General features: G+C 36.3%; 2 protein-coding genes and 4 pseudogenes across 4 annotated transcripts in view; 3 read left to right on the forward strand and 3 right to left on the reverse strand.

Moving 5' to 3' along the window:
* Positions 1-635: 635 nt before the first annotated feature.
* On the reverse strand, positions 636-1372 carry LOC141585349 (matrin-3 pseudogene; annotated as a pseudogene).
* LOC101042664 (matrin-3 pseudogene) lies at positions 1308-3653 on the forward strand (annotated as a pseudogene).
* A 955-nt stretch (positions 3654-4608) lies between these two features.
* Positions 4609-22374, forward strand: LOC101042970 (bifunctional methylenetetrahydrofolate dehydrogenase/cyclohydrolase, mitochondrial-like; annotated as a pseudogene).
* Positions 22375-25301: 2927 nt separating this feature from the next.
* On the forward strand, positions 25302-34028 carry LOC141585369 (small ribosomal subunit protein uS2-like; annotated as a pseudogene).
* Positions 34029-41073: 7045 nt separating this feature from the next.
* On the reverse strand, positions 41074-57584 carry FBXO4 (F-box protein 4). Of its 2 annotated transcripts, XM_003925892.4 has the most exons (7): positions 56550-57582; positions 55101-55336; positions 52751-52971; positions 48656-48731; positions 48373-48548; positions 43035-43210; positions 41074-41452 (listed from the first exon to the last, which is right to left on the reverse strand). In XM_003925892.4, exons 1-7 carry the CDS (start codon positions 56736-56738, stop codon positions 41363-41365), a joined length of 1164 nt encoding a protein of 387 aa, XP_003925941.2. In that variant the 5' UTR covers positions 56739-57582; the 3' UTR covers positions 41074-41362. The 2 variants fall into 2 exon arrangements, with proteins under 2 accessions (XP_003925941.2, XP_010334949.2); XM_010336647.2 differs by lacking the exon at positions 43035-43210 and having other exon boundaries at positions 56550-57584.
* Positions 57585-60675: 3091 nt separating this feature from the next.
* Positions 60676-72089, reverse strand: part of RIMOC1 (RAB7A interacting MON1-CCZ1 complex subunit 1) — an 18122-nt gene continuing 6708 nt past the window's right edge. For both annotated transcript variants that reach the window (XM_039469494.2, XM_074386251.1), the window contains exons 4-6: positions 71692-71823; positions 70517-70631; positions 60676-65264 (exon numbers count right to left, since the gene is read on the reverse strand). In XM_039469494.2, the coding sequence (XP_039325428.1) occupies positions 64981-65264; positions 70517-70631; positions 71692-71823 (531 nt within the window). In that variant the 3' untranslated portion in view covers positions 60676-64980. The remainder of the gene's footprint in view (positions 65265-70516; positions 70632-71691; positions 71824-72089) is intronic.

Raw genomic sequence — 72089 nt, forward strand, 5'->3', positions numbered from 1 at the left:
TTTACATTTCACTAAAAATATATTGACTACTAGAATACAAAATCTGGCAGGAACTTAGAGAAAAAATAAAAAATCTAAAGCCGATTACTTAATATTTTCTATTACTTAACCAACAATATGACATTAACAGAAAACTGCACCTGCATCTGAATTGCCAATCTCACATTAATGAAGTTCTCCAAAAAATAAAATGCAACCAAAACAGGTTCAAACTCCAGATGAAAAGTCTGCAAGACTCAGATTAAAACATGGAAAATTATTAATACACTATTGGTTTTTTTTCCTAATTGAATAGAATAAAATGTTAACATTTCTTTGAAGCTTGCAACTACTAAATTTCATTTTTTCAAATGGTTCTACATTTTTTTCTTAGTGGTGCAAGTAGAAAAAGTAAGCTACTTTGTCTTAGAGTAGCTTATGAAGTCAGTCTCTACAAAGTACTTCTGTCTGTTGCCATTCTGATAAAATGAAAACTACTCATTAACTTAACCGTGTGTGTAATACTTTTTGCGATAACACTTAACACATAGATTTCTCCGATAAAAGAAAAGAGTACAATAGTTTTCTTCCAACTATCAGTATTGTATTTTAAAAACATTAACATTAAAAACAAATAATTGTTTTCTTTGAAATCATTAAATATTGCACATCTCAATTTCCTTCTGTCCACGTTCAGCCAATTTATTTAGAAATTTCTTTAATTTCTGATAATGAGGAAGCCTGCTGCAATGAATATCTTTGCAACTTCTTCATTTGTATAAAAGAGTGAACACAGCTTACAGTAAAACCCTGTTTTAGGTATCACAGTCTGTACCAACAGGAACATTCTGCTGATATGGTCAAATTCTACAGTCATCTGGGATTGTATAGTCCTCCCTGTTCTCATCACTTTGACCATCTCCGTTTTCACATGTATCTTTGTTGGGATCATCAGCATTCTCAGCAGATTCAGCACCTGGTTCTGTGTTATCCTCATTTTTAATTCCATTTTCCAACACTGCTTCATTTTCTTGATCAAGTTCCTCTATCTTGTCCACCTTTTTAAGCTTTTTCTTAGTTACTGCTGAAGCACTTGCATCTTTTTTCATAGCTTTGAAGATTTATTTTCCCATTGGAAGCCAAATCACCTAAATTAGCAAAATAGGTCTCATATCCCACTGAATTGCCACTTTGCAGCAGTGCTGCTGCTGTTTTTTCATCTACAAGCAGCTCATCTTTAGGTTCGGGAAGCATAATAGGTTCCTGCTCTGTCTTGTCTGCTGGTTCTCAGCTTGAAGAAGATTCTGCAGTCCTTATTGATCCTTTTTATGGGCATTGCCATTTTTGAAGCAAAGTTAACCTAGCTTTCTAGGTTCAGCTTTCTTTATGGCCATCTTTAAAAACCTTTTTGTTTTTAAATCTGTACAATAGACAAAAGCTAGTTCTACAATGTCCAAGTCATTGGAGTAGCTCTCAGTAGGGACGCACAAGGTCACGAGCATGACCTGCCTGCAGCAGTAATAGGCCTTCTTGCTGCTGCTACCCAGTCTTCAAGTATGTCAGCATCTCTTGAAAGGATGAAGCAGGGTATTGCACACCTTGCTAGTTTAATGAATCTTGGAATGAGTTCTTCATTGAATCAACAAGGGGCTCACAGTGCACTCTCTTCTGCTAGTACTTCTCATAATTTGCAGTCTATATTTAACATTGGAAGTAGAGGTCTCCTCCTTTTATTATCTTCTCAACACCAATGGAGATGCAGACTAGTCCAGTAATATTTTGGTCAGCTTTGGTCTGTCTGCTGGAGACCTAGCTGAACTGAGTTGTTATCCAGAGGACAAGATTACTCCTCAGAATGTGCCCCAAATCCTTCTACAGCTTAAAAGGAGGAGAATTGAAGAAGGCCTTGCCTTGAGTTATGGCAGAGATGGCAGATTTGCCACACAGGAGCCACCATACAGAGTACTTAGGGATGACTAGGAAAAAAAAGGCACTTTAGAAGAGATAGTTGTGATAATTGTGGTCCTAGTCTCAACCCAGTGCTTGACTATGACCATGGAAATCATTCTCAATAATCTGGTTATTATAACAGAATGGACTATGAAGATGACAGATTAAGAGATAGAGAAAGGGCTGGGTGCAGTGGCTCACACCTGTAATTCCAGCACTTTGGGAGGCCAAGGCGGGCAGATCACAAGGTCAGGAGTTCAAGACCAGACTGGCCAACATGGTGAAACCCTGTCTTACTAAAAAATACAAAAATTAGCTGGACATGGTGGCTCATGCCTGTAATTCCAGCTACTTGGGAGGCTGAGGTAGGAGAATTGCTTGAACTGAGACCCAGGAGGTGGAGGTTGCAGTGAGCCGAGATGGTGCTACTGCACTCCAGCCTGGGCTACAGAGCAAGACTCCATCTCTAAAAGAAAAAAAAAAAGATGAGAAAGATGTATGGATGATTCTTTTTTGTGTCTGACCTCGCATAACTACCATAAATTTGACAGTGAGTCTGAGAGAATGGGACGTGGTCCTGGCCCCTTACAAGAGAGATATCTCTTTGAGAAAAAGAGGGGCACTCTTCCAAGTACCAATATTAAAGACTTCCATGGACTCTTACCAAAGGGCTATCCCCATATATTCCTGTGCTCTATATGTGATTTGCCAGTTCATTCTAATAAGGAGTGGAGTCAACCTAACAATGGAGAAAGTCACAGTCGCCAATGCCAGCTTCTTCTTGACATCTACCTAGAATGGAATCCTGAAAGTGATACAGGACACACAGTGGGTGATCCACTCATGTTGCAGCAGTCTACAAATCCAGAACCAAAATTCTGGGACCTCCACCTCCCTTGTTTCATCTTGGAGGACCAGCAGTTGAACCAAGAGGAAATCTGAGTGTTGAAAATGGAAAACTGCAAGGACTTAGACACAGGCAAAAAGGCAGAGTGGAAACTACCAGAGTTGTTCACATCACGGATTTTCAACAAGGGAAAACTTGAGATATCAGCTATTACAGCTGGTGGAACTATTTGGAGTCATTTCAAATCATCTGATTCTAAATAAAATTAATGAGGCATTTATTGAAATGGCAACCACAGAGGATGTTCAGGGTGCTGTGGATTATTATACAACTACACCAACGTTAGCTGGCAAGCTGGTGAGAGTTCATTTATCCCAGAAGTATAAAAGAACAAAGATCCCTGAAGAAAAGTCAGATAAGAAGTTTGATCAAAAGTAAGAGCTTGGACATATAATACTTCTCAGCAATTTGCCCCATTCTGGCTATTCTGATAGTGCTGTCCTCAAGCTTGCTGGGCCTTATGGGAAAATAAAGAATTACATAATGATAAGGATGAAAAGTCAGGATTTTACTGAGATGAAGACCAGAGAAGATGCAATGGCAATGGTTGACCATTGTTTGAAAAAAACCTTTTTGTTGACCTGTCTGAGAAATATAAATATTGGTACTGAGGATTCCCAACAAGAGGCATTGATTTACTGAAAAAAGATAAATCCCAAAAAGATCTTACTCTCCAAATGATAAAGAATCTCCAAGTGATAAGAAATCCAAAACTGATGGTTCCCAGAAGACTGAAAGTTCAACTAAAGGTAAAGAACAAGAAGAGAAGTCTGGTGAAGATGGTGACAAAGACACAAAAGATAAATTTATTTTTTAAGTTACAGTTTCAATGATTATTACTATCACAAGTGAATGCTGACTTTGAAGTGTATTTTATGAGTCAAATGTCTACTTTTTTAAGGGAAAAAAAGACAAGAATCAGAAATTTTAAATAGAAAATGTGAAATAAGTGAGTATAGGAGGATGACTTATTTTCTCTATTTTTAACAGTTTGACTTTTCCTGTGCACTAAGAAACAGCTAATGGCTTATGTCATCTAACTCTCTTTATCCAAGTTAGCAAAAAGCTAACAGTTTTCTTTTTAGGTTAAGAATAATAACATTAATAGCTATATTTTGCTGAAAACTTATGATGTCAAGCTCTTAAATGAGCTGCTAGTTTTCAGCTTATAAGGGAGATGCTAGTATTAACCATTTACCCAAGGAAACCAAATCTCAGGGAAGTTAGATAAGTCTCCCATGTTAGTAAGTGAAAAAGTCAAAATTATAATCCAGGCTGACTTCCTCAAAAGCCCCCTTCATCTCTCTCCTGCACAGCCTCTAACATTAAGCCTGCATCCTTACTTTCCACTACCCCACCAAACCTGAAAATTCTCTTTTCATTCTTTAAACTTTATTTTAAATAGAAACCATCCCTTAGTAATTACAAAAGTTCCAGGAAGTAAACTGGAAAATACTTTCTGAAGTTGCTGCTTTTCTATTACAAGCTTGTGCCTCCTAGTCCTATTTCATTCAATGGTACACCTGAATAGAATATCCATCATTGGCAAATCCACAAATATTAACTCATATTGCCTGAAAACATTCATTGAGCAAATATAATGTTTGAGGCTCTGTTGAATAAGTTGATAAAGAGATTGTTTAGTATCAGAATGTGAAGGGAATTAATGCATTTTACTAAACCATCTCCTTGAAGGCAATGGGAAGCATTTAGAATATTTAGTAATGAAATAGTATACTCTGATTAGATGATAGAAAATATCACAAGGGTAGATGTTTGGAGAATTGCTTGGAAAAGAGCGTGTGAGACTGAATGCGGGGAAACCAGTAAAGAGGATTTTGTTGTCCAATATAGGAAAGAAATAATGAAGGTCGGATCTATCATGACACTGGAAATTGAGAAGTAGGGTACATAGAAGTTCTCTATTGAAGAGAACCCAACTTGGAGAGAATCAGACTGAAGTTGCATATTGACAGCAAGAAGGAAAAATACCTACACTTGAGAATAAAGAGCAACTCCATGCAGCTCAGGATGTCAACAGCAACAGAAACACACCATCCCTGGAGTTTTCATGCATAGAAAGAAAGCTGGGCAGGACAGGGTAGCTCACACCTGTAATCCCAGCACTTTGAGAGGCCAAGGTCAGCAAATCACTTGAGGTCAGGAATTTGAGACCAGCCTAGCCAACATGATGAAACCTCATCTCTACAAAAAATACAAAATTAGCCGGGCATGTTGGCACACACCTGTAATCCCTGCTACTCAGGAGGTTGAGGCAGGAGAATCACTTGAGCCAAGGAGGTGGAGGTTGCAGTGAGCCAAGTTCACACCAATGCATTCTAGCCTGGCCAACAGAGTGAGACTCCAACTCAAAAAACAAAAAAGAGAAGAAAAGAAAAAGAAAGCTAGATAAGAAAGATGAAGCGATTGCAATTACCCAGAGTTTATTTTTTTAATGCAGAGATTTCACACATAAGCAGATGAAAAATAAGATAAATTAGAACAGTATTGTTCTCCTCCTACTTGCAATTCAATCTAGAAACACAGATTTAACTTATTCTTCATACACTCCTGGCCAAAAGAGGAATGAGATTTGTTGCTCTGTAGAGCAGGGGGGAAAAGGGAAGAAAACAATGGAGCTAATTGTTCTGACATAAAGGAAAATTACCTGACACCCCCTCAGAAAGAAAGATAATCCAAAGCCTAAGAGTATATGTGAGACAGTCAGAGAAATATAAAACAGCCAATAGCATACTGAATGAGCAAAAGCTGAAAGTATTCCCTTTGAAAAGTGCACAAGACAAGGATGCCCTCTCTCACCAGTCCTATTCAACATAGTATCAGAAATTCTGGCCAGGGTAATCAGGCAAGAGAAAGAAATAAAGGGTATTTGAATAGGAAGAGAAGACGTCAAATCATCCCTGTTTGCAGATGACATGATTATATATGTAGAAAACCCTATCATCTCAGGCCAAAATATCCTTAAGCTGATAAGCAACTTCAGCAAAGTCTCAGGATACAAAATCAATGTGCAAAAATCACAAGGACCCCTATATACCAATAATAGGAGCCAAATCATGAGTGAACTCCCATTCACAATTGCTACAAAGAGAATAAAATATCTAGGAATACAACTTACAAGGGATGTGAAGCACCTCTTCAAGGAGAACTACAAACAGCTGTTCAAGGAAATAACAGAGGACACAAACAGATGGAAAAACATTCCATGCTCATAGATAGGAAGAATAAATATTGTGAAAGTGCCTATACTGCCCAAAGTAATTTATAGATTCAATGCTATCCCCATCAAGCTACCATTGATTTTCTTCACAGAAGTAGAAAAAACTACTTTAAATTTCATATGGAACCAAAAAAGAGCTCATATAGCCAAGACAAACCTAAGCAGAAAGAACAAAGCTGGAGGCATGATGCTACCTGACTTGAAGCTATACTACAAGGCTACAGTAACCAAAACAGCATGGTAGTGGTACCAAAACAGATATATAAACCAGTAGAACAGAACCACAGCCTCAGAAATAATACCACCTATCTACAACCATCTGATCTTTGAAAAATCTGACAAAAACAAGCAATGGGGAAAGGTTTCCCTATTTAATAAATGTTGGAAAAACTGGCCAGTCATATGCAGAAAACTGAAACTGGACTCCTTCCTTATACATAATACAAAAATTAACACAAGATGGATTAAAGACTTAAATTTAAGACCTAAAACCATAAAAACCATAGAAGAAAACCTAAGCAATACCATTCAGGACATAGGCATGAGCAAAAACTTTATGACTAAAACACCAAAAGCAATGACAACAAAAGCCAAAATTGACAAATGGGATCTAATTAACTAAAGAGCTTCTGCACAGCCAAAGAAACTATCATCAGAGCAAACACACAACCTACAGAATGGGAGAAAACTTTTGCAATCTACCCATCTGAAAAGGGCTAATATCCAGAATCTAAAAAGAACATAAACAAGTTTACAAGAAAAAAAAAAACATCTAAAAGTGGGCAAAGGATATGAACAGACCCTTTTCTAAAGAAGACATTTATGCAGCCAACAAATATATGAAAAAAAGCTCATCATCACTGGTCAATAGAGAAATACAAATCAAAACCACAATGAGATAGTATCTCATGCTAGATAGAATGGCAATCATTAAAAAGTCAGGAAACAACAGATGCTGGAGAGGTTGTGGAGAAATAGGAATGCTTTTACAGTGTTGGTGGGAGTGTAAATTAGTTCAACCATCCTGGAAGACAATGTGGTGATTCCTAAAGGTACAACCAGAAATACCATTTCACCCAGCAATCCTATTACTAGGTATATACCCAAAGGATTATAAATCATTCTATTATAAAGACACATGCACACGTATGTTTACTGCAGCACCATTTACACTAGCAAAGACTTGGAACTAACCCAAATGCCCATCAATGATAGACTGGATAAATGAGCAGTTTCATACATTTCTGGTGGTAAAGATTTCTGGCAAATAATTGAAATACTACAGCCTTAACAATCCTTACATATTTTCTTTTTATTCAGTAGAGTATATGGTATGGAAATAATACAAAGTATGCAAAAGATTTTCACACATAAAAGTTCATTGATGTATTAGCTATAAAAAGAAAAAAATCCAAACCAAAAATATCCATAATCTCCCATTTTGAATCCTTGGAGTTTTTATTTTTAAATTTACCATTTTTAAAATTTTAGAATGCATAGACTGAACCCCTGAAGGTTTCAGGCAACACCTCATAATCAATCTTGGTAAGATTTTGGTTGTGGAATATCTCACTGTAACTGGGATACACTAAATAATAAAAAGCCTCAAATCACTTCACTTGAATCTTACCACCAAAGTAAATCAGGCCAGCTTAGGTGCCACCAAATGAGTTACAAAGATACTTTGTTTTCATAGCTATTTGGATTTTGGGAATTGAGGAATTGTAATGATATAGTATTCATTTATGAAGTATCTGTATGATAGACTATGACTCAGCAGATAAAAATCACAGAATTGAAATATTTTATAGTACAGGGAAAGGCTCATATATATATACACTGAAGATGTTAGTATTTGAAACTGTATATAGACTATATTTTCAATTTTTAATAATATTTATGTGCATAGAAAAGTTCTAAATAACATACTATGAATGTTAGCAGTAGTTCTCTACAAGTGTTAGGGTTATAGCTGATTTTTTAGTTTTATTTATAAATCTTGTTTATATTTTCCAATTTTTTATTAATGAGCATGTATTCCTTTTATCTCACACACAAAAAAATACTTGGGTTAACAGATACAAAGAAAAAAAATATAGAGGTAGCTAAATCATAACCTAAAATGGTTCTCATATATTTTAGATGCTATTGGATAAATCTAAGTAAATTTTCTTTCATTCACAGAGAAAGGAAAGCATACATTTGGCACCAAAATCCCATAAAACATAATTTACTGGCGATAAGATTTGGCACCAAAATCCCATAAAACATAATTTATTGGCTATAAAGGTGATTAATAGCAACACTAGTTCACTAAGGAATGTTTTGAAATCACAATCCCTAAGAAAATTTAAATAGCTTACAACTCCTGCCTATATGCTTTTATTTATCATAAGGATGTGTTTTATGTTCAAATTTCCTCTTTTAGAAGAATGTTGATAACTTGGTGATAGTGTGCTATATGGAGATTAAAGAAAAGGGAGTAAGGAATGAGAAATTACTTAACTTTAAGATTCTTTCTGTCCTTTGTATTGATTTCATCCTGGAATATGGAGAAATGATAACACAAGAAAGTATTAAACTATGTGTTTTCTCACTAAAATTTATTATTCCAAATGTTATGCTGAATATATACTGGAGAGTTTCTATGAACCTTCCTTGTCCCTTAGTATTTCAGTTCTCAGTCAAAAGTCTTGAAGAATAGATTCTGTAATTTTTTTATTTAATACATACCCCCAAAGCTCTTTATTTTAACATTACCATGAGTGGCTCAGTCTCTTCATTCCATAAAAAGTCTAAAATTAAAATTATGTTAAGACTATCCCTATATTAAGTTTGCACTAAGCCCCCAAGTTAGGACAGCCTTACCTCCTCCTGGCTATTACAAACAAATTTTAACCACAAAATAGATTGACACATCTCTTTGTTTTGTCTTTAGATTGATTCATGTAGGCTTAATACAAATTTTTACACTTAAGCTTCTGATGGTCTTTTTGAAGGCAGAAAGAAAGTCTGCGAAAGGCATAGGAACATTTTTAATGTACCTGAAGTCTTTAGCAATAAGAGAGTATACACTTTAGCAGAAGGGTGAAGCATGTTGTTGTTGCAGACTTCCTGGATAATAGAAAGCCTCAGAATTTAAGGTTGTAGTTTCTAGAAATATAAATAGTAACCAAGAACCAAGGACATGTCCCAGCCATGCCAGGGGACCTGCGGAGCGTAACAGTGGTATGCTTGAATGAACTTGCACTGGTTGGGGAAAGCCATTGTGTTTACCTCTTCCTTCCTCCACATTCAGTGATGTCGTGGTGGTAGTTTGAAATTGGCCGTGTTTGGAGTGGTTAACCCACAGATATCATCAAAAACTAGAAATCAAGGTTTGTTTGTCTTTTCCTGATAGGTGATTGTTAAACATTTACTAACACACAGTTAATGAAGGGTATGGTTTTGAGAATTTAATGACATAATTAGTGGTAAATGTGATTGTACACTGTTACAAAGTTAGTGCTTTATAATGAAAAAATTTACCATCTAGCCTTTTACAAAAAACCAATTGCCAACATCTGCTTAAGAGAATTAATACCTTTATCCCAATAGAATTAAGGCTCTCATGGAAGGTGTCAAGAGTGCTTTGCCCTCAACAACAAGTTCCAAGAATAGAAGCACGATGTATGATGGAATGAAGATTAAAAGTAAACTCAGGAGTTTGGAATCATGGTCAGAGCCCACACATTTAAATCAAATAAAAATAAATGTAAAAGACTTGAGCTTAAGTTTTTTAAATGAATAAAAATGTATGTTTATTTTATTTTGAAAGAAAAGACTTGGAAAAGTTAGGAGACTACAGATTAAATATGAGAAAAACTTGGCCAATAAATAAAACCAACACAGTCTAACACAATATCAGTTGAAGTTTAGTAGGTTAAATAAATTATCATTCAAAAATTCTTTTCAGAATAATACCACTTAAGACATGCACACAAACATAAATATTTAGAAAGAACCCTAAAAAAGAAAAAAAAAATGTTTAAACTGGTTCTATCTGGGTTTAGAGATTATAAATGCTTTTCTGTTTTCTTTCTATGTTTTCTTCATTTCACACTTTTTAAACAATGTGCTTGTTATTAAGTTTTTAGTACTATTTGCTAGTGATATTAGTATGACTAAAAGGAAGCCAAGTGCTCTTATCTAAGACCAACGAGAAAAAGACTTCAAAAGCATCGCAGAGGTCTTCAAGGCAGCCCCTCACATCACAGGTTTATAGGCATAGGAGGAAAGAATGGTTTGGGGGGCCAGTTCCAGGGCCCCATTGCTCTGCTCAGACTCAGAACACTGCTCCCCACAACCCAGCAGCTCTAGCTCCAGCCTTGACTCAACAAGACCCAGGTACAGCTTGGGTCAAAGCTTTGAAGGTCACATCCATAAGACTTACTAGCTTTCATGTGGTGTTAAGTTTGCAGGCATGCAGAATGCAAGCATGAAGGAGGCTTAACAGCTTTCTCCTAGATTTCACAGGATGTCAGAGAGAGTATGGGTGGCCAAAAAGAATCCTGGTATAGGGCTGGACCCCTCACGGATAATTTCTACTAGGGCAGTGTAAAGAGGAAATGTGAAGCTGGATCCCACAAAGAGACATGGTCTAGCGGAGATATGGAAAGAAGGTCACTGCCTTTCAGACTCCAGAATGTTAGTCATGGGCAGCTTGCATCCTGATCCTGAAAAACCTGCATGAACACACCTCCAATTTATGACAGCATCCACAGGGGCTTCACCCTGCAAAGCCACAAAAGCAGAGCTGCCCAAGGCCTTGGGAACTCACCCCTTGAACCAGTGTGCTTGGGATGGAGGACATGGAATCAAAGGAGATTATTCTGGAGCTTTAAGATATAATGCCTGCCATGCTGGGTTCCAGACTTGCATGGGGCCTATTACCGCTTTTTTTTGGCTAATTTCTTCCTTTTGGAATGAAAATGTTTACCTAATGCCTATAATACCATTATATCTTGGAAGAAAGTAATTTGTTTTTGATTTTATAGGTTCACAGATGGGATGAACTTGGCCTTGAGTTTCATATGAAACTTTTGACTTTGAACTTTGGAACTTTAGAAGTTAAGGCTGAAACAAGTTAAGACTTTGGGAGACTATTGCAAAGGCATGCTTATATTTGAAATGTGAGAAGGACATGAGATTTGCCGAGTCAGGGGATGAATGATACAGTTTGAACATTTGTCTCCTCCAAATCTCAAATTGAAATGTAATCCCCAAAGTTGGAGGTGGGGCGTAGTGGGAGATGTTTGGATCATAGTAACAAATCCTTCATGAATTGCTTAGCACTGTCCCCTTGGTGATGAGTGATTTCTCATTTTGGTAGTTCATGTGAGATCGGTTGTTTCAAAGAGCATGGAACTTCTCCCCTCTCTCTTGCTCCCACTCTTACCATGCAACATGCTGTATCTTTGTCTTCTTCCACCATGATTGTGAGCTTCTTGAGGCCCTCACTAGAAGCCAAGCAGATGCTAGCACCATGCTTCTCATACAGCCTGCAGAACCATGAGCCATTTAAATCTCTTTTCTTTATAAATTACCCAGCCTCAGGTATTCTTTTATAACAATGCAAAAACAACCTAACACTCTAAGTTTAATTGTAGTGTCCAGATCAAAAAAGTTTATAAAATGTGAATGTATGCAACACTACTGAACTATACACTTAAAATAGTTCAGATGTTAAATTTTATGTTATGAATATTTTACCACAATTTTTCAAAAGCTAATAATAAGAAAAGTAGTATAGTAGGGTGAGATGCCAGCTTATTACTTACTACTGAATGATTCTGTACAATTTATTTAGCCCTTCTGAGCCTTATTTTCTCCTCTGTAAAATAAGATTAGTAATAGAACTATATACCATATATACTCTAATATAGCAAACATTCTCCCATTAATACACATTAATATTCTTTCTTATTAAGCAAACTTACTTTAGATCTCTTGCTTCAGTAAAACAAAGCAAAATGGAATCTACTAGACTCTGGCTTCTATGCAGATTAGAGAGATCTCATTCTAACAACATATGCTGGGCAAATTGCAAATTCATGACTCTCAAATCAGAGAGCTGAACTCATATATCAATTAACTAGTCTGAACTCTATGGAAAGACAATTCCAGCAAGAAGAGACAAGATGTAAACACTTGCTTCCCTGGGGCAGATGAAGCCAGATGTCAGTAAGAATAATTCAGCTAGAATTATTAATAAATTAGTAGAAGCTGAGTGTGGGCTAGTGAGAGAGCAGAGAGTTCTAGGGACTGCAGATGAAGGTAAAGTTCTCATCTTTTCTCCACAGACGCCACCAGGAACTCATAAAAAGACTGGCAATAGTCCTAAGAAAGCAACTCTTAAAGTGCTGGCCTGAAGGTAGGAACTGCAGATACTGCAGAATGATACTGGGGCCACAGCAGAAACAAACTTCAAACTCAGCCTGACTCCTGAATAGATTAACTCAAACCCAGATATTAAAGGCCTAGCAGGAAAAAAAAGATATACCCATTTCCAGGCAAATAAACCATTCTTTCCTACATAACATGAGTGGTATTTGACAAAAAATAATAAGGTATTCAAAAAGTAAGAAAAATAAAACACATGCATACACACACTACCAAGAAAAAAAAAGGCAATCACTAGAACCAGACTCAGATATGACACAGATGTTGAAATTAAATGACAGGAAATTTAAAATAAATATGACTAATATGCTTTAAAGCTCTAAGGGAGAAGGTGAACAAATGCAGGATCAGGCAGGTAATTTCAGCAGAAGGATGGAAACAGCAAGATTAATCAAATGGAAACGTTAGAAAAAGCACAATAACAGTGACAAAGCATGCTTTCAACGGGCTCATAAGTAGACTTAAGAATCTAGCAAAAGAATTAGTAAACTTGAAAATAGCTTGACAGATACTACTCAGACTGAAACACCAAAGAAAAAATAGTTGGGGAAAAAAATTAAAAAAACAAACAAACAACAACAAAAAAAAAAAACAGGAGAGAGCATCTAAGAGCTGTGGAGCAATATCAAACCATCTAACATACAGGTAATTGAAATTCTAGAAACAGAAGCAGAGAAAAAGGCAATAGAAATATTGAAGGAAAAGGGCCAAGAATTCTCCAAAATTGATGACAGACACCAAACCACCATTTCAAGAAGCTCAGAGAACATCAGGAAGGATAATTACACAAACATACATGCTCCCTACCAAAGATACCATCTTCAAACTGCTGAAAGCAAGAGACAAAGAAGAAATGTTGATGACAGCAGGAGAAAAAGGAGGATACATATATTCAGGGGAAAAAAAGATAACAATTAGATGGATGGCACAAGCCAGAAGACACTGGTCTAGCTTTTAAAGTGCTGAAAAAGAAAAATTCTCAACCCAGAATTCTATCCCTAGTAATAATACCTTTCACATAGAAAAACAAAGACTGTCTAAAAAAACTAGAATTCATTGCCAGCAGGTTTATATACTACATAAAATGTAAAAGAAAATTTTTCAGACAGAAATGATGCTATATTTTAATTGGTCTAAAAGATCAATCAACTATTTAAAGCAAAAATATTAGCTTTAATAGCTTTAACCCATTATTAACCCATTATGTATTAAGAGCATATGTAAAAGTATAAAGAATGACAACAGCCCCAAAAGATTGAACGTATAAAATGTAATGAGAATGCTGGGTCAAAATATAGCCCTGTTTTAAGTTCCTTGAGAAATTGCCAAATTGCTTTCCAAAGGATTGAACTAATTTACATTCCCATCAACAGTGTATAAGTGTTCTCTTTTCTCTGACATCTTGCCAACATCTGCTATTTTTTGACTTTTTTCTTTGTGTGTGTGTGCGTGCATGCATGCGTGCGTGTGTGTGTGTGTGAGACAAGACCTTGCTCTTTCACCCAGGCTGGAGTGCAGAGTCATGAACACAACTCACTGCAGCCTCAACCTCTTGGGTTCAAGCAATCTTCCCATCTAAGCCTCCTGAATAACGAACCACAGACATGCACCATGACACCTGACTAATTTATTATTATTATTATTTTTATAGAAACAGGATCTCACCATGTTGCCTAGACTGGTCTCAAACTCCTGGGCTCAAGCAATCCTCTCACCTCAGCCTTTCAAAATATTGGGATTACTGGCATGAGCAGCCTGACTTTTTAATAATAGCTATTCTGATTGTTGTGAGACAGTATCTCATTGTGGTTTTGATTTGCATTTCTGTAATGATTAGTAAGAATGAGCATTTTTAATATGCTTGTTGGCTGCTTGTATGCCATTTTTTGAGAAGTGTCTGTTCATGTCCTTTACCCATTTTTCAATGAGGCTGTTTCGTTTTGCTTATTGTTTAAGTTCCTTATAAATTCTAGATATTAGATCTTTGTCAGATGTGTAGTTCAAAAATATTTACTTCTACTTTGTAGGTTGTCTGTTTACCTTCTTGATAGTTTCTTTTGCTTTGCAGTAACTCTGTAGTTTAATTAAGTTCCACTTGTCAGTTTTTGGTTCTGTTGCAACTGCTTTTGGAATCTTCATCATGAAATCTCTGCCAAGGCTTATGTCCAGAATGATATTTCCTAGGTTTTCTTCTTGGGTTTTTAGTTTTTGGCCTTACATTTAAGTCTTTTTACATGTGGTGAAAGAAAAGGGTCCAGTTTCAATCTTCTACTTACAGGTAGTCAGTTATCCAGCACTATTTATTGAATAAGGATTCCTTTTCCCATTGCTTGTTTTTATCAATTTTGTTAAAGATCAGATGGATGTATGTGTGTGGCTTGATTTCTGGGTTCTCTAGCCTGTTCCATTGCTCTATGTGTCTATTTTCTTACCAGTACCATGCTGTTTTTGTTACTATAGTTTTGTAGTATAGTTTGAATTTGGGTAGTGTGATGACTCTGGCTTTGTTCTTTCTACTTATAATTGCTTTGCTTTTGCTATTCAGGCTTATTTTTTGCTTCAATATGAATTTTAGAATAGTTTTAATTCTGTGAAAAACGTCATTGGTGATTTGATAAGAATAGCATCAAACCTGCAAATTGCTTTAGATAGTATGGTCATTTTAATGATATTGATTTTTCATTTGTTTGTGTCATCTCTAATTTCTTTCAGTGGTGTTTGGCAATTTTCATTGTAGAGATCTTTCACCTACATTGTTAGCTATATTCCTAGGTACTTTATTTATTTCGTGGTTACTGTGAATGGCATTATGTTCTTGACTTGGCTCTCAGTCTGGACATTACTGGTGTATAGAAATGGTACTAATTTTTAGACACTGATTTTTGTATCCTAAAACATTACTAATGTTATTTGTCAGTTCTAAGAGCCTTTGAACAGAGACTATGGGATGGGGTTTCTTAGGTATAGAATTATATTGTCTGTGAAAAGAAATAGTTTCACTTCCTCTCTTCCTATTTGGATGCCTTTTATTTCTTTCTCTTGCCTGATTTATCTGGCTGGGACTTCCAGACTATGTTGAATAGAAGTGGTGAGAGTGCTTACAATTACATGCTATAGAATAGCATCCTTGTCTTGTTCACATTCTCAAGAGGAATGCTTCCAGCTTTTGCCTGTTTAGTGTGATGTTAGCTGTGGGTTTATCATAAATCGCTCTTATTACTTTGGGGTATAGAAGTGAGTAATTATGATCCAGGCTTTGAAAAGAGAGTAGGAAGAAAATAAGCATGTTTTTGAAAATTCGTATTTATCAAATGAAATAAGTAGGAGTATAAAAACCTATTCATAGTTATTGATAGCCATCTACATATAAATTCTTTGTAATTCATTTTAATCAATCTATGTCTTCCTTTAATAAACTAAACATAATATAACAGAGAAGAAAATGATAGAAGCAAAACTGTAAAATGCTAAAATAGGGAAAGAACCATTTTACCTATTTTAAGATTCATATTAAAATGCACATAATTAGGACAGAAGATGAGGACACCAGATGATTTATGACACTATCGTCTTTGTAATGACAATCAAGGCAATCATTATTTCCAGAAAGATTATCCAGCATATGAAATGCTAGTCATGCATAGAATTATTATTAGGCCAAAAATACTTGTCTTTTATATCTTAATCCTTACCAGGAAATACACACCATTAAAAAGTAATCAGTTAAATTGGGTAACTTTTTATTATCTTTTTGTACTTCCAAAAAGTATAGTTACAAAAGCAGTATGTGTGCACTATAGAAAATCTTTAAATTTAATTAAATAAATTTAATTAACATCGGTGTCCACCAATGCTAATCACCTTAATATTTATATTTTCAGGTCTTTATACACACACACACACACACACACACACACACACACACACACACACAGAGTTTTGTTTAAAATGAAGTATCGAGCTTTGGGAGCATGAATATATAGTTTTTTTGGTAAGACATCAGCAAGTAAGTATATTGCAGACACCTACATTCTAAAGTTTGAGTATTAAAATCCAAGAGTTGTTTCACCAGGAAAATGTTAAGGTATGTAACTCACTATTTACCCTAAATACATTCACACACATGCATTTGTAACAGCATTGCTTACGCTAACCAAAAATTGCCAACATCCTCAATGTTCGCTTACAGTAGTATGAATTATGAAATATTCATATAATGGGAGATTATATTAAAAAGAAAATAATATAGCCAAATATTATGGTATGGATTACCTCCAGAAATATGAACCGATAAATTTCTGTTCATTATAAATTACCTAGTCTGAGATATTCTATCAGTACAAAATAGATTAAGACATGGGGATACCTCCAGGGTGGAGGGATAGAAGTGTAATTACGGAGAATGCCATGAATAGACTGGGTATGTGTTTTGGAATGCTGCCATTTTTATTTTTTGATTTAGGTTACCCAAGAGTTCATTTTATAAACAAACTACATTACTCACTAAACTACAAATATATTTTTATGAACTCTTCAGGAAATGTATATGTTTCAGAGTAAGAAAAGGAAATGGTGAATGCAAAACGAAGCTTAGGTATTAATAAAGGAGACAAGAGTGCAGGATTCTGCTAAGGGGCACCAACCTTGGGTTGCTGTATCTGACTGTATGTCAACAAATATATGATGACTGTAAAATATAAAAAGAAGAGTACCCAAAATAAGACAGGGACAAAACAATTTGCAAAGGAGCTTGCACTTAGAAAAACAATACATTTGTTGGATTGGAACTTTATGGATAAAAAAGGCTTCCATACAAATTACAAGCTTTAAACATATCTAGAAGATAAAAACTGAAAGCTTCCATGGGAAGATAACAGGTATTCGTAAAATCATAAAATGTAAGAATACTGTGAACTGTGGTTTTGTGCAACAAATCCTGCAATTTTTAAAACATGAGGATGTCAATGAAATTCAAGGGAAATCATTTTCAACAATTAAAAAAACCATTTTGGAGAGAGATCCAAGATGGCTGATCACTAGCAGCTCGAGATTGTAGCTCCCAGTGAAAGCACAAAGAACGAGAGGATGCCACACCTTCACATGAATTCTCTTTTTTTTTTTTTTTTTTTTTTTTTTTGAGATGGAGTTTCACTCTTGTTACCCAGGCTGGAGTGCAATGGCACGATCTCAGCTCACCGCAACCTCCGCCTCCTGGGTTCAGGCAATTCTCCTGCCTCAGCCTCCTAAGTAGCTGGGATTACAGGCACGTGCCACCACGCCCAGCTAGTTTTTGTATTTTTAGTAGAGATGGGGTTTCACCATGTTGACCAGGATGGTCTTGATCTCGTGACCTCGTGATCCACCCGCCTTGGCCTCCCAAAGTGCTAGGATTATAGGTGTGAGCCACCGTGCCTGGCTGAATTCTTGTTGCTCATGCACCAGGAGATTCCCAGTGGAGGAGCCCCACGGGTCGCCAGCGCCACTCTTGTGACCCGCGCCTCGGAGCGTTGGTTCCTGGTGCAGAGTCAGAAAAGCACCATCAATCTTAACGCAGCTGATTTAGTCCACGCAGTGGGTTGCTCAGATTTCGGCGCTGAGAATCAATAAGTTGGACGTCCACTCAGAAACCCAATTACAAAGACGGTAATTATAAAGACCACAGATGGATAAATCTACAACGAAGGGAAGAAAACAGCCAAAAAAGGCTGAGAATACCCAAGATCAGAATGCCTCTCCCTCAGCAGGGAATTACAGTTCCTCATCAGCAACGAAACACGGCTTGATGGAGAACGAGTGTGTTCCAATTACAGAAGCAGGCTTCAAAATGTGGATAATAAGAAATATCTGTGAATTAAAAGAACTTGTTCTAATACAATCCAAAGAAACTAAGCACTTTTAAAAAAGGTTTGACGAAATGTGAACAAGAATACACAATTTTGAGAGGAAAATAAGTGAATTGATGAAGCTGAAAAACACAACACGAGAACTTCGTGAAATATGCACAAGTTTTAACAGCCGAATTGATCAAGCAGAAGAAAGGATATCAGAGGTCGAAGACCAACTCAATGAAATAAAACAAGTAGACAAGATTAGAGAAAAAAGGATAAAAAGGAACGAGCAAAGTCTCTAAGAAATATGGGACTATGTGAAAAGACCTAATCTACGCTTGATAGGTGTACCTGAATGTGACGAAGAGAATGAATCCAAGCTGGAAAATATGCTTCAGGATATTATTCAGGAAAATTTTCCCAACCTAGTAAGGCAGGATAATATTCAACTTCAGGTAATACAGAGAACACCACAGAGATATTCCTCAAGAAGAGCAACCCCAAGGCACATAATCGTCAGATTCACCAGGGTTGAAATAAAGGAGAAAATACTAAGAGCATCCAGAGAGAAAGGTCAGGTTACCCACAAAGGGAAGCCTATCAGACTTACAGCAGATCTCTCAGCAGAAACCCTACAAGCCAGAAGAGAGTGGGGACCAACATTCAACATCCTTAAAGAAAAGAACTTTCAACCAAGAATTTCACATCCAGCCAAACTAAGCTTCATAAGTGAAGGAAAAATAAAGTTTTTTGCGAACAAGCAAGCACTCAGAGAATTCATCACCACCAGGCCTGCTTTGCAAGAGCTTCTGAAGGAAACACTACACATAGAAAGGAACAAACAGTATCAGCCTTTCTAAAAAATACCAAAAAGAGCATCAATATAATGAAGAATTTACATCAACTAATGGGCAAAATAGCCAGCTAATATTAAATGGTATTAAACTCACATATATCATTATTAATTCTAAATTTAAATTGACTAAATCCCCCAATCCAAAGACAGACAGGCAATTTTAATAAAAAACTAAACCCATCAGTATGCTGCATCCAGACCCATCTCACATTCAAGGATACACAAAGACTCAAAAAAAGGGATGGAGAAAGATTTACCAACCAAATAGAGAGCTGAAATAAATAAATAAAAAGCAGAAGTTACAATTTTTGCCTCTGATAAAATAGTCATTAAAGCAACAAAAATCCAAAGAAGCAAAGAAGGACATTATATAATGATAAAAGGATCAATGCAACAACAAGAAGAGCTAAAGATCCTAAATATATATGCACCCAATACAGGAATACCCAGACATACAAGACTAATAAAGAGACTTAGACTCCCACACAATAATAGCGGGAGACTTCAACATAAATATTAGACAGATCAATGAGACAGAAAATTAACAACGATATCCAGGACTTGAACTCAGATCTGGAACAAGTAAACGTAATTAACATTTATAGAACTCTCCACTTTAAATACACAAAATATACACTCTTATCACTACCACATCATATCAACTTAGAAGTTTAAATGAAATGTTGGTTGGCTCCTTGTTTGTTATTCTCTTCCCTCATTTTCTTTTATGTCTCCATTATTAAGGACAATTATAGGCATACCCATATTTAGACTGCATTCTAGCCCGGGCAATAAAGCAATACCCCCATCCTCTCTCCCTCTTCCTCTTCCTCTTTCTTCCTCTTTATTCTTTTTCTTATTATTAAAAAAAAAAAAAAATCTAATCTTTCCTCTGCCCCACCTTTCCTCCCCATTCTCTTTTCCTATCTCTTAAAAAAAAAAAAAGAAAAGAAAAAGAAAAAGAAACTCTTCATCCCTGGACATATGTATTCTCAAAGTACAGCTCCCCATGTATAGATACTGTGGTCTGCAAGAAAGAAACTCAAAGGTCTGTTAAGGGGGAAAGTGTGACAAAAAGAAAAAAAAGAAAAGAAAAGAAAAGAAAAACCATTTTACATAGAAGGTGGTAACTTTGCAATAATTCATTTTTATATGTTCTTAAATTTCGATATGTAACCGAAAAAAAATCGAATACTTAGGCACCAAGTCAGAATATTTTTAAAAAAGTGTTTAATCATTTCATAACTAGTTGAAATTTAGTTTAAAATGAATGTTTTTCAGAACTTTGACCAGGCTGGGACACAAAGGCAAAAAAATTGAAAAGCATTTGCCCAGGTACTTCTGATTCCCAGCGTGTTGTCTCCTGCTGGGAGACTGTGTCACAGCTAATCTCATTAATATTATTTCAATGTGGTACTTGATTTTTGTAAAAAAAATTCTACCTTCATTTCCATCAATGAACGTATCTATCTTCCTTCAACAAAACTGTACTTGAAATCACTGTTGGTCCACAGCGGGCATCGGCGCGGGCTACAGCTGGGACTTCCCTCAAGTCAGCATTGGCCGCCCCGGAGCTCCAGCCAGCTCAGCGCTGCCGCCTCCACCCTCGCCCTTTCCACCTAGCGGCAGCTCTTTTGCACTCCCTCAGGGACACGCTCTTACTGCGTCCGATAACTCTCAACTGCTCGACTGAGCTAAGCTTTTGCAACAACTGGACAGCTGGCCAACCTAAAAATTGTCGCTCTTGACAGATACTCACTCTTGGTCTATCAGCTTTGGATGAAGCAGTGGAGTTCTTGGGATGAGCCCGTTGCCAACTAAATGAAGCTGTTGTCAGAAAACTGGCCCAGTGGATCAAGCAGGAAGTGTGGCAGGAAGTGGAAGAGTAGATGGTCTCTGGGAACGAACAGCCACACCTGAGTGTGGCTATGGTTGGGAAGAGCCCATTCCCAACTAAATGAAGCTGTTGTCAGGCAATTCGCCCCCAGGATCAAGCAGGAAGTGTGGCAGGAGGCGGAATAGTAGATGGTCTCCGGGAACTAATGGCCACACCTGAGTGTGGCTATGGTTGGGAAGAGCCCATTACCAACTAAATGAAGCTGTTGTCAGGAAACTCGCCCCTAGGATCGAGCAGGAAGTGTGGCAGGAGGCGGAAGAGTAGATGGTCTCTGGGAACAAATGGCCACACCTGAGTGTGGCTATGGTTGGGAAGAGCCCATTCCCAACTAAATGAAGCTGTTGTCCGGAAACTCGCCCAGCAGATCAAGCAGGAAGTGTGGCAGGAGGCAGAATAGTAGATGGCCTCTGGCAGCAAAAAGCCATGCCTGAGCGTGGCTCTGGTCGATGAGAATCCTGCAAGTGACTCCTGTGTCCTCAGCAAAATCAGGGCAGCTGCAGATGTGGGAATCAACAAAATTAGAACATTGTGAAACCAGGTTCAATTTCAGAGAAAGAACTGTTGAATTTAACCAATAAACTGAATAATGATGATAATGTAAATGGCCTCCTTGTTCAGCTGCCTCTTGCAGAGCACACTGAGAGAAAGCTCTGCCATGCTGTTTCTCCAGATAAAGATGTTGATGGCTTTCATGTAATTAATGTAGGGTGAATATGTCTGGACCAGTATTCCATGTATCAGCTACTCCATGGGGTGTCTGGGAAATAATTAAGCAAACTGGCATTCCAACTCTAGGAAAGAATATGATTGTGGCTGGAAGGTCAAAAAAATTGTTGGAATGCCCATTGCAATATCACTGCACGCAGATGGGGTACATGAAAGTCACAGAAGTGATGTCACTGTTACAGTATCTCATTGATATACTCCCAAAGAGGAGTTGAAGAAACATAAAATTTTTGCAGATATTGTAATATTCATTGCAGGCATTCCAAATCTGATCACAGTAAATATGATCCAGGAAGGAGCAATAGTTACTGATGTGGGAATAGATATAGTTCAAGATCCTGTAACTGCTAAACCAAAGTTGTTGGAAATGTGGATTTTAAAGGAGTTATGCAAAAAGCTAGTTATATCACTCTAGTTCCTGGAGATGTTGCCCCCATGACAGTGGCAATGCTAATGAAAAATACCATAATCACTGCAAAGCAAAACATGCTGAAGCTTGAAGAACAGGAAGTGCAAAAGTCTACAGAGCTTGGAGTAGGCAGTAACTAACTGTTGTGTCTTCTATATCACCAACAACACTCCAAGCCAGCTCAAGAAGCAAAGCAAGCCAATAGAAATAGAATTTTTTAATTTATTCTACTGAAATGGTTTAAAACGATGCTTTGCATTTATTGAAACCCTTCATAGGTGTGTGTGCATATAGCTCTGCAGTACCTCACCGGGAAGTATTCCAGTATCATGCAGGGTCATGTGATCTAGCCAAGAGCAGCCATTAACCTTGTGATCGACATGGGAGACATTGTCATATTGAGAATGGATGCTTAACTTTGTCAAGCCACCTCTGTTAAAAATTTGCCTTTTCTAGGATTGCACTTCTGAAGTGCTATTCCCATAAATGTTGATACTCATTTTAGGTACCAAAACTTTTGAGTTCAACTGATCAAACCAAAGGAAAAATTAGGGAAAAGATGAAAAAGAAAAAAAATAGTAGTAGTTGAGTAGAAAAAAAATTAATCTATGTATGTATTGATTGGTAATCAGATATATCTAAGTAAAACTGAATTGGCTAGGAAAAAAGAAAAACTACGTGTTTTTTTTGTTTTGTTTTGTTTTTTTGTTAGTTTTTTTTTTTTTTTTTTTTTCTTTTTTTTCGAGACGGAGTTTCTTTCTTGTTACCCAGGCTGGAGTGCAATAGCGTGATCTTGGCTCACCGAAACCTCTGCCTCCTGGGTTCAGGCAGTTCTCCTGTCTCAGCCTCCTGAGTAGCTGGGATTACAGGCACGCACCACCATGCCCAGCTAACTTTTTTTGTATTTTTAGTAGAGACTGGGTTTCACCATGTTGACCAGGATGGTCTCGATCTCTCGACCTCGTGATCCACCCGCCTCGGCCTCCCAGAGTGCTGGGATTACAGGCGTGAGCCACCGCGCCCGGCCTGTTAAGGATTGTTTCTTGCTATTAGTCCTCATTTTATGTATGTTATCCTTCAGTAAGGTCTCCCCATTTTAGTTTTCTAAGATTTAAAGGCTTATTTTGTAAATTATTCATGTGTATTTTCATATTTGGGTTTTACTACATACCTTAACTTCATTGTTAAAGTTTTGTTTTGTTAGGGAATATCTGTATAGTTTCTTTAGTATATGTTAAAATCTATTAAAAAAAAAAAAACTTGGCTTGATAATCATTTAGGCAGCTTGGATAAGTGTGCAAGTTACTTTTCCACCAAAGAATTGTCAGCAGCAGCCTGGCTTTCTGTGATGTATCTTGTTGACTTTTCCAAAATATTTTTAAGAATATGAGGTTAATATTGAATTTAATCGGACTTTCTGATTAAAGGTTTTTTTTTGTTGTGGTTTTTTTTGTTTTGTTTTTTGTTTGTTTGTTTTGCTTTTTGTTAAAACACATCTGTCAGCTGTGGTAGAAAAAAAGAGAAATCACTATAAGTTGTTAATAAGGTGAAGATGCCTATGATATACTTTCAAGTAAACTAAAATAAATTAATCTCTCTTTGCATTTACAAAAAAAGCAATAAAATGGCAAATCATATTTTATTGGCATTGGATTATTCAAAATACAAGGAAGACTAAAATCTGTAAATACTTTAAAGTAATTTTAACAACAAATGTTCAAGGCTGGATACATGAGCAATAAAAATATATTTTAAAATTACAGCTTTCTAAATATTTGCTTTTTGTTTACTATTCATAATTAAACAATCATCATCAGAAGAGTTCTCTTATTCCAATAATGCTGCCATCACTCAAAATCAATTTTGAATTGCCTGTGTAATATTGCCTTCAAAATATCTTTAAATGAAGCATAAATAAATCATCCTGGCTGGTCTGAGTGCAGTGGTGTTTACGACTAATTGATCACAATCAGTTACAGATTGATTTGTTCTTTCTCCAGTCCCACTGCTTCACTTGACTAGCCTTAAAAAAAAAAAAATCCCAATTGTTTCATTATGGTTGACCTGTGAACCACATAGGTTTAAAGTGCACAGGTCTACTTATACATGAATTTTCTTCCATCTCTGCTACCCCAAGCCATCAAGACCAACCCTTCCTCCTCTTCTTCATCCTCAACCTGCTCAATATGAAGACAATGAAGAATTTTATGATGATTCCTTTTCACTTCATAGACAGTAAGTATATTTTCCCTTTCTTATGATTTTCTTAATAATATTTTGTTTTCTCTAGTTTTTATATTGTAAGAATATAGGACAAAATACATATACAAAATATATGTTAATTGACTGTTTATATTTTCAGTAAGCCTTCTGGTCAAAAGTAGCTTACTAGTAGCAAACTTTTGGGAAAGATTTTTAACAGTGCTGGGGATCAGCCCTAACCCTCATGTTGTTCAGAGTCAACTGTACAACAAACATAATTAATCACCTTGGTTTTGAATATCACTCTTATTTTAGGGCAGATGTAATTTTGGAATTAGTGAAAGATTTTCTACCACCAAAGGTATTCAAAAAATAAGATGAATAACTTCAACATAGTCTAAAAGAAGACTTCCAAAATATTTTTAATCAACATATATAGCATATATGTTATGTATAGTGTGTGTATATAAACAGTATATATGTTATATATGTGTGCGTGTATATATATATATGTTGAAAGAGAAAATGATGATTTATATGTAAACTATCAAGTATTACCTTCTACGTCGAACGTAAAAAGTCACAAGAAAATGTCATTCCCTATCTAACAACAGTAATAAGCCAGATAATACGTAAAATCATGGTTTGAAGAACATTTATCAGAATAAATTTTCTAAGAATTAAGAATAAAACTTACTGGTTTAAAATCCAAAAAGTTACAAAACTCTTTGGAGTGAAGAAACGTAACAGTTTCTGTTATTTTTCTTGAATCAGTGGAAAAGGGAGAAAGCTGTCAGATAAATGGGAAATGAGAAAACTGAATAACATTTAAGAAATTTTTATTGATGAAGTGTGAGATGGCATGATGATTTGGAGTCCCCAGAACAGAGAGTATGCCCAGTTGCCAACCCTTCAGAGGCATTTACAGAGTAGTCATGGGAAATATTGGGCTGGGTTAGGAATGCTGAGAGAAACCTTCAAGTGCTGGAACTTCCGAGTAAAAGGTAGCAGGTACTTACCTTTGGTGGAAGAGGGTCAGGAATACTGGAAGAGACTTGCCGTACTGAGACACAGTGTGCAAGATCTCAGGAAACCTGAGTGCAAGGCGTAAGAACAGAGATAAATACTATATATATATATAAAGCATATATGTATATATAGTTTTCACACAAAAAGGAAAAGCACACATGCCCCAGAATTGGCTACTGAAACTCAGAAATGCATAGTTTAGCTCTTTAAGGAGAGATCCAAATATCTAGATAGATATTTGAAATCTTATTACCACCCACCCACACCCTCGGCAATCAATGATCTACTTTCTGTTTCTATAAACTTGCCTATACTGGGCATTTCCTATGTGAAATTACACAGTATGTGGTCCTTTGTCACTGGCTTCTTTCACTTAGCATAATGTTTTCAGGACTCGTCCATGTTGTAGCATGTGTCAGTACTCTTTTTTCTTGCCAAATAATATTCCAGTGTATAAATAAACAATAGTAATAGTTATTCATTTATCAGATGATGAACATTTGGGTTGTTTCTTTTTAAGCTATTATGAATAATACTTCTATGAACATTCATATACAAATTTTATATGCATATGTGTTTTCATTTCTCTTATATATATATAGCTAGGACTGGAATTGCTGGGTCATATGGTAACCCTGTGCTTAACATTTTGAGGAACTGCTAACCCGTCCTTCAAAGTGAGTGCATCAAGTACACTTCCAGCAGCACATCTTTGCTAACGTGTGGTATTATCTTCTGTTTATTATAGTCATTCTAGTGGTTTTAAAATGGTATCTCACTGTGGATTATAGTCATTCTAGTGGTTTTAAAATGGTATCTCACTGTGGTTTTGGCTTTAATTTGCTTTATTTATGACTAACGATGTTGAATTTTTCTATGTACTTATTGACCATTTGTATGTTTTCTTTGAAGAAATGTCTGTTCAGATTCGTTGCCCATCTTTAATTGGATTATTTGTGTTTTATTATTGATAAATAATAGTTCTTGATATAGTTAGATACAATTATCTTATTACTGATATCATTTGCAAAAAAATTCTCCCATTCTGTGGATATTCATGACATGTTCTATGGGGTTTGAATTCCTCTAAAAAGATTTTCCCTAAGTTCATTGCATTAAAAACAAATTCCTAAATACATTCTGTGAAAAGGGAATTCCAGAGTAAAATAATTATGAGAAATGCCCATACTAAATCTTCTTTGATTCACATTTCATATCAGCATATTAAAGCTTCTGAGAAATTTTGCCGGGCGCGGTGGCTCAAGCCTGTAATCCCAGCACTTTGGGAGGCCGAGGCGGGTGGATCACGAGGTCGAGAGATCGAGACCATCCTGGTCAACAAGGTGAAACCCCGTCTCTACTAAAAATACAAAAAAAGTTAGCTGGGCATGGTGGTGCGTGCCTGTAATCCCAGCTACTTAGGAGGCTGAGGCAGGAGAATTGCCTGAGCCCAGGAGGCGGAGGTTGCGGTGAGCCGAGATCGCGCCATTGCACTCCAGCCTGGGTAACAAGAGCGAAACTCCGTCTCAAAAAAAAAAAAAAAAAAAAAAAAAAAAAAAGCTTCTGAGAAATTTTGTGTAACCTGTCTAACTTTGTTTAACTCACTAAGAATTAATGTTTTGATTTAATATTCAAGGAAGTCCCTATACTTTAGAATACACTTTTAAAATGCTATTGAAAGTCAAATCTGAGCAAAAAATATAAAAGTTGAAATTACTATTTTTCAGGTTATACATTCTGTCTACTTGCATGTAGCAATAGTGCCACCTTCTGGAAATCTAAAGATAGCACTGCCATATTTTTCAGAATTTAAGACTAGTCGTCATTAACTACAGCATCATTTGACAAATGAGCTAGGACTTTTGTTTTTACATTGTCTCACATCAAAACAAGACAAAATAAATAAAAAGCCCTGATCTTTTGCCATCATTAATATATATTTTCTAGAACCAGATAGCATAAGAGCAATGTAACTATTGGCAAAAGTATTAGTATAAAAAATTTATATTAAAAACATTTTAGAGAACAAAATTATGGGACTACCCTTGATAAATTAGTCAAATAGACAACTTATCTGTCACTCTTGTATTGTCCTTCAATAAAATACAGAGAAGCAATAAGAAGACAGAGCTTAGAAGATGACCTACAATGTACTTTTGTGTAAAACTGACAAAGCTACTCATGGAAAGGAGAAAAAATAAATGATATTCTGACAAATTTCTATTTATAATTAAAATTTACTATATGTTTGTGAAAAGTAAGAACTCTGATAGTCCCCGTGAATGACTTTACCAGACTTATCTACTGATAGATTTGTCTATCCCTTCTTAAATAAATACATCATATTTTTCTATTTTTCCTGCAAAATACAGTTATATTTCAGAAGCAAAATTAGGAAAAGCTGTTCAGCCTTTTATTTCTATAATGAAAATGTTTCATAGTGATGTAATACAACCTGATGTGATGTGGGCAAGGCCCCCTTCAAAGACATCAATGCTAAAGTCTGTGAAAGAGGTGGGATATGAGAAGTTTCTCTTCTCCTTCACTGGTACCCACACTCCTCATTCCGCAGTCTCCAGGGCTCTCCTTTTTCACAGAGAGAAACTCTCTCCTCTCTGGCCTTGTCTCCATCCTGCGAGGTCCCTCACCTTTGCAGAGAGCATTTGTATGAAACTGTGTAGAGTGTGTGGGTTCCTAGCACTCTGAAGTACAGTTCTTACAAAATGTGGTTCTGATAAACCTCATCTGTGTAGGATTCTCCCTCAGGTATTCCACCATGACATACATGCTACTTGGTCTGGTCAGGGAGTTCCCACCACCAGTTACCTGGCACTGCCACTTTCGTATCTCTTGGACATTTTCTTTTTCTTTTTTCAACTTTTAAGTTCAGGGGTCCATGTCCAGGATATGCAGTTTTGCTACATAGGTAAATGTGTGCCATGGCAGTTTACTGCATAGATCATCACATCACCCAAGTGATAAGCCCAGCATCCATTTGCTATTCCTGATACTCTCCTTCCCCTAGCCTAGTGTGTGTGGTTCCCCCGACCTGTATCCATGTGTTCTCCTCAATCAGCTCCCACTTATAAGTGAGAACACGTGTGTTTGATTTTCTGTTCCTGCATTAGTTTGCTGAGAATAATGGCTTCCAACTACATCCATGTTCCTGCGAAGGACATGATCTAATTCCTTTTTATGGCTACATAGTATTTCATGGTGTATATGTACCACATTTTCCTTAGCCAGTCTATATTAATAGGCATTTAGGTTGATTCAATGGCTTTGCTATTGTAAGTAGTGCCACAATGAACAAACACATGCGTGTATCTTTAAAACAGAATGATTTATATTCCTTTGGGTATATATCCAGTAATGGGATTGCGGGGTCAAATGGTGTTTCTGCTTCTAGATCTTTGAGATATTGCTACACTGTCTTCCACAATGGTTGAATATTACACTCTCATCAAAAGTGTAAAAGTGTTCCCTTTTCTCCACAACCTCACCAGTGTCTGTTGCTTTTTGACTTTTGAATAATAGCCATTCTGATTGGCATGAGGTGGTATCTCATTGTGGTTTTGATTTGCATTTCTCTAATAATCAGTGATGTTGAGCTTTTTGTTTTTCATGTTTGTTGGCCACAAGTATGTCTTTTTTGAGAAGCGTCTGTTCATATCTTTTGTCCACTTTTTAGTGGGGCTGCTTGTTTTTTTCTTATAAATTTAAGTTCCTTGTAGATTTTGGATATTAGACCTTTGTCAGATGAATAGATTGCAAGATTTTTCTCACATTCTGTAGGTTGTATGTTCACTCTGATGATCTTTTCTTCTGCTGTGCAGAAGCTCTTTAGTTTAATTAGATCCTATTTTACAATTTTCGTTTTTGTTGCAATTGTTTCTGACATCTTCATCATGAAATCTGCCTATGTCCTGAATGGTATTGCCTATATTTTCTTCCAGGGTTTTTATAGTTTTGGATTTTACATTTAAATCTTCAATCCATCTTGAGCTTATTTTGGTATATGGTGTAAAGAAGGGGTCCAGTTTCAATTTCCTGCATATGGCTAGCCAGTTTTTCTAGCACCTTTTATTAAATATGGAATCCTTTCTCCATGCTTGTTTTTGTCAAGTTTATCAAAGATCAGATGGCTGTATATGTGTAGTCATACTTCTGAGTTCTCTACTCTGTTCCATTGGTCTATGTGTCTGTTCTTGTACCAGTACCATGCTGTTTTGGTTACTGTATCCTTGTAGTGTACTTTGAAGTCTGGTAGTATGATGCCTCCAGGTTTTGTTTTGTTTTTTTTTTCTTAGAATTGACTTGGCATTTGGGTTCCTTTTTGGTTCTATATTAATTTTAAAATAGGGTTTTTTTTTCTAATTCTGTGAAGAATCTCAATGGTGGTTTAAAACTAATGACATTGAATCTATAAATTACATTGGGCAGTGTGGCCATTTTCATGATATTCGTTTTTCCTATCCATGAGCATAGAGTGTTTCTCCACTTGTTTATATCCTTTTTGATTTCTCTGAGCAGTGGTTTGTGGTTCTCCTTAAAGAGGTCCTTCACTTCCCTTGTTAGGTGTATTCTTAGGTATTTTATTCTTTTTGTAGCAATTGTAAATGGGAGTTCATTCATGATTTGGTTTTCTGCTTGCCTGTTGTTGGTATATAAGAATGCTAGCAATTTTTTCACACTGATTTTGTACCCTGAGACTTTGCTGAAGTTGCTTATCAGCTTAACAGACTTTTGGGCTGAGATGATGGGGTTTTCTAAATATAAAATCATGCCATCTGCAAACGCAGATAATTTGACTTCCTCTCTTCCTATTTGAATACCTTTTATTTCTCTCTTGCCTGATTGCCCTGGCCGGCACTTCCAATACTATGTTGAATAGGAGTGGTGAGAGAGGGCACCCTTGTTTTGTGAGGTTTTTATGAGACTAAGAATAAAAACTCATTTTGAGAATGATATTGCTCTGAAGATCAAAAACATTTATTAAACAGACTCTCTTAGAGTACTTCTTAATTGAATTAATGAATTAATTAGTGTGGGGGTGGTTGCGTACAGAGAGGGTCTCACTATGTTGCCCAGTATGAACTTGAACTCCTGGTCTCAAGAGATCCTTCCATTTCAGCTTCTCAAGTAGCTGGGACTACAGGCAAATACCACTAAACCTAGCTAATTTTTATTTTTTTTTTTATAGAAACAGAGTCTGTTTATGTTGCCTAGGCTTAGAGTACTTTTTTTTGAATACCAGCCACCATCCTAAGTACTTTAAAATATTTATTTATTTAAGCCTCTTAAGAACCCTATAAGGTATAATTACCATTTATCTTCATTTTACGACTCAGGTGTATTAGGCACATGGAGAATAAGAAACTTGCTTAAGATCACCCAGTGATAAAGTTAAGATTTGAACTCCGACTAGTATGGTTTTAAAGTCTAGCAGGGCCCTAAAATCCAAGCATAGCAAGAAATTGAGATGTTTTCCTGCTTTTCAGATTTGTCTATTCTGTTTCTTACCAGAATTCCTGTGAGGGAGAATTGTTGGGCTAAATTTGTAAAATTCTTATAATTACACAAATTTTTATTTGTATACTCTACAAATAGAGTATGCCCTACAAACTTCTTATACAAATCTGTAGAAAAAATAAGTAGCTGCTAGGATGTGAAAATTAAAATATAGGAAATTTAATTTGTTAAGACTGTAGCAAGAGTCGGATCTCATATGTTATATGAACTTGCTTATTCCAAAAGTCAAGAATATGAAGGCAAAAATAAGCTTCATCACAAAAATAAAAACAGCATAATGTCATCATATTATATATTAAAATGAAATGATGATGGTAATCATGGGAAAAATGGCAGTACAGAATTTTTCACAATATATAATTATGATCAATAATTAAATATGTTTAGCACAGCCACAATGTACAGACATCATCCTAGGAAGTGTTTTAATAAATGATCAAACCTGGGAGATTATAAGGTATTTAAGAAATAGTATAAAAGCCACCAAGGATTTTGCCTTCAGATAGAATGTAGAAGGTCACAGAAGATTGTTGCTGCAACTAGAAAACACAGAATAAACTGAAGATTGTGTTTTTCCTTAATCCATCGAAGAGTAGTAGGTAAACCGTGGATAAACTGAAATTCATACTTTGAACCACCACATAGCAGTAGATGTAAGGAGATCTAAATAAAACTAAATTCTAAGTAGAAAAACACTTTTCTTGGTGATCAAAGACCTATACTGCTTTCTTAGGACAAATTGCCTATTCTGGGTATTGATGGATATCATAGCATGTCTTTGGAATAGGCAGAGAGTTTGCTAGAAAAAAAAAGTGCTACTGAAGATTTTAATGATAATACGGCTCCTGAAATGGGTTGCAAATGGAAGAACTCCAATGGAAAAAAAAAAAAAAAATTAGCCCAACAATTCTCCCCTACAGGAATTCTGGTAAGAAACAGAAAGGACAAACCTGAAAAGCAGGAAAACATCTGTTTTGTTCTATGCTTGGGTTTCAGGGCCCTGCTAGAATTGCATATGATCTGAAACTGACTACATAAGCAACCAGATGCCTTTTCAACTAATAAGATCAAAGAGATCAACTCCTTGGTGGCAGCACAGCATATTCAGGATTAGCATAAAAGGAAATTAGAGCTACAGTCTGATTTGAACTAGAAATAAATAAAGATGTGGTCCAGCACCAAGTGAGCTGAATGCGTGGTAGAATCTGAATAATCAGCCTCTCACAGCAACTGACAAAAAAGGGAGAATATTATAAAAAAGAATATTATCTAGTTCAGAATATACTTTTCTTTTTAAAAAATTTCACATATACAATTTAAACAATTGGGTTCATGTAAAGAAACAGGAAAATTGTAGCCCCAAATGAAATGAAAAAATAATTAAGCATACTCACAAATGATATAAAAAAGAAGAAAAGCTGATAGAACAGAGATGAAAAGATACACTGACTAATGAGATGAAAAACTTTAGCAGAAAAAAGAAAACTAAAAATAACAAAACAAAATTTTAGAACTCAAAAATACACCTAAAATTGTTTAAAATTGACAGGTGTAATAGGAGACTAGACAAAGAAGAAAAGACTAGTAAACTCAGAGCAACAGAAAATATTTAAACTAAAACACAGACAAAATACTACATATTTTATGATTTCATTTATAGTAAATGTCTACAATGGATACATGTATAGAGACAGAAAGTATATTAGTGGTTGCCTAGGGCTAGGAGACAGTCAACAGGAAATGGGAAGAGAGGGTATTATAGCTAAAATGCAGAGTTCCTTTTTGAGGTGATGAAAATGTTCTCAAACTGACTGTGTTGATGGTTACACATATACAATAACTTAAGTGAATTGCAAATATAATAATCACTGGATTATACAATTCTTAAAAAGGCAATAAGGGTATTACTAACAACTTCATGCCAATATAAGTTAGTCAATTTATATAAATGGACATATTATCTGAAAAGCACAAACAACAAATGCCTACTCAGGAGGAAATAGATCAATATATTATCTGAATTCTCCTATCTTTATTAAAGATACTAAATTTTAAGTTTAAAACCTTCCCACAGCTTTTGCATTACCCAAGGGGGATCCATATGGAGTTGTTCTAGATATGTGATGTAACTTAAAGGGAAATTTTAACCAAGTTCAGAGTCCTTGATGTCCTGAAAATGAATAAGACTAGAGAATGTCCTCAAATTTCTTGTAGTAAGAACCTACTCAGGTGGCACCATCCTTGACTTCCAAATGGAACATTACCTCTACAAACAGAAAAGTGATAGGATCTGCATCATAAATCTGAAGAGGACCTCGAAGCTTCTGCTGGCAGCTGTGTCATTGCTGCCATTGGAAACCTTGCTGATGTCAGTGTCATATCTTCCAGGAATACTGGTCACCAGGTTGGGCTGAAGTTTGCTGCTGCCATTGGAGCTACTCCTGTTGCTGGCCACTTTACTCCTGTAAACTTCATTAACCAGATCCAGGCAGCCTTATAAGAGTCACATTGCTGGTGGTTATTGATCTCAGTTCTGACCACTGGCCTCTCATAGAGGCATCTTATACTAACCTTCCTACCATTGCTCTAGGTCGCACAGATTTTCCTCTGTGCTATGTGGACATTGCCATCCCATGCAACAACAGTTTACTCAGTGGGCCTGATGTGGTGGATGGTGGCCAAGAAGTTACACATGTGCTTGGCACCATCTCCTGTAAACACCCATGGGAGATTATCCCTGATCTCTACTTCTACAAAAATCCTGAAGAGATTGAAAAGAAAAAGCAGGCTGTTGCTGAAAAAGCTGTGACCAAGGAGGAATTTCAGGGTACACAGACTTCTTCAACACCTGAGTTCACTGCTACTTAGTGTGAGGTTGCAGACTGGCCTGAAGGTGTGCAGGTTGTAGGTGCCCTTTGTGGTACCCAGCAGTTACCTACTGAACACCGGAGCACTCAAGCCTGCCACTGAAGACTGGTTTGCAGCTCCCACTGCTCAAGTCACTGAATGGGTAGGAACAACCACTGAGTAGTGTTAAGCTGTTTTTCCACAGGCACTTAAGCAATATGGAAATAAGGTTGATGAAAAAAATCATCAGTTTTCAAAAAAAAAAAAAAAAAAAAATTCTTTAAGAGAAACTCTTCCTACAAAGACAATAGATAAAATAAACCTCTAAAAATATATTCAATTAGGTTTTAAAAAATGGAACATAGAAACAGAAAGCCCCAGAAGTCAAAAACAAATAGGGTAGACCTAAATACAACCGTATCAATAATTACACTAAGTAGTAATACAAACATTTAAATTCTATATTGAGCAAAAATATACATCTAAAATGAAAGCAAACTAAAAACGTGGAGGCATACACAAGTGGAGAGATTTTACCAGCCGAACTGCCCTGAAAGGAATATAAATGAAGCATTCTTCTCACTGAAGAGAAATTGTATCGGAAAAAACGTGTGTACCTACTAGAAAATATAGAATGCTAAAAATGGCAAAAATGAGAGTATAGGCTCACACCTGTAATCCCAACACTTTGGGAGGCTGAGGTGGGCAGATCACCTGAGGTCAGGAGTTCGAGACCAGACTGGCCAAGGTGGTGAAACCCCATCTCTACCAAAAATACAAAAATTAGCCAGCTGTGGTGGCACACACCTGTAGTCCCTGATACTTGGGAGGCTGAGTCAGGAGAAATGCTTGAATCCGAGAGGCAGAGATTGCAGTGAGCGGAGATCATGCCAGTGCACTCCAGCCTGGGTGACAAAGTGAGACTCTGTCGCAAAAAATAATAATAATAATGAGAGTATATATGAAAGACTATTTGTCTTAATTTCTTTTAAATATTATTGACTGTTAAAAGCAAAATAACATATGATGGTGTTTATAATGCGTGAAGAATTAAGCTATATGAGAACAGTATCACCAAAGGGGGAGGGGCGGGAAATTCTACTGCTGTAAGGTTCATTCATTATATATTAAGTAGTATAATATTAATACAAGATAGACTATGATAAACAAAGGAAATATATTGTATAGTACCCTGGATACTGCACTGTTTAAAATAGCAGGCACTTGCCACATGTGGCTAACAATAAGTTAATTTAAAATTAAATAAAATTTAGTATAAAATAAATTAAAAAAATGCAGGACAAAAATGATTATAAATTTTAAAAAATTAAATAAAATAAAATTTAAACTTTAGTTCCTCAGTTGCACAAAGTACATTTCAAATCTTAGTAGCTACAGACTAATCAGATTGGACAGTGCATTTATAGAACTTTTCCATTGTTGTAGAGTTCTATTGAATAGCCCCAACTCAATTGAGTAGCTCACCTCTCTCTGCAGTCACCATCTTCGCTGACTCAACTCTTATATTAGTGTTCCTTGTGATATCTGATCCCTACTTCTTGAGCTTCAGGGAAGCACTATCCATGTCAGCCTCCCATGGCTACTCTGTAGAAACTATCACTCAGATTTCTCTTCCTCTAATACCTTAAACTATAAGCTTTCTCACTTTGACCACAACCTATGTGTAACTACCTCTCTCATTTTATCTTGCAGAAGTGGCAGCTTAGTTACTATCCATGTTGTCCCAATTTCCTGCCTCCTCCCATTAATGCTTGAATCTACTTCTAGCCTCATATTAGGCTGATGATATTTTCCTGGTACTCCCCAGTCTTTCCCTCCTTGACAATCCCCTGGGTTCCTCTTGTGAAAGCTTAAGCCTGATTCGCTTCCACAAAAATACATTCTTGGCTTCTGCTTCTGGACTCCCACATATTGGTTGAGAAATTTCTAAACCATGCTAACCTTCTCAGCTTTTTGCTATTCAAATTCAAATGGTTCTTTATTCCTACTCAACAATCTATTCATCTTCTTTGGATCCTGGTATTTCTTCTGACAGCTGTTCTACGACGCATTTTAATCCTTAGTCTGTCAGCTTAAACCCAACTTGCCTCTTCATCTTTGACAGGTATGGATTTTATCTCTTAATTGATGAAGGTAGTTAAGGACATACATCATTGTCTTTTTTACATTTCCTTTGTACCTCAAATATTCCAGGCACCTTTCTCTTACCTAGTGTCGTTTGTTATTGTCCCTAAGGAGGAAATATCCCTTGTCTTATACAATAAGATTTCAGTTTTTTTCTAGGGTTCTTTATATTCTGTTGGATTATAGTAGGTATCACCTATTTATTCAGTACAATAATATTAGCTTAGACAGTGAATCTAAACTCTCCTGATGAAATCAGAGTACAAATGGTCTTTTATTTGGAAACTTGTAAGCAATGATGCTTATAAACTTTTGATTCTGGGTATTTAGGGATTGAAATTACGGGTCCATTGTGGCTATATATGAAATCTTGAAGAAGCCAGGTGCTTTTGTACCCTTGTCTTTCAGTGTTTGATAGTAAATGAAGAGAGCAGAGGAGATAGTGCAGGGTCTACTATTGAACCTTCTGATCATATCAAATATTTCTGAGTTTTAATGCTATGGATAGAAATTCTCGGCGGGGATGTTTGGGGGAAGACTTGACTTCCTACTTTTGTTTTTTGTTTGTTTGTTTTTTGGTAAAACAAAGCTAATCAAAAACTATGTGAAGTTAGTTGTCATAATGGTAGTTGCTTTAAAAGGATCATTTTTAGATACCACTTGGCATGTAGAAGTGTTTTAGATTAGGACTCTTGAAAAGTCACCAGATAGGTCGTTTCTGCAATGGAAAATTACTTAAGGCACGTGGTTTTCAGCAAGCAGAGTGCCCTACTGTTTCTATTGACAGATTTGAAGGATTTCTGCTGATGCATATTATTCAACCGGCTACAAACGTTTTGATATGTTGATTTCTCAAAAGGCAAATGCATTTTTCAACTATGAATATGCCATTTTATCTAAAGAAAACAACAAGAGGTGAATAGATATGGTAGTGGCCACTATATAAACACAATTATATAACCTGCTTTTTATGTAAAAAAAAGGATTGCGAACATTTTATGTATTTAAGTATTATTTAAAAGCATTATTTTTAATGTCCACATTTAGTCATTTATTCATTATTCATTCTAAAAATATTTACCAAGCTTCTACTATGTTCTTAGTGATACATACTGTGCAAGGAACAAAATAGGAAAAATAGTCACTTTCATGAAACTCACATAGTGTTCCTTTCTGCCGTTGTACTGAAAGTTTCTTAATCAGATTGGCCTATTCTACTTTTCAAAAAAATGTTGCTACCATAAATTAGAAATTGTGCTTCATTGTCTATCTTTTTAGCTGTAGCTTTTTGCATGTTAATGACAGTTTCCTGAAAATAAGATCTTAGAAATAAAATTATTAGGTTAGAACATTTAATAGCTCTAAGGATCTTGACACAAATTGTCAAGTCCTTTCTAGAAAGCTTAGATCTCCCCCAGACTCTCATCACTTCTGTTACCATTGTAAATGTTTCCAATAGAAACTTTGCTGATTGGAGTTAAGTCCCTTACTTCTTTAGTTTCCTGTGAAGCGAATTATCTGCCTGGTTGTGGACTGCAGTTTATCATCTATGCATCATTGCAAAATAGTGTGTAAGTTCAGTCTTAACCTTAGCTAAAAGAGGAAATTGCTGAAGAAGCAATTTGTGCTAATGGCTCTAAATTGCTGTTACTTGTTTTGGTTATCCTGAAACTGCACAAGGCCTGGCATATAGAGGGCATGCACTAAAAATTGAACTTTATTGTTTTCACATTTCCTGTGACTGCTGTATATGGAATTTTTTTAAAAGGAAAAAAAACTTCTGACATTTATAGAGTCTCATTCTTTTATCTGACTTATTTATGAATAATTTATGAATGTTTGATATTATAGTTCATCGTGATGATAAAGAATCATAATTTCACAAACACCAGGTTTTCCTATGTCACTAAAAATAACAAATGGATGAGAAAGTTTCTCTTTTCTACAGAACTGTCAGGCTAGAAATTTTAGGCCTTATCCTAGAGGTAATAGTGATCCATTGAAAGTTTCTCAACAGAAGGACTATATATATGTCACGATTTAGTAAAATTATTTTGACAATAATAGGAAGAATTGTACTTTAGGTATAAGTAAAACAAATACTCTTTTAGTATATGCTTATTTTAATGGCAGTTGTCGAACTAGATGCTTCAATATGTTAAATAAGAACTTCCATTTGATTTCTACAAAATGACAGCCTGAGACCATTACAAAACAGCATTTGGTTACCATTTTAGTGTGCTAGGATTGCCATAATATAACACCACAGATTGATTGTCTTAAACAACAGAAATTTATTTTCTCACAGTTCTGGACTCTAGAGGTTTAGGATGAAAGCGTCGACAGGTTTGGTTTCTCCCGAGGCTTTTCTCCTTAGCTTGTAGATGGTCGCCTTCTCACTATGTCCTCATTTTGTCTGTCTATAAACATCCCTTGTGTCTCTTCCTCTTCTATTGGATTAAGTCCCACGCATATGACCTCATTTTACCTTAATTTTCTCTTTGAAGTCCCTTTCTCCAAATACAGTCACATTTTGAAGTGTCCTGGGAGTTAGGACTGCAATATATGAATTTGGGGAAACAAAATTCGGTCCATTAACAGTTACTAATATGCACATGCAGTTCACACATTATATAAAGGCACATTTTTCAAGTAATTTTCAATAGTGGTGATAAGAGTTTAGATGATTAAACACTGACTCTTACTTTTTATATGATCAGCTAAACATACCTATAAAATGGTTGTTGTATGTCAGGATAATCATTTCAGAGAGTCACACTGAATGTTAGTGCTAAAGTTGAGGCTTCCCACAGAGAAGTTACTTGTGCAGATGCTTACATCAGTTGTTGATAAAGCAAAACTTATGTCCAAGATAAGTATTAGTATTCTCATTCTGTACATGAGAAAACTGAGATTCCGAATTTAAGGGGCTTACTTGTGGTCATGTCGTTAAGAATTGGCAGAGTGGAAATTTGCGTTAGGTCATTCTCAACTCCATAGGTTACATGCATAACAATTTTGCTTTGTTTCATCCCTGGATAATGCTAATACAGCACTGATGAGAATTTAGCAAACCATAGTAGAGTCCAGGAAATCGATTTTTTAATTAAACATCAAAATAGCTTGTAGCACTTTTTAACTTAGATGAGAGGATTTTCAGAGTCCATGTCTAATGTCTTCTTTGCTAGCCATACAATGACATGGACTTGAATTATAATACCATTCTCTTCTCTTGCTCTCAATTTCTTTACCTAAAAATGAGGATAATACCATTGGCCTTATAAGGTTTTTCTAAGATTTAAAGTTTATGTGTACAAAGTATTATGTACATTGCCTGACACAGCTGTCATAAAGGCTAGCATTTAGTCTTAGCTCTAATATTTAAAGATTTTGTAAATTTTACAGCTAATTAGTAATAGTAATTTTGCATAATTGGTAATTTTTAAAATATCTTTTATTACTCCATAAATTATGTGAGGAAAAACACCTAAAATACAAAGGGCTCATGTACTTGTCAAAGTCATCAAGGACAAAATATAATAAATTATATCTCATGCTATAAATAGTTGGAGAGGGGAAGAATCCCAAGACATGCAGTAAGTTCTATCCAAAGATAATTAGGATTAGGATAATTATATGAGTTAATATAAGAGAGACACATTTCATAGTGTATAGAGGAGGAAAAAAAGATTTGATTGGGACTCTGTGGAAAATTAAACTAAAAACTAGAAAAATAAATGTATCTTGCTTTAGCAAAAATCTAGATTATAAATACTGGAATGTGCTATAAGGAAAAAAAGAGCATAAGGAACTAATTTAAATCTAGTGAGTGATCTAGAATTTGATACTAAATTATCTGCATATTTCATTTTTTCCATCAGATACAGTATCTTAATTACAGCACTGAAATGCCATTTAAATAAAAGGTAGCTGATGTAAAAGCATTGTTCTGTTTCCATGTGGTAACTTAGTAAATTAAACCACTCTTCTATCATACTTTGGATTATTAATAATTAGAAATATTAATGCCTCGGTCAGGCACGGTGGTTCATGCCTGTAATCTCAGCATTTTGGGAGGCTGAGACAGGCGGATCATGAGGTCAGGAGATGGAGACCATCCTGGCTACCACTGTGAAACCCCATCTCTACTAAAAATACAAAAAATTAGTTGGGCATGGTGGTATGTTCCTGTAGTCCTAGCTACTTGGGAGACTGAGGCAGGAGAATCCCTTGAACCCAGGAGGCAGAGGTTGCAGTGAGCCAAGATCATGTACTCCAGCCTGGGTGACAGAGCAAAACTGTCTCAAAAAAAAAAAGAAAAGAAAGAAAGAAAAATATTAATGCCTAACTATAGCAAAACTACAAATATCTCAGTAAACATTCTGACAGATGTGAAACCATACGTTCACAGGTCTTTCTCAAAGACCTCCTAACCCAATAGTTAGGATGCAAAATTCAGTCCCCTCAACAAAAGTGTCAAAACAGTAATAGGACTGACTTTAAAGAGACTAAATACAATTATATGTATAATATACATTACAAACTTTCTGTCCAAAACAGAAATACATTTAAACATGGAACTTATATGAAGTGCATGTAGATATTTATGGCTTTTACTATAATCTTAAGATTCCTGAGTTCCAGTGAGATATTAAGGTGTTTCCTCTGCCAAGTATAAGCCACTTGTGGAATGAAGTAATATGATGCATACAAGTCTGTGGGAAGCATTCTCTATGATTACGGAATATAATTTGGCTTTAGTATCTTATGAGCTTTTGAAGTTACTTGAAAATAGTAAGAACTATCAGGAAAAATTATTTTTCACTAAAGCAGTATTAAATATAAGCTTGTTCTCTACTGTTTCAGAATAAAACAGTATGGCCATAATATTAAATGCAATTCCAGTACCTTTTTCAGTCTTTAAGCAGTGTATTTTTTAAGAATAGATAAAAATTTCTTTTCTGATAACCACTTATGAACCCTTGAAAAGACTGAATGGAAAGCTTAGCAAATTCACTATTACTCACTAAGGCAATCTTTGTACCCAAAAAAATAGAAACTCAAGGAATGAGAGAGGCACGAACTTGTTTTTTCAGGAATTTAATATTTTTTAAAAGACAGAAAATATAAAAATTACCAAAAAAAATTTTTTAGGTTCATTTTGGGGCTAAATACTAGAATTGAAACTCTTTTCTTGTAATTGATTTATGGTAAAGAGTAAAAATAATATAAAAAACACAGCAGTTATAGCTGTCCAAATTAAGTCCCATCTGCAAAAAGGCAGGACAAGATAGGCTGACTGAGCAAATATCCATATCACGACCTTAGTAACAAATTTCAAATGGTTTCAGTTCCCAAAGTCTGAAGGGAGAATCATCTTGCACGCTTAGATTCTACTTCTTCAAGAATCCACTCAATGCCATTCAAAAAACCAGTTAGCGTTTCAGCCTCTATATCCTGGACCTATGAACATATAAGAGAGAATATTGTTAGTAAGAAACTTAATCCAAAATCTTATGAGTAGGAGGGACATTTTTCTGGACACTAAAAAGAGAATAGAACTTAAAAATTCCAATAAACTCAGGATAAGTTGTTCAAGTTTTCTTTTGTAGAGCACTTAGATAAAAATAAGATTATCTCTCTTATAACTACTACCAACATAAGGCTTATTTGCCTTGGAATTCAGCTTTGGAAATGGAAAAAAAACTACCATTTCTGTGACATGCATGCATATATTAGGGGGAAAAATCATCCAAAGGATCTGCTCTGAAGACTAAAACATTTTTTAGTGACCCAGCTAGTCATATGTGTGACATCATATTGCAAAAATGTGTCTGGAAGACTGCCACTCCACCTAATGGTAAAGCTAAAACTCCCACCATTCAGAAGGGTAAACTTTATTAGTAGCTTTCAAACTTCATTCCAAAGAGTCTTTGGAGCTCCAGGGAAGAGATGGAAGGGGAACAAGGAAAATCCTCTCACTTCTGCAAAAGTGTTTCCAACTTTAATTTTTCTTTATCTGTTTAACCAGGGGTTTTCATGTCAGGTTTCGTTTGAAGAAAGGATGCCATAGTTAAAATATATTTTAGGGTTGGGCACGGTGGCTCATGCCTATAATCCCAGCACTTTGGGAAGCCAAGGTGGGCAGACCACTTGAGACCAGGAGTCTGAGTCCAGCCTGGCCAACATGGTAAAACCCCCGTCTCTACTAAAAATACAAAAATTAGCCAGGCACAGTAGCACATGCCTATAATCCCAACTACTTGGGAGGCTGATGCATGAGAATCACTTGAACACAGGAGGCAGAGGTTGCAGTGAGCCAAAATTGTGCCACTGCACTCCAGCCTGGGTGTCAGAGCGAGACTCCGTCTCAAAAACAAAACAAAACAAAACAAAACACATAAATTTTAGAAAGCAATAAACTATAAGATGGAACATATACCTTTGATGGTCCATAAAGCATAATACATTGATGTTGAAGAAAAACATAATAGTGGCATCTAAAAAACAACCTGGCCGGGCGTGGTGGCACACACCTGTAATCCCAGTACTTTGGGACACCAAGGCAGGCAGGCAGATGGCTTGAACCTAGGAATTTGAGATTAGCCTGCAAAACATGGAGAAACCCCATCTCTACAAAAAATTATCTGGGTGTGCTGGCACATACCTGTAGTCCCAAATACCTGGGATGCTGAGGTGGAGGGATTGCCTGAGCCCGAGAGGTTGAGGCTGCAGTGAGCTGTGATGGTGCCACTGCACTCCAGCCTGGGCAACAAAGTGAGACCCAGTCTCAAAAAAATAAAAACAAAAAACAGAAAGAAAAAAAATCCCCAATTGCAATCTCACTTTTTCTATGAGAGAAGAGGCAAATAAGAAACAACTGATCAGCTAACATTTATTACTGCCAATCAAATAGCTCCCATAGATTAAGCTATTAAAATTGACTTAGAATGCCATTTCCTTAAAGAAGATGAATAGAAAAAAAATCAAATAGAAAATAGAGGGCAAAATAAAATTTCTGTCACTAGAGAATAAACGATCTTACCATCCATGGGTGATTTAGAAGATTCAGACGCAGCTCATGGGCCAAATAAAAACAGGGCATTCTTTTAACATCCCCTTGAGAAATACAAGATAAAACCAACAATGGTCTTCCTGAAGACCCAAAAGCTGGATCTGTCATTGCCATAATATGAGAAAATTCATCTTGCCATTTATGTCCTAAGGAATGTAAGCAAAAACCCTTAATTTGCATTACTTTTTATAGTTTTGAAAATAATAAAATAAAAAACTAACAAAGCAAGGGAACAAAAATTTACCAGGATCCAAACATAAATTGAGGGGGAAAAAAATCACAGTACTCTTCAGATGTCTCCATAGTCTAAAAGCAAAAATGCTTGATACAGGTATTTCCTTTCACAAATTCTGTAGATGTCACTACCCTTTCATTCAAAGGGCTTACTTTCAAAATACAGGCACATAGTTGAGTTTAGTTTTTTTATGGAAACCAACAATCCCAGCCTTCTATTGGAGTGTTTAAACTATTTGCATTTTGTGGTAGGCAGAATTTTAAGATAACCTCAGTGTTCCAAACCCTTGCATAATAGTTTTCCCCTGAGTGTCTAAAGAACCTACAAATAAGATGGGGCATCATGCCCATGATCAGGCTTTAAGACACAGTTGACTTTAAGAAAGAGACGTTATCCTCATTGAGCCTGGCCTAATCAGGTGAGCTCTTAGAAGCAGCTCTTCCTGTTGAAAGATTCAATGCAGGGTAGATTCTTCATTGCTGGATTGGAAGATGGAGGGAGTCACATGGCAAGAAATATAGGTGACCTATAGAAGCTGACAGCATCCCCCAGCTGACAGCTAGCAAGAAAACAGGAAGGTCAGTCCTACAACAATAAGGAACTGAATTCAGCCAATAACTTGAATGATCTTGGAAGAAAATTATTTCCCAGAGCCTACAGAAAAGGATGCAACCATACGATACACAAATTTTATCCCATGAGGTCCTATGCAGAGAACTCAATACTACCATGTTCAGACTTCTGACATAAAGAACTGCGAGCTAAAAAATAGATGTTGTTTCAAGCCATTAAATTTGAGGTAATTTGTTAACAGCAACTGAAAATGAATAAACATGAAATGTACTTATCAGCAAGGTGCATTTAAATTGATCCTATGTCTTAGATTTTGGCTTGTCCATATGTTCTTTGTTCCTTCTTCTCTCTTTGCCTTCCTTCTTTTAGACTGAGTTTTTTAATGGTTCCATTTTATATTCACTACTGGCTTATTTAGTTATACCTTCACTATACATTTTTTAGTAGTTGTTCAAGTATTTATAACACACATTTTTAATTTATAACAGTCTACCTTTAAATATTATGCCATTTCACATATAGAAGAAACTTACAATAATATACTTCAACATTCTCTCTTCCATGATACATTCTATTATCATATACTTTTCTTTAAAATGTCCTACATGCATAATATACTATTTGTGTTTTTTTAATTAAAATTAGAAAAAAACCTTTAATATATAGCTAAATTATTACCATCCCAGGAGTCTTCATCTTTTTCAGTAGATACAGATTTCCATGTGTTATCATATTATTCCGCCTGAAGAGCTTCCTTTAAGATTTCTTATAGTGAAGATCTGTTGACAGTTTTCTCAGTGCTGTGGTTCGAATGTGTTTCTCAAAATTCATGTGTTGGACATTTAACCCCCAATGCAACAGTGTTGGGGGAAGGGGTGTCTTTGGGAGTTGTTTAGGTAATAAGGGCTCTACTATCATGAGTAGATTAATATTACCATTAAAAAAGGCATGCAGCCCTATCTTTCCCTCTTCTGTCATGTGAGAATGCAATGTTTGTCTTCCATTTCCCTTTCTGCCTTCTGCTGTGTAGGAAATCAGCAAGAAAGGCACTCACCAGACACCAGAGGCTGGTACCTTAATCTTGGACTTCCTGGTGTCCAGAACTCTGAGAAATAAATTTTTGTTCTTTAAAAATTCACTTATTTATCTGTAATAAAATTATACTAAGTAGTCTTGGGCGAACAGGAATTTAGGTGAAGCCAGCGGTAGAAAAAAATCACAGTACCATTCTGGTGTCTTCATAATCTAAAAACAGAAATGCATTGATATACAGGTTTGGTGTATTCTGTTACAGTGGTGTAAATGAACTAAGACACTGAAATTTTGTTTGTCTAAAAAGGTCTTAACATTGCCTTTATTTTCAAAAAACATTTTTTACTAGATATAGGATTTTTCCCCCTTGCAGTACCATAAAGATTTCTCTTTATTGCTTTCTAGCCTATAGCAATTCTGTCAGGAAATTTGCTGTCATTATTGTCTTGGCCTTCTATATGTATTTTTCATTTTCTCTGACTGCCCTAAAGAAGTTCTCTTTATCACTGATTTTTATCAGTTTGACTATGATGTACCTTGATATATTTTTCTTTATATTTATGCTTGGAGTTCTCTGAGCATCTTCAATCTGTGGTTTGTTGTCTTTCCATAATTTTGGCCATTATCTGTTCAAAAATTCCTTTTCTCCTGTTCTCTCTTCCCTTCATGGTTTGGGACTCCCAGTTATAGATAAGTTAGATCAGGGGTCAGCATACTACATTCTGTGGGTCAATTTTTCTAAATAAATCTTTATTGAAAAACAGTCTGTCCATTCATTTACATATTGTCTCTGCTGCTTTTGTACTGTAATAGCAGAGCTAAGTGATTGTGTAAAACAAAAAACAAAAAACTGTATGGCTTCTAAGCCTACAATATTTACTATCTGTCCCTTTAAGAAAGTTTCTTGAACCCTGAGTTAGATCACTGGATAGATCCCCCCAACGCTTAGACACTCTGTTCCTTGCTGTCTTTTTTTTCTCTTTGTGTTCTAATCTGGATAATTTTGAGTGACTTATCTTCATGTTCAATGATTCTTTCCTTTGCTAATAAGCCCACTGAAAGAACTATTCATCTGTTGTCATATTTTCATATCTTGCATTCTCATTTTACTTTTTCAAAGCAGGTTCCTTTTCTCTGCTGAAAAATCTATCTGTTCACACATATTGCCCACCTTTTCCACTAGATCTCTCGCTCTAATTTTTGTGTGTGGGGCGGGTCTCGCTCTGTCACCCAGGCTGGAATGCAGCGGCATGATCTCAGCTCACTGCGACCTCTACCTCCCAGGCTCAAGCTATTCTCCTGCCTCAGCCTCCCAAGTAGTTGAGACTACAGGCGCATGCCACCATGCCTAGCTAATTTTTCATATTTTTTGGTAGAGGTAGAATTTTGTCATGTTACCCAGTCTGGTCTCAAACTCCTGGGCTCAAGCGATCTGCCTACCTTGGCCTCCCAGAGCCACTGCACCTGACCTGGATCTCTTAATCATAGTTATTTTAATGTCCCTTTCTGAAAATACCAATATCCAGACCATTTCTGGGTCCAGTTCAACTGCTACCTCATCTCATGGCAATGTGTCATTCATTTTGATTTTGTGTGTGAATATCTTATAATTTTTAGATTTAATGTTAAGTGTTTTATGTAGAAAAGCAGTAGAGACAAGTAAAGAGAGTTTATTCTTAAAAACAGGCATCACAATTCTTCAGTTAAGCTATTAATTCAGTATGTTGAGTCAAACTAGTCTGTAGTTGAGCTGGATTTGGCTTTTATTGCTATAGTTAACCTTAACACATAGACTTTAAATTCTTTCAGCAGCATGCTGCTGCTATCTTGTTCTCAGTAAGAGAACTGGAGTGCCAGTGTTTCTTTCTCAGAGTTTCTACTTGTTCCTCAGCTTTCGGCAGATCTTGTAACTGTGCTATGGAGGCTATGGGAGAGGGGCAGGGAGAGCCTCTCCATGCCTTCCCCCCATCCCTGCAGTAGTCTGCTATTGCTCCTTAATTGGTAGGGACATGGAGATTTCTTATCCCAGCCTCAGGCCTTAGGTAGGCCCTGTGCACCTGAGTCTTAGTGGTGGGAGCTTTCTCAGTGTTCCTGCATGACTGCTGAATTCTGCCCTGTATTGGTAGAAAGGTCTCCACTGTAAATTTTCTGCCTCTCCTCCAGAGTCAGCAAACATTTAATTTCTAACAGCGCAAGATCCTTGTTACAAGTAGGATCCCTATTCCTCCCCTACGACAGCTTTTGTTTTTATCTCTCTTGAGACAGCAGCAGTCAACTTTTGTCTGTGGAAAACAGATTTGGCTTCACTGAGAAAAGGATATAGAAAGCAGGAAGATATACCTGTCTCCAAGTAGCAGCTGGTCATCACATGCATGCCTGTACTACCAAGGAGGGCACTCATAGGTCTCCTGCCCTATCACTAACCTTTTACATGAACACCTAGTAGAGGCCAGTGGGAAAAAGCTGATAAGTGGGTATAGTGTCTTTGTGTCTTGTAATGTTTATAAATTTATTTTTTGTCTGCTTGTTTTATAGGATGATATAGGGAGCAGATTGGAAAACTAGATAAAAGTAGAGGCTGTATCTGTTTTCGTTCCCAACTGTAACTGCAACATGCCTGTAGGAACTAAAAAACTACTTGTTAAATGAACTCATCTTTTATTTGGCTTCTAAGTTTTCATTTTATAGATAGCCCTGGAATAACAGAAAGTAATTGCAAAGTATAATGCTTCCATGCCTAACAGATCACAGGGAAAACAAATTCAACAGAAATTCAAACCAGTGTATTAGATAAAGAACTATAATATATATACAGTATATTATATATTTATATTCTAACTATATTTATATTCTACCTTTGTTCACAAAGGATTTGGGAAAGACATTATAATACTGGCTCATGTCCCAATGATATTTTGATTTCACACACAAATAGCATTCTGAATGGCAATTATTCAGACTATATGGACAGTGTTTTCAACTAATCTACTTAACACCCCACCATCACATCTCTCTACTATTTGGATAAAACAAAGGTAAAATTGTTCATAGTTATTTGCATAGATTATCTGAATAAAGCCAGAAGCAGACAAAATGTCAGTATTAAAAAAATGCAGAAGCGTACAACAAAAAAATATTGTATAGCTGTAGTTACAAACTCTGGAATGCATTAGAACTCCCTGGATGCTTTTAAAAAACAGATTCCCAAATCTAGGAATAAAATCCACCAGGGTAGGAATTAGCTTGTTAACATGTTTAACAAGCTCCCTAGGTGATCCTAATGCACACCAAAGCGTTAGAATCCACTATTAATAGCAAGGGACAGAAAATCACATTGATAAAATCAGCCATCATATTCTTAAGAAGCCACAGTAAAAACTAATAAGGTATTTTTTATTTGCTTTGAAAAGAACAATGCAGTGATGCTTAAATATATATATATATATGTATGTATATATGAGTGCTTACTTTTATGAGCTTCACCATTTGCAACATAGATGAACCCATCTACAACTTCACACACTTTCTGAATTTGCGGAATCACACTATACCGGCTTCCTTGTTGATCATCACCTTCATTCTGTCGACTGAACATCTTGTTAACTGCACTTGTATGCTCTTCCCTTGCTCTATCTCTTTCCTTTCTAGAAGAAAATTGTAAAGATAGAATATAAAGACACTAAACAGGATCCACCCCCTAAAATGTTTTAGTTCTGATGTTTCAGTTAAGCTGTCAAGTAGGTAGCCTTACCTGGTAGTTGAATATAAGATCAAAATGTTGAATTTATGTTGGCTGCTCAACTGAAAATTGACTCCTGATCCAATACCTAAGAAAGAAAATCACAGTTATCCAAACAAGTCATTAATAAAAATAGCAAAAGATGAGACTGAAAATTACCCAGTGAAAGCAAAAAGAGCAAAGAAAAAAACTGTATAACAACGTATACATAGATTTGAAATAAAATGAAATGCTTACATTGACGAAAAAGATGCTGTTTGTAATTTTCATTCACATGGTAATAAAAATACAGAGAAAGAAGAAAAAACTGCTAGGCTTATAACAGTCCTTCTTATATCATCACCACTATCATCAACAACTTTATCATCTTATCAGTAACAGCTGCATCATAGCAGCTATTACTATTTATCCTCAAGACTAAGACTCATTTTCACACTTTTATGTTTTTCCATTAGTCTAATAATCCATGTATACATTCAATTCAGTGTCTTTTTCCCCCTATGAAAAGCTGTTTTTAAACTGATGCAGAGCCAGGCGTAGTCGCTCACACCTGTAATCCCAGCAATTTGAGAGGCTGAGATGGGAAGCTTCACTAGAGGCCAGGAGTTCAAGACCAACCTAGGCAACATAGTGAGAACCTCATCTCTCCAAAAAAATACAAAACAATTAGCCAGGCGTGGTGGCGTATGCCTTTTTCCAAGCTACTTGGGAGGCTGAAGTAGGAGGATCACTTGAGCCGGAGAGTTCAAGGCTGCAGTGAGCCATGATCATGCCACTGTACTCCAGCCTGGGCAACAGAGACGTTGTCTCAAAAAATAAATTAATGAGGAATCACCAAAAGCACTTTAGTAAGTTGAGAAAATACTGAAGATACTGAAATTTAGGATTTGACAGAGTCGGATTATAATCCTGAATTTCTCACTTACAGCCATGTATTTGTATCCCTCAGTTTGACACCAAAAAGAAGCAGAAGTAATATATTCCTCTTAGGCTTATTGGGAAGATTAAATAAGATTAAATATAATCATATGTAAAACTCCTAGTAGGGTGACTAGTAAATCACAGGTGCTAAATATTAGCTTCTTACTGCTTTATGTCTATAACAGTGAATCATTAGTTCACTGCTATATATTCTTCTTTCTTAACCTCTTCCCTCCTTGGGCTGTGTTAACACTAAGTGGCTGGTTCTCCTTTTGCCTCCTTTAAAGACCCTTCTGGGTCTCCATGGCTCTATTTCATCCTGCTATATAAATGTTCTTTTAGATCTGTTCAGTTCTCTGCATCCCCATGGCTACACTTTAAACTGTCATCATCACTCACCCAGACGTCTGCAATCACTTCTCACCAGTCTCCTATTATCATTTCTTCTGACAGCAGCTGGAAGAATTTTCTAATAATGATATCTAACTAAGTGTCTTCTCTACCAAGCTATTGCTCTTCAGATGAGGAAACAAAACCTTAATATCTGGCCCCTACTAACCTCATTAGAGACATCTCCAGCCTTTCATAATCTGAAATCCTGCATTATAACCAATTTATTTGTTTAAATAAGCTATGCCATATCATCTCATGTCACCATTCTAAGCAATACATGTTTAGGACTCTTAAGTGCCAAGACTGTAACCATCCCAGGCCATGTGATCCTAGTCCTCCAGCCACCAGTCAGGTACATGTTTCACAGAGACCACAGAATCTAAATTTACCATGTTTCTGATCTTTGTTTTCATCAACTGTACTCCCAGAGATCGTCCTCGCAACACATCTAACTTCAGTCCAAGAGTCCCCATACTGTTCTGCCTTTCTTTGCCAATGATGTAACCCCATATTCTCTCATCTTGCTGAGTGTGAGGCATATATTGACATTTTAAAACAATCACATCAGCTGCTTTCTAGAAAATGGATTGCCATTTTCCATCAAACTTCCCCATTTCTTCAAACTCTTCTTGAAGTGTTCCTTTGACCTAATGGCCCTGCTTGAAACTGGCCTGCTCCTAGGTGAGGCTTTTCCTGAAGTGAACTCTCAAATAGAAAGATGCTTATTTTCTCAACACTTGGGGTAAAGAGGTGGGATTGAAGTTCTCTCAACTCCCAATACCATGTCTAAACCATTACTCACCAAACCTCTAAAAACCTCCTTCTGCTTGAGAAACACATCATTCAGCTGTAGCACTGCTTCCTTCCTTGTCTTTTTATTAATGAATCTCCATTTAATAATCACTTCCCCCAAGCACAAACTGAAGATTTCAGCACCCATCTCCAATCTTCCTCTCATCCTCAAAAACTTCCAGTCCATGTGGACTCCATGTGACTCCCAAATCTCCGTTTCTATCCCAGATCTTACCCTTGTGAGACAGATGCATATAGTAATCCATAAAGTCATTCACCCATTCACCAAATACACAGAGAGTGCCTGCTATGTTCCTGGTACCAGAGATATAGCTAAAAATAAAGTGGACAAAATTCTTACCTTCATGGAGCTTCTGTTCTAGTGGATTTGCTTATAGTAGGTCTCTCTACTTAGATCTTCCATAGAGTTATCAAAAATCAACACATTTCAAATAATAGCTGCCATTCTCCCTCTACAGATCTTACCATTAGCTGCCCCCTTCCAAGTTTCTCTTACTTCTTTCTCCCTTACCTTCGTGAATCCTGTATCATCCAACACAAAACTTAAGTCAGAAACCTGGAGCCATCCTTATTACTGCTAATACAGTCATTCTGTCAATTTTATATCCCTACTATTCATTCTCTTCTCTCATCTTCACTAACAGTGACTTAGAGTTCAGATCCTCTTCATATTTTAATCACAATATTACAGTGGCTTTTTTTTTTTTTTTTTTGAGACAGAGTCTTGCTCCATTGCCAGGTACCAGGCTGGAGTACAGTGGCACAATCTCAGCTCACTGCAACCTCCACCTCCCAGGTTCAAGCAATTCTCCTGCCTCAGCCTCCTGAGTAGCTGGGACATGCACCACCACGCCCAGGTAATTTTTGTATTTTTAGTAGAGACGGGCTTTCACCCTGTTGGCCAGGATGGTCTTGATCTCTTGACCTCATGATCCACCCACCTTGGCCTCCCAAAGTGCTGGGATTACAGGCGTGAGCCACCACACTTGGCCTACAGTGGCTTCTTAATACGTCTCCATATCTTCAGCCCCTTCTAATCAATTCTTCACTCGGGAGCCTGAGTAACCTTTCTAAAATGCAATCTTGATCATTTCAATCCTCTACTTAAAATCCTTCCACAGCTCCCAAATGCTTAAGCATGGTACATATGTGTCTTTTCACATAGCTCTACTCTTTCTAAATACACAGTGATAATTCAAATGTGTCCTCCACATCCAGAGTTTTGTGCTTTTAGAAATGTAGCTCTCCCTGCCTGGAACACCTTTACTGTCTTTTTGTGATGGCCTGCAACTACTCACCCTAGTGACTCATATGAGACATCATCTTCAATATGGAGCCTTCTTTTACCATTACCTTTCTACCCAGGAGCTATATCATAGTCTAATTATCTGTATACTTGTCTATGTCCTCACCTACACCAAGTATCTTGAAGGCAGACACAGATATTGTTCTAAATGTCTGCAACTCCATCATCTATCTCACTATTAGGGGCTGGCTCTCAATAAAGAAGTAAAGCAAAGGCTAAATTTTATTATCACTTATATTTACTATTTATCTTGCCTTGCCAAATACTTATGAGTTGTGGTGTTTTTTCTAATAGAAAGAGGGGAAGGTGAAGATTTAATTCTTTTGAATTCTAATATATATCAAAACACTTTGCACACAGATGCTGAATTGTTTCTTCTGCTTTTTTCAAATATGATAAATATTGTATCCCACTATATAACATCCTGGCAACAAATAATTTACTTTCACATAATTTTAAAGTCTGGATTGCACAAATTTGAGGAATTAAGAAGAAGCTTTCTTATAGTAGGTAAATTAATTCTGTCAGTCCAGCAGAACCTGGTGGGGGTCCCAATAACCAAAATACTGTATTTCATTATAGCAAATAATTAATTAAAAATGAATTTCTTTCTTTTTAACAAGAATGTCAAGCTCAAAGTGTTTGAAATAACTGTAGATTAACATGAAAATTACCATCAATTTGCCTCTGAGGCAAACCAGCTGTTGGGCAAAGTTCCTCCGAAGACATCAAGCTCAACACCAAAGAGGTATTCAGTTCTTCCAAACCTGGTCCAAACATAGCAAATCGTGGTTCATTCTGAATGATCAGGGAGTGTAAAAACGAGGTGACAGCTCCATACATAGGACGGCTGGTTTTTGAAGCTTTTCTTGTATATGGACAGCACATTTTATAGCTGTATAAAATTGTCACAATTAGAACAGTAACACAGACAATAGCCAGTTATTCATTCAACAGTATATAATTTATTGAGTACTTGCTAAACACAAGGGATACAGTGATTATATAGTCCCAATCCTCCAGAAGGACAATGGAGGATAGACACCTTTATAACATGTATGTGGAGTGCTCTGACAGGGAAAAGCACAAGGTGCCATGAGAGTAGGAGTGGCCCAGAAGCTAAGGAAATCTTCCCTAACAAGTGGTTACTGTACTTACTTTCTAATCTTTCATTTAGATTATCTCATGGAAGGACTGAATGGTGAAAATTTACTACATAAATGTTCTCAACTTGAGGAGGTTTACCCCTGCCCCCTGGAACATTTGGCAGTGTTTGAACAACATGTTTACTGTCACAACTGGGGAGGGGAGAAGGAGCAAGTAGAGGCCAAGGATGCTGCTAAACATTAATCCTACAATGTATAGGGCAGGCCCCAGAACAAAGAATTATTTGGCTCAAAATGTCAATAATGCCAAGATTGAGAAACTCAGTGCTGGAAATAAGCTACACACAGATAGTTAGTACAATATCCCTAGAGGTAAACAAACACACCAACCAAAAAATTGCTAACACTACCAATATAACCAAATTTTAAATTTCTTGAGTACTCCTACTAACAGCCTCAAATATGACAGTTCAGTAAGAGTTAAATGAGGGAGGCTCAAATGATCCTTGCAGCAAACCTAGCAAACTAAGAATCATGTAAAACAATTCAGTTTCTTGAAGTGGCTATAAATCTTTAAAGTATCAATTATGCATTTTATCAAAAATTATAAGTTACTCCAATCAAAATAAAACTTAAAGTTCTTCAAATAAATCTAGCTGGTTAATGAAATCACTAACCTAACAAAATATTTTTATTAGAAACCTTGTAATTCATGAAGGGGAAAAAAACAAACAAAAAACAGCTTTGAAGCCAGACAGACTTGGCCAAGCCTCACCACTTTTAGTTATAGGAACCACTTAGAGCCTGAATTTCAGTTTCTTCGTGTGTATTGAGCAACAGCAATAACTCAGGGTTGTAAAAATTAGAAGTAATTTACATGACCATAAATGGTAGTTACTATCACTACTATTCCCTGGGCAAAATCTGACTCCACAGCCTCACATACACTTTATGCAATGATTAGCTATGGGGCAATGCACAAGTATTGCCTAGCAAGCACTTGCTGAGATTATATATAACAGATGACATACCTTTGGATCAAACAGTCTCACAACAATTGACATAGTGACAACTGTATTAGAAGAAGGGAAGGCTCTGAATAACTCAAAATTTGGAAAAAAAAAAAATCCTGTATGTTGCTACTGAGTCTAGCACAACAAAACAACCTTTAAAGAATAAATATTTTTAAATGTTTAAAATAATGCCTTAAATTTGAGTATCTCAGTAAAACAGGCTATATCCAGATCCAATGACATTGCATATCTCTGAGGTAGCATAATAAGGTTCCAATCTGAATGGTCCCTTACAAGCTACATGACTTTAGGCAAATCACATAACCTCCATGAACCTTAATTCCATATCCATGATACAAAGATAATACCTTCTTGTTGCATGAGGATTAAATGAGTAAAACATATAAAGCATTCCTCGTAGAATCCAATACACTGCAGTTGCTCAGTAACATTAATTATCTCATCTACACGATATTAAAAAATGTCAGTGCTTTTGGGTAATATAATCTTATTTCTCAGAGCCTTTAGAATGGTTTTCTTCCCTGCCAAAGAACAGGGATCTCTGATCATTCTTTTTCTGGATATGGAAAAGTATTTACTTATTTAACAAAATGACAATTGTTCTAAAGATCATGAGCATTTTAAGAAGTCTTTTACTTCTTGCTTTCTATACTACCTATAATTATTGAAATATTGGTTAGGTACCACAGGGAAATAATAAAATATTAAAGCTGAAAGGGTCCTATGAAGGAAATAATTTAACTCAATTACCAGTTTTGACAAGAGAACACCTAGTCACCAAATCTATGCAACAAATCAGTAGCAGAGTCAGGACTAACTTGGATACTGACTAGTAATACAGTAAAATTTAATATCTTCTTTTAATTCATAAACTAGATACTTACACTGCCATGTAGTCAAAAAATGCACCATCAGTGATCTCAGATATAGGTTTTTTTAAGATCTCTAGATCTGGAAGAGACTTCCAGTCAACAGAAGACCAAGAAGGAAGATCCCTCACCAGAAAATATCTCCACAGAATTGGATCTCTTACAGTTTCATTCCAATAATGATTTGTACTTCCCAGCTGACACAGATCATGAGGTGAAAGAAAGGACAAAATATATAGCTGTACATCAATCTGAAACAGAAGAAAGCAGCAGGTAAGAAAAAGGAATGAAGAAAATAGTTTTTGGGTGATAAATCTCACAATCAACAAATAAATAACAAAAGATCAACTGACTAGTCAGTATTTTTAATAATTAAATCTACCATTAATAATTAAATCTATTATTTTCCTGCCATCAGCAAAGGATCATAACTGAATATTTTTTTCGTAGTTTTGTTAAAGATTTAATTTCTGAAACACTGAAACATTCCTGAAAAAGCAACCACTGTCTTGCTATTTTTCCAGTAAAATAACCAGTTCCTTCAATTTTTCCTCAGTGATATTTGGATATACCAATTGGTTACATAAATTAGTTAAGAAAATAATTTCTTCTTCAAAGTAAAACTTCTATCAAGTGGACAATTTTCTGATTTTATCATCAGACTAAATTAAAGTGTGTAAATTTGTCATCTTAGTCTTAGTTCCTCTATGGAATATTAAAATGCTGCAAAAAACTTTTGCAAGGAGTAGAAACTTGGAGGCATTCTAAACCTGCAGTCTTCATGTTGGTATACACGTCGGAGGGAGGTGTCAATAGTCCAAATGAGACAAAGAATTGTAATAATTTTCAATAATTTCTGTTGTCTTCATTTACCTATCTACCCCAAAGTTTAACAATAAATTATGTATATAATTCTCGTGGCCTTGAGGTAACTTCAGGCACTTGCAACTTAGTCATTTATTTTCAACTGTGGGGCAGTTTTGTCTCTTAAAATATACAATAACAGCCACAGGCAGAATGTCCTCGGAGAGCGTGAAAACCTTGGCCCTTAGGTGTTTTGATACAATGATTCGGAATCAAAGATGCTGGGAACATGGACGCTGGAATGCTTTCCCAAGTTAACCAGCAAGCTGGGAACGGTCTCATTTCCGTAAACGGATATTCAGGGTGTCACATGTGCCTGTTTTGGGGGTGGAAACCCTGAAGGCAGTCGGGCTGGTCACCCCAGGGGCCCGGTTTAGGTGCTTCCCTGAGATGTTTGGGCCGCCTGTGGAGCACCGGGGTCAACGCCAAGACGCTGCTGGTCAACTGTAGCTTCTCAGTGACTACACTGCCAGGAATGGGCTGCACGGACCGGGCCCAGGCCGGGGCGCAGGAGTTCCCCAGACCCCGGGGGGATCCCACGGCTGTCCCTCCGGCCCGGGCCGGCCCCACGGTCCTCCGCGGCCTGCGGCCGACGCTCACCGGCAGCCGCGTCAGGGTGCTGGCCGCCTCATCCACCTCCTCCCGCGAGGCTGTCCTCGCCACCCTCTCCTTGCTCACTGACTGCCAGAGGGTCCTCCAGCCGCTGAGGATGGCCGCCTCCAGGCGGCCCCAGTCGCTGAAGGGCGGCGGCGGGGAGCTAGATCCGCTGCGCGGCTCGCTTCCTGCCATGGCTTGCCGGTAGCTCGGGTGACGCGTCGCAGAGCCACGCCGAGCGCGTCCGCCTCCTGCGCGGGTCCGCCGCCCGCCGCCCTAGCCATCGGGCGTTCCGCCTCTCGCCTCCCCCGGGAGTGCGCCTCTAGGGCAGGGTTAGGCCCGCGAGCGGGGGAGCCCAGTGTGTGTGGTTCAGAGCCGAGTACCAAGCTCCCGTCAACAGTGACTTCCTCGGTAACTTGTGGCCTCAACCTCAGCCGCGCTAACCGCAGAGCCCCTCTGCAACCTACGGCCCGCTGACTTCCTGACTTCGTTCAAGATACTCTCTCTGGGATCATTTCCACTATGCCAGGTCCGAGGCGACTCCGCTGGTTCGACAGCTCTCTTGCCACTGTCTTGGGCTGAATAACCACCTGTTTCCTGTTCAGCACTACACACTACGTGTGGGGTTTTGTGTGTGTTGTTTCCTCAATCACCAATTCACCATTTATTTTCTTGCGTTATCAGCAAAAACAGACTAGAGAGGCAGTCAGGAGGCCAATTATGAAGAACCTTATGCCAAAATGAGAAGTCTGGACCCACTATGCGAAAATAGAAGCATATTTAAAATTTGCTTAACCTATGTATCTCATAAAAGGGCAGCAAAAAAAAAAAATCACTAGGAGAACCCTGATGTGGTGGTGCTGAAATCCCACTAGTGCATTTTTTAATTCTCAAAACAGATGTCCATTCTACTTACTTTGAGCTTACTTTAAAAGGGCTGTAAGAAAGTATGCCAGAGAACATATTACAAGTTATCTGTTGTATAACTGGGTATGCATACATTCAAAAAGTAAATCTCTTAAGATCTAAATGTCAACAGAATCCAACAAAGCCTGATAACTAAGGCTCTGTAACATACAACTTTGCTTCATTATTATTATCATTATTATTTTGCATGCTGTTGTTAGGTGCCAATAACCAATAAAATTACAGCCTCAGTTCTGAGAGGCAATCTGGACAAGAACCACGAATGGCATTTCTCATCACCTTCTAGGACATGATTTACTTTGATGGCAAAAAAGAACTAGAGCCAGGAAAAAAAAATCAGTTCAAGTATAAAGTATTAAAAATATATCTGTTAAATGAGAAAAACTTTATTATGAAAAATTTTGAACATATATAAAAGGAGAGTGAATAATATGCTTTGGTGTGCCCAATATCCAAGATTCAATTACCAACACCTGGTTAATCTTGCTCTGTTGCTATATTCACTTAATAACACACAGGGAGGGGAGCACTACACACTGGGGTCTGTTGGGGGGAAATGGGGGAGGGGCGGGGGGTGGGGAGGTGGGAAGAGATAGCATGGGGAGAAATGACAGATACAGGTGAGGGGACGGAAGGCAGCAAAGCACACTGCCATGTGTGTACCTATGCAACAATCTTGCATGTTCATCACATGTACCCCAAAACCTAAAATGCAATAAAAAAAAAAAAAAAAAAAGTAAAAAAAAAAAAAAAAAAAAAAAAAAAAAAAAAAAAATTCATATGGAACCAAAACAGAGCCCGCAAAAAAAAAAAAAAAAAAAAAATAACACACCCCCAATTCTGGATTGTTTTGAAACAAATTCCAGACTTATCATCTGTAAATGTCTCAGTATCTATCCCTAAAAAATACATTTTAAGAAACAGAACACTGTACCTAAGCAATTTTAATTCATTAAAATCATCAAATACTGAGTTAGTTTAACTTTGAAAATAATTTTTCACATTTGATTTGTTTGAATCATGACCCAACAAGGTCCACACATCACACACACTCTTAAAATTTTCGTTTCATTATATAGCTCCCCCTCCTTTATTTTCCCTTTAAGTTTGTTTAAAGAAAAAACAAAAAAACAGGTTGGTCTTTCTGGAGCACGCTGGACTTATTTTTTTCTATATTCTTCTTTTTATTCTTTTCTTGGTAGAGACAAAGTATCACCATGTTTTCCAGGCTGGTCTCGACCTCCCAGGCTCAAGTGATCCTCCCCTGATGTGGCCTTCCAAAGTGCTGGGATTACAGGTGTGACCCACTGTGCTGGCCTGGACACTCTTGATGACATCTCAATAGTAACACATTTGTAAATGGTATTATGTACTGAGATTGAAAGCCACAAGTCAGTTTCATTTTCTAATGTTCAGAGTGATCAGTGATTGCACTGGACTGATCCATTCAAATTTCCTGTAAGTTTTTCACCTCAAAGATACAGCATTTATCAATGAATATTATTTTCTTACAAGTTACAAAATGTTAGTATTCTGGTTCTGTAATTCCTTTCATTAGCTGAATTAAAAATTTTCTTGTCAGTCATTTGATTGTCCTGCTCAGGCTAGAATTAGCTGTATTTCCAGACAACCCTGGCTCATTTTGATAGGAATGGTATTTGAACATGGTTTCTAGTCCTTTCTAGTGTATTTTATATAGAGAAAACGTAACTTCACATTGTTATTTTCCATTCAAACATTACAGACTTTTTTATTCTTTGATTTGATATCTCTCTTCTCTTACACTAAAAATCTTCATTTCTAATTATATTAACATAACTATAATTAACATTTTAATTACTGAGGAGTTTAAGAATTCTTCACGTTCTTTTTGCCCTTGGATATATCTTATTAGGAATGAACACACAAATTACTATGTTTTAAAGATAATTGAAACATACCTGCGTATTTAATATAGAATGCAAGTCACTTGTTTCATTTTGCTTTGAACTTGTAGGGCTTTTTAAAACTTTGATTAAATCTTGTTTTAGAATAACATATGTACATCATTCCAAAGTTAGATGTTCAAAATTCAAGGTATATTCCATCCTGGTCTTTTCCATCTGTTTCCTCGCCATCTGCCTCCACCATAAGTAATCATTTTGTAAAGATTTCGTTAAACTTCCATTGATTACACACACACACACAATTTTCCATCCTTTCTAAATATTGTGTGTGTGTGTGTGTGTGTGTGTGTGCGTGCGCATATATATATATATATACCTTCTCCATTTATTTTTTTTTTTTACTTAATAAGACCACTCTGTAGCATTATACAGAAATATACCTCATGGGTTTTTCCAGCTACATATTAATCATGTAGATAACGAGATTTAGAATAATCTGTTTTTAAGTGTGGTATTTATATTTAAATAACCAGTATTTCATTAAATGCCTCTGACTTGTGAGTTAAGAATGAGACCAAAAGTTATCAGAAGCCAAGGCAATTAGGCTGATTGAAAAATTTGATTTTAAATAGGGTATGCATAACATATTTAGATGACTAGTACATCTCAATACAGTGGGTATTATATATATTGGGGGGGCTGAAGATTTTTTGAAAATTAATTTGAGGTTTTCTTCCAGTCATATCCACAAAAAACATTTGAGATGCCTATCCAAGTCCTGATTTCTTCTCTGAAATCTGCTTCCTACCTGAAAGACCAGAATAACTTGAACTAAGGAAAGGCAGTGCTTTACTGGCCAACAAGTTTGTCATTCAATTGCCTGGCTAATGAGTCAGCATTCCAAATGAGGTATGCCTATATACAGAACTAGACATTAAGGGAAACAGTCTAGTAATAGCTAATTCTCTTGTGTTCTTATCATGTGCTAGGCACTGAACTAAAGCACTTTGAACATCAACTTATTTAATCTTAAATATCCTTGAAGTAGGTACTATACTGTGTTAAAAAAATAAGATAATAAGGCACAGGAAGATTAAAGAACTTATAGAGAGTCACAAAGGTAGTATTATAAATGGCAGGTCTGTGATTAAACTCAGGCCTTCTGGCTCCAGAGCTCAGAATCCTAACCACTATATTACCCCATCTTCAAGTTATTAGGACCAGGAGAAATAACATTCAGAAATTAAAATAATAAACTGAGATTATAAAAGTTTTAATTCTGATGCAACAGTCAGAATTAAAAGAAAACAAGCGACAAGTAGGGGGGTATGGTTTTATTTTTTTAAAAATGTATATGCTCAAAAACAGTTTACTTGGAAATTTTCACTAGAAGAAACAAAAAATATGAAAGAACATCAGCATAAATACATAATGCATACTTTAATTGTGGATATATTAAATCCATGTTAATGTAATACTGCTGTAACATATCATCTCATTGTTAAAAAAAAAAATAGGGAAGTGAAACTAAAGAACTATAGAATCCTGGATTCTGTGGCAGATGGGGTACCCTTATTTAAGCTAGAAAAGGAGCCCTGGAAAGTAGAAAGAGAAATGAGACAAGCAATCTAAAACCAGCATGTTAACCAACTGTGAGTTTATTAAAATGCCATTAAAATCTAAGAATCCCTTTTGACATAGCTCACACTTTAATGAACATCAGAATTCACAGCAAGACGGTAAAGTTAGGAATGTAATGTTATTGTGGGGTTTTAGCCATGACCCTCACCTCACTCTACTATATGCAAAAGAAAAAAGTTTTTAGTCAGGATTTGCACTCTTAATCAGCATCAATATTTTCAGTAGCCTAAAACCCTGTAAATGCAGCACAGCAGACACATCTTTAATTAAGTCTAAAAGCCTAGTTAACATCAAAAAATTCATATTGGGAAAGAACCATACAAATTTAAGGACCGTGAAGAGTCCTTTAACAGAGTTTTGGTAACCACAAGGGAATTCAAACCAAAGAGAAACCCCAAGTGTAAAAAATTCAACAAGGCCTTTCGGTATCACTTAACCATTAGCAAAATCTATACTGGAGAGAAACCCTTTATGTGTATCTGAAATGATAAGGTCTTAAGTAATGACCCATTCCTTAATTCAGTATCAGAACTTCTATAAGAAAGAAACTTTATGAATGTACTGAATATGCAAGGTATATAACCAAAGAAGGGAAATTTGAAGACATAAATGCTAAAGCAGTAGACAGTTCCCAAAGACCCCTGAATATGATGGCATCCCACTCCTCTCCCATCACACTAGCCCCTTACCCTAATTTATTCTTCTTCATGGTACTCATCACTTGACACTCTCTATAATACATTTATTATTTAAAATGCTTTGTCTAACTTCCTCCACTAGAATACAAGCTCTGAAACAGGAAGGGTGGTTACAAAGCTATATCCTCAGTGTCTAGGATAATAATCTGGCACATGGTAGGCATACAATAGTTGTTGAGTGAATTTAGTGTAGTACTTTCCTTATGTGGGGTATTTGGTACCTTGAGGTTACTTCATTCTAACTGAATTATTTAGCAGGCTTTAACATACACAAGAATGTGTTCATTATTTTATAATACACCAGAGTAAAAAGCATTTTAACTGCTATAGCCTACAAATTATTCTCCAACTGTGTGGGGGATGGAAAGTTGTACAAAAAGCACCCAGTATTACCCTCATAATTGTACCAACCAGTGAGACCAAGTGGTCTACAAGGATTATGAAGGCAAAATGGAAGTTTCCAACTTCATAAAAGAAAGTTCTCTTTTCTCAGGTTTAGAATCTGAATACTCCTCTCAAGACAATATATATATCCCTATATGCCTTTTCAGCCACTGGTATAGAGGGCATGGCAGTTTGGAATCCAATAGCAACAACCTTTTTGTGCAAAGTTTGGCATTTAGAATCATCCCTCATTAATTCAAAAACATTACTAAGGTCTACCATGCACTATGTATACAGGGAAATTTTTAAAATATGGAGTTTACCAACTATAAATAAAATAATTACAAAGAAATGTGATCAGTGTGATAACATGGGAGGGGAAGAGTAAAGAATCAGAGCAAAGGAGCATCTAATTTGACTGAAAAGGGCTGAAGAAAGCCAAGAAAACAGAATCACTGAAGCTGAGTCTTAAAAAGTAGGTAGGTATTCACTTGGTCACAAAGAAAGATGTAGAAGTAAGGATGTCATGGTGTCAGGAAGCCTAGTGAGGTTAGAAACACACAAAGTACATTTGGGGAAGAACTGGAAGTACTCACAATTATCAGGATGCTCTAAAAAGAGGGACAGTCTATGGTTCTAAAAACCATATTAAAAACATATTAAATCTTTATACTTAGAAAATACAAAGGTATTTTCATAATAAAACCTGCTAAAATACTAAGTTAAATAAAAAATCTTAGCTGTGTAAGGATAAGCAAGGGCGCTGGGGCAGGAATTGAGAGGTTCCCTTTGCCAAAAAGGCTCTATAAGAATGGTTATATTTACTGATAAAGCAGAAAGGATTTTAACTGTTTGAGCAACACTGCACTAGAACATGATTATACAGGATGACTACAGAGACATGGCTGAGAAGGTAAGTATTCTGTGTTGCTCTGATCTGTGGAAGATCCCAAAAAGAGAAAAGTTACAAAGCAGAAAGGACTTTACATAAAAGACAAGGACTTGATGTTTGGACACACTGCATTTAGAATTACTATGGGATGTCTAGGTGAAGATATTTGATAGGTAGTTAGAAACAAGGTTTAGAGAGCAAGAGAGAAGCCAGGATACAAGTTACAGGTTTGAGACTCAGTCTGATATTACAGGTGGTAAAAGAAGCCATGGCTATGAATAACATTGTATAAAATATGTAAAGTAAAAAAAAAAAAAAAGAGAGAGAGAAAAAAAATCTAGTGAAGATAAATACCTAAAAGGTAGGCAGAAAGCAAGACACCACAAGGGAAATGAAGGAGACAGCAGACATGAAACCAACCTGTAGCACAGAGTAGCCTTTGATAGGAAGCAGGCAAGCTCTTTTCCACTAAAACAAGGGAAAATGAATAAAGTTGGTAAATACAAGTTGACCTCTTCATGGTCTCAATTTTCTGTCCAATAGGAGGAAGAGCCATATGCTAGAGGAGGGGCAGAGGGCCTAAGGAAAGTAATGAAGTTTGGCTCAGCCACAGCAGGAAATGGGACAGAGGCCACCCTAGTAACAAACAGAAGGTTTACATTGAGGGCTTTTCTAAGGCTGAAGCGAGACATCTGTAGTGATTCCACCGAAGGACTACTCTTGAAGAACTCAGCATCCCAGAAAAGATAGATAATAAACACGATTATTCTGATGTTGAGGGCTTGCAGAAGAACTAGACTAAAAGACTAGGGGAAGAAGGAGTGGTGAGATTAGTTCATATAGTGTCCCATAAAGCTGAGGGTGGATAGGAAAGCAAGCCTGAAAGGGGCTGACAGTTTAGGAGGAAGGAGAGCCGTCAAGAAATGGGGGTGAGAAGGAACTGAAGAATATGGAACAAGCATAAAAGGAGAGAAAAGTCAATAAAACAAGGAAGTAAAAAAACTGAAAAGAGGGCAGTTATCAGTTACTGAAATTTTACCAAAAAGAGAAACTCAAGGTGGTGATATTCCAAGTGAGGCTGCAGGAATAAGCTGCTGGAATGTGATAAAGTCACTGAGGCAGAAGTCCAAGATATCAGGAAGGTATCAGAAAGATCATCCCAAGATGAGGTAGACAGAAAGACCATAAGCAAGTTATCAAGTTAGGCTCTCTGGCCTTTAACACTCACCCCTATTATTAAAGGCAGAAAATATTAAAATTTCAGTATGGTATGAAAACATATGCTATAAAAGCATATGAACTAATGGTAGACTAACCTAACTTGGTTTTGATCTTCATTAGCCATTTGAAAAGCCATGCATTTTCTTTTAAACAAAATAGAAAAATAATTTTTAAATTTTTATAAAATGCCTAAAGGAAGTAGAAATTTTAAATACAATTAGTAATACATGGCAAAATAATTAAACACAATGATTCCTTTGTGAGATCTTTCATTATTTACCTTTATTGAAAATGGAATCTGAATATTAGTCATAATCTTTCATTTTGCCTACATTTATATCCATAGTATGTATTCAAAGCAATGAGGTAACTTGACTTTAATTTCTGAAGCATAGCAAACTTCAAGATAGGGAGATTAAAAAATAATCTAAAGATGATAAAAACGGTAAACTTGTGTTACATATACCATAATAAAAAAATAATCTAAAGTAATAGAAAAAATCTTTGTAAAGCGAAATTGAGTTACTCCTCATTATTAGTGACATAACATCTGTACTTCAAGGTGAGTTTGAACAACGCTTTAGAAATTAAAGAATCATCCCTTCACAGGTTTAAGAATATATAATGAAAAAGATGGATGGCGTTTAAAGAAGGGTACCCAAGCTGTGTATCTTTATGCAGTGTAATATTCTCATATCCAGCATCAATATGTCTTTCTTTTTTGGAACTCTCTTTTCCATTTCATGGGTCTTGTTGTTTTTCTATTTGAAAAGGACTAGATGAACTTACTAGTTACAGCGATGATGAAAGAAGTTTAAAATTTGTTTTGCATTCGTTGTATTCCATTCTTGTTCTTTCAAGGGTCCTTCACACACAGATACATACTTTTTCAAGATTTTTTCTCCTACTTCTCGGAAATCCAAGGGTTCCTTTTGTGTGGTGCAGCTTGCTCCGGAAACATCAGCATCCATGTCATGATTTTCTGGTTGCTGATCAGCACAATACTTCGATCCCCAGTAACACATTTCTCCACTGTACATCATAGCCAGCAGATGAATGTCACTAAATATTCCTGGGAAAGTCATTTAGGTTGACAGTTTAGAATTAAAAGCTTAAAAAGAAACCCTAGTTATTAACTAAACTCCAGTAAGTTCCCTTTGTCATTAAGTATTTTCTATTCTCACTTTAACAGTAACACAAAAGCTAAATATGACTAATACATCTTCATTTAATTAGCATTTTTATGTATATTTTACTAGTAAAAGAGGCCCATTACAAAAAGAAAAACAGAGTATCAGATATATATTTTTTTTTAAGAGGACCATAAATGTTTTTGACCTTTTTGGGGTCTGCTAGAACTTCTTTGAGAATCTGATTTAAGGAACAGAATCTCTACCAAGATATACACCCCAAATTCTGCTGACAATTTCAGAGTACTTATAAACTGGGGTATGCTCTAGGATCACTCATATAGTTACAGTCAAATATCCTAGACCTCCTATATTTCTCTAAAAGTCTAAGAAATTATCATGCATAATCATGCCTGAGAGTCCATATAATTTTAAATTATTAAAGATGTTAAATTATTTCCAAGATGCTTTGTATTACCAGAAAAAAAGAGAATACGCTGCAGAATTTTCATCAAATGTTGAACACATTCTTCTTATGGGTAGCTTTTCCAGTAGGCAATTATATAATTAAACATTTATGGTGCATAAAGTATATTAATTTGGCAGAAAGACAAATAAACCTAGAATAAAAAAAGATCTGGGTATAAATTACTGGCTTTGTGTCTTTGGGCAAGTCACCAAAGCTCTTTGAATCTCAGGTTTTACATCTGAGAAACGAGTTCACATCCCCTACTTAATTCATGGAATTTTCTTAAAGAACATATGAAATAAAAATGTAACTTCTTAAAGTTATTAAAGTAAAAATAAATGATGTATTCTAATGTACTTCTGTGATTAGAAAAGGTTACTTCAAATAAATGAGTAACATAATTTCAGACGGTCACCTAATATGATTCAACAAAAGTGACCTATGATGGTACTGGATATGAGTTAATTCCAACTTTCAAAATGGTGGTAGTTTCTGTTTTGAATCCACTGCCCGCTTTTTAAAGTATCAAAATTTGTTCCTACAGTTTTCACCTTCACTTCACCTCAATTTCTGCTTATAAGGAGTAGCAACAGAAACAACAGGTTCAGCAGAATAACTGAATGACTGGTGATACGGTTTGGCTGTGTGTCCCCATCCAGATCTCATTTTGAATTGTACCCCTATAATTCCCATGTGTTGTGGGAGGGTCCCAGTGGGAAACAACTGAATCATGGGGGTGGTTTCCCCCATGCTGCTGTAGTGAATAAGTCTCAAGAGATCTGATAGTTTTACAAGGGGTTTCCCTTTCACTTTTCTCTCATTCTTTATTGCCACCACCATGTAAGAAGTGCCTTTTGCCCTCCCCCATGATTGTGAGGCCTCCCAGTCGCGTGGAACTGTGAGTCCATTAAATCCTATTTTTTCTTCCTAGTCTTGGATATGTCTTTATCAGCAGTGTGAAAATGGACTAATACAAATGGCTACATGACAAACAGTGGTTCTCAAAATTTTGCCTGCATTTGAATTACCTGGTGGATTTACTAAAATGCCAATTGCTGCCCTGCCCCTCCAGTTTCAGACTGAGACAGGGGGTTGGGTTTATGAATTTACATTTTTTAAGTTAACTCCTAAAACCTAGGGTGATCCTGATGCTGCTGTTCCATGGACACTTTTAAAATAACTGCATTAAAATAAAGGAAGAGATGAACAAGGTAAAAATTAGACACCACCTTCTTCTCTATTCCCTCAAGGGGTCCACTGCTCTATAGATACAGGCTTTTTGCTTCTATGAATTTTCCCTGATATTTTCTTTTGCCGTTAATATTTATCATTGTTTTGCAATAAAACATTTCACTTTACGTTGTGGATGCCCTTGGTAAACACATGTTAACGGAAGGAAGGCACATGTGACATGGGGAGGTAGGGAAAGGGAATGAAGATAATCCATTAAAGTAGAGGGCAGAAAGATAACTTTCACAGAAAAAAAAAGTGGCCAGACTTCCATCTTCTGGGAGCATGATGTGCAAATCTGCCTACATCCTAACAATTTAGGGAGCTTATTAAAAATAGAATCCTGGGCTTCATATAGTGAATCAGAACTTGCATAGGTTACACAAAAATCTGCATTTAAAATTTTTTTGATACATTCTATTTGCTCATATTTAGGAGTACATGTGAAATTTTGTTATATACATAGAGTATGTAATATTCAAGTAAGGGTATTTAGGGTATCCATCACCCAAATACCATTTCTATGTGTTGAGTACATTTCAAGTCCTCTCCCCTAGCTATTTTGAAAAACACAGTATGTTGTTACTTATAGCTCCTCTGCTATCACACATCAGAACTTATTCCTTCTTTCTAACTATGTTTGTACCCATTAACCCAATCTCTCTTCATCACCCCCCTCCCATTCACACATCCTTCTGTGATACCAGTGCCAATTTGTAGGGGAGGGAGGGTCCTTGATGGTATTAAGAAGGGCATAAACCAAGGGTGTAAAAGTTGGACAGTTTTTTGGTTTACCCCCATTTGATTCCAGGTTTATTCTGACAAGGCAATTTTTATAAGCCTTTCATCTGATAAGGCCATGTCCAAAGATTAAAATTCTCTGGTCCCACTTCACAGAAGAATGAGGCTCAGAGGTGAGATACAAGAGCTTGTTGCATAAAATTTAATGATATGCAGATAATGTCTAAACAACAGTATGATTATCTTACCTTAGAAGAAGTAACAAAAACCATACACAGTTTTAAGTTTTATCTAAAAATAGGTTAATTATCACCAAGATATAGCCACAAAAAATTTGATGTCTCATATAGAACTTTTTTCCCTCAATATTCAGAATTATTCAGAACTGTATTTTAGATTGACTAAAAAAAATAATTTGAGCCTCTCCAACAGGGATTTAGGAGTAATTCAGCCTATAAATTGTAGGCTTCCTGGCTTCAAATCTAATCATCTTCAGATAGATGCATTTGGGCAAAAGCAACCTTTGCTTTCCTCCCCCTCATTCAGGGTCCCACTACGTTACCCAGGCTAGAGTACAGCTGTGTGATCACAGCTCACTGCCTTGGCCTCCCAAAGGAGGCAGACTTCTTTAGATGAGAACAAGAAGCTGACACCATAAGAGGACTGAGGATTGTATGCAGCAAAACTGTTGTGGTACCTATACTGATTCTTTTTGCCTGGAAAATGCTACCCTATCTGACCCTTTTAATTCCCTTGTTGAAGAGGCAACTGAAACTAGGAGCTAGTAAATTCAAAGTATGACAAAGATGGCACCAATATTACATGCTTCCTGAAGAAAAAAATTCCAGGCTATGAGAGTATCTTACATTATAACTAGAAATGTGAGACTGAGGAAAACAGGTGATTTGTGCCATTCTTTTTGGTTCTAAAAGAGCTTTAGTGCCTACCCCCACCTTTTTTCTTTTAAAGTGTCCCACATTAAGAATTCAATGTAATCAGTCCACATGGGTAAATATAAATTTTTAAAAAGCCATTTTCGATGCCTCTAATTGGTTCCTAGTTATCTGAAATAACTAATAACTAGTCATACTTGCCATAAATACCTCAAATACCCCATGTTAATCAAAATGCCATGCCCACTGCGGGAGCTTTTTGTATTCATGATAAGTTGTTTTAGAATAAAATATTTGCCTAAATGAACAGAAAATAATAACTTTTGGACATCATGTTAATGAAACTGAATTCACTGTTTTTTTCTATGAAATGCTTTCAAATAGAAAAATCCTGAAGAGGCTAACAAAGAAACAGGAAGAATTAAACATATTTAAAATTCTAGAATTTGTCCAAAGAGATATTCTAATTATTCTTCATATTTCATTTTTCTTCCATTCAAACTTCCGATGAAGTATAAAAAGAAGAAAGTTTACACATATGATCTAATGTTACTTGCAGCTATTTGACTTTGAGCAATTCACCTGGTTTACCTGGATCTCAGTTCCTCCATTTATAAGGAGATGGTAAAAGTAAGTGGTTCTTCTCTCTCCACACACAAGTCTAAAACCCAGATGATGTTCTATAATCAGTTCCTAGAATTTTCAACTACACAGATGCTTGTGGCAGAAATTTATAATTGCCGACCAGTATTCATTCTCCCCATACCTTTTTCTTAGTAAAGAACCTTAATTTTATTTGGGATGGCAATGTATCAGGTTAAGGACTATACTTCCCAGGTTTTCTTATAGCTAAGTAAAGTCATCTGATTAAATTCTGGCCAGTGAAATGGAGGTTTTAAGAAACTTCTGAGAAGGATGATCTGAAAAAACAGACTTGGCTGAAATTCCCTTTTGCAATCTGAAACAGATTGAAGGAGCTCTAGGAACATCTTGGGATACTGAGAATAAAAGCAATGTCCTAAACAGAGATCATGTAGAACCAGAGAGGGTCTGGTTCTAAAGATGAATGGAGGAAAAAGGTAATAACATGATGAGATACAGCCACTGTATCAGCTCTGGAAACTTTTCTATGTGAAAGATCACTAAACGTCTACCTTGTTTAAAAGTTACTGCCAGTCAGTTGTTAAGTAGCCAAATCTGGTTCTCATAAAATGTTGATTGGGGCTTGATATGCTTTGCCCCTGTATCCCCACTCAAATCTCATCTTGAATTATAATCTCCTGGTGTTGAGGGAGGAACCTGGTGCAAAGTGACTGGATCATGGGGGTGGTTTCCTCCATGCTGCTCTCACGGTAGTGAGTGAATTCTCACGAGAGCTGATGGTTTTATAAATGATAGCTTTTCCTGCACTCACACATGCTCTCTCTCTTACCTGCTACCATGTAAGATATGCCTGCTTTCCCTTCCACCATGATTGTAAGTTTCCTGACACCTCCCCAGCCATGTGGAACTGAGAGTCAATTAAACCTCTTTTGTTTATAAATTACCCAGTCTCAGGTAGTATCTTTATAGCAGTGTGAAAGCAAACCAATACAGGGCTATGTGAGGATGCAAAATGAGTAAAAGGAACACAATACATAACTTCCAAAATTATTAAACACAAGGGATTAGAAGTATATTTCTGTATTACATCAAAAAATTTAATCTTTGAATTTTTTTTATAAGCCCTTTTATTACTTACTACTTTCTTTGTCTATAATCTACCTTGACATTTATTTGAATCAGAGTGAAATCTAACAAACTTCCTAAAATCTTAAGAAACTTTAAATCACTTAGAAAGTTTAATAAGAGATCACATTACCTGCACTCAGTAATTTAGCTGTGTCTAGGTCCTGGAAAGAAACTCCTTCATTTAACTGGATAGGACATCGATAATTTAGCATCTGTAGCAAGTAACTGATTCCATCAACAAGGTACTAAATAAAAGTCAAAGCCAAAGAATTGAAAGTATTATATGCAGAGATGTATAAACTTCAAATATTAATATTTTCCATTCTTTAATCAAGAGAAAATGGGTTCATATATAGATATAGCTTATAGCTATATTTCAATGATATAAAGACCCAACATCCCTAGACTTTGCTAATATAAATATACCCCTTGACGCAGGGCATGGTGGCACTTTGGAAGTCTGAAGTGGGTGGATCATGATGTCAGGAGTTCAAGACCAGCCTGATTAATATGGTGAAATCCCACATCTACTAAAAATACAAAAATTAGCCGGGTGTGGTGGTGCGTGCCTGTAATCCCAGCTACTCAGCAGGCTGAGGGAGGAGAATCACTTGAACCTGGGAGGCAGAGGTTGCAGTGAGCTGAGATCAGGCCACTGCACTCCAGCCTGGGTGACAGAGCAAGACTCCGTCTCAAAAAAATTAAAATAAAATAAAGATAATAAAGATGTGCTCAACAACGTGTTAAAAACATGTATATACTTATAATTTAGAAATGTTACAATCAAACTTTTATATCTGCAAGTGTGGCCTCCCATTTTCAATCCCACCTAAATTGTATGTACATTTAACTCAAGTTAGAATCCTTAGTGATACAATACTAAGACTTATATTTTGGATTTAATGATTCAGTCATAATAGTCAAGTGAATCAGAAGGCTACAGTTTTCTAGGAGCAGGGTCATGTGAGTTCCTTAGAAGTGATCTGCTGACAGGCTCACAAACAAGCGTTTTTTTCAGGCCAAAAGTGTTTTAGAAGTTTAGAAATTAATATAGTTTATCTTATAGTTAAAACAATATAAATCCTTAAAGAAAAGAACTTCACAAATTACAAAGTACTTTCACATGTTATCTGATTTAGTCTTCAGAACAATCCCAATTTATTTATGATTACCCAGCTAGTAAATAAAAGTTCTGGAACACAAACCCAGACCCTTTGATCCATTACTCTTAGTACTATAACAAAGATAGCTTTTTGAAACCTATAAATGTCAACAATAAAAAGTATGTAAGGAATGTCTTCTTACCTTTTTAAGCAAACTGGATTTTCTCAAAAGCCACTCTCTTCTTTTGGTCAGAGAATGGCAATACATATACAGCAGGGCTCCTCGTCTCCAAGAGAGACATTCCAGTAGCTCGTCCCCAAGCAAATTGCAGTGCTGAAACACAAAAAAGACATGTTAAAAAGAGAAACTGGATGTCTGTAAAAGTTGAAGTTAAATTTCAAAAATTTAACAATTAAAAACATATCACAAAATGTGCCTTTGGTTTAGCTACTTGCACAGGGAGGCCTTACTTTCAATTGTAAATATGAAAGTCTATTAATACATGAAAATTAAAATGCTTCAATTTACAAATAGTTTTACAAAATAATTTTAAAAATATTTTTACTAGCAATTCCCCTAACATATTTGCAATATAAGCA

The sequence above is a fragment of the Saimiri boliviensis genome, chromosome 1, assembly GCF_048565385.1.
Source record: "Saimiri boliviensis isolate mSaiBol1 chromosome 1, mSaiBol1.pri, whole genome shotgun sequence".
Classification (NCBI taxonomy): Eukaryota; Metazoa; Chordata; class Mammalia; order Primates; family Cebidae; genus Saimiri; species Saimiri boliviensis.

Excerpts from the sequence above, each read along its gene's own strand:
- FBXO4 (XM_003925892.4), bottom strand. The coding sequence starts at position 56,738 with ATGGCAGGAAGCGAGCCGCGCAGCGGATCTAGCTCCCCGCCGCCGCCC. Across the intron at positions 52,972-55,100 it reads TTTTTTGACTACATGGCAGT|CTATAAAATGTGCTGTCCAT; the intron begins GTAAGTATCTAG and ends AATTTTATACAG. Across the intron at positions 41,453-43,034 it reads TTCTAAATCACCCATGGATG|GTCCAGGATATAGAGGCTGA; the intron begins GTAAGATCGTTT and ends ATATGTTCATAG.